The sequence below is a fragment of the Neovison vison genome, chromosome 8, assembly GCF_020171115.1.
Source record: "Neovison vison isolate M4711 chromosome 8, ASM_NN_V1, whole genome shotgun sequence".
Classification (NCBI taxonomy): domain Eukaryota; kingdom Metazoa; phylum Chordata; class Mammalia; order Carnivora; family Mustelidae; genus Neogale; species Neogale vison.
Window position 1 is genome coordinate 25,862,676 of NC_058098.1, and position 72,089 is coordinate 25,934,764.

General features: G+C 44.3%; 1 protein-coding gene across 1 annotated transcript; it reads right to left on the reverse strand.

Moving 5' to 3' along the window:
- Nucleotides 1–7,835: 7,835 nt before the first annotated feature.
- Nucleotides 7,836–53,028, reverse strand: KIF3B (kinesin family member 3B). The gene is made up of 9 exons (XM_044263260.1): nucleotides 52,955–53,028; nucleotides 26,498–27,965; nucleotides 22,016–22,117; nucleotides 21,681–21,803; nucleotides 21,455–21,573; nucleotides 14,917–15,030; nucleotides 14,222–14,327; nucleotides 12,122–12,300; nucleotides 7,836–11,233 (listed from the first exon to the last, which is right to left on the reverse strand). Exons 2-9 carry the CDS (start codon nucleotides 27,899–27,901, stop codon nucleotides 11,137–11,139), a joined length of 2,244 nt encoding a protein of 747 aa, XP_044119195.1. The 5' UTR covers nucleotides 27,902–27,965; nucleotides 52,955–53,028; the 3' UTR covers nucleotides 7,836–11,136.
- Between the last annotated feature and the right edge of the window lie 19,061 nt (nucleotides 53,029–72,089).

The following is a 72,089-nucleotide window of genomic DNA, read 5'->3' on the forward strand; positions in this document are numbered from 1 at the left end:
ATGTTTACTTTTGTCGCGTAGTATTTAAGCAAGAATGCTGTGACGTTTCCACTGGCAGAGTAAAACCAAGGCTGCGTTGCTCCTCCCCAATCTGGCTCTCTTCTGCTTGACCTCTGGGCTCCCTCTATCTGCCCTCCTGACCACTCCCCGACTATCTGACCGCCAAAAGTGGCGGTCACTAAATGCTGGCTGAAAAGAAGAAAGGAGAAAGCTCCATACTGTAAGAGACAAGGATTTCAAGTAGGCAGTTGGAGAGGGGCCTTGGGGGCTGAATGAAATGTGACTGAGCAGAGAGGAGGTAAAGCTTCAATGAAGGCAATGTGTTCACAGTCTGCCACCTGTACCCGTACCTCTGTGCTGCGCTGCCCGGCTTTACAAAGCGCTGTCACATTGGGACTGTCACGATTTACGGAGTGCTTGCTAGGGGCCGGGCACCAGGCAGTTTATGGAGACTTTAACTTCTCTGTGTAGATTTCATTTATTTTGATGATTATTATCCTTATGATTATTCTTTGCCTTCGGTCTCTCTCTCCAACTAGTTCCATAAAGCTCTAGGAGGGCAAGGTTTTCTCTCTGTTGTGTTCACAGCAGTGCCTGGCATATTGGTGGCTCAGGAGGTCACGGAGTCCTCCCCAGAGCCCTGTGAAGTAGGGAGCCCAGGCAGCTCGGTTGGCTGGGCGGCCCAACTCTTGGTTTCTTGGTGTTCAGCTCAGGTCACAATCTCAGGGTCCTGGGATTGAGCCCATGCACAGCAGGAAGTCTGCTTCTCCTTCTCCCTCTGCCCCTCTCCCTGCTTGTGCGCATGTGTGCTCTCTCTCTCTTTCAAATAAATCTTTTTAAAAAATGCCTTTTACCTTCACTTTTCATATGAGGAACATGAGGCTTAGATACAACAAGTGACTTTTGCAAAGGTACAGATCCAACTACAGGACTACACTAAAAATAGATTCACGGCCTCTCTCTCCATTTGGAAACTAGTTGCTATGACCCCTTTCTGACAGTGGAGGAATCTGAGGCCCTTAAGGAGGTTAAAAAAATCGCCATAATCACAAAACTAGTAAATGGTGAGTTCTGGATTCACAATTCAGCAGTGTGGGTCCAGTGCCTATGCTGTTCTCCACTGCCTGTGCTGCCTCAGTAAGGTGATGGACCAAGAGCCAGCAGCGGAGAGGGTTGGAATCCCCAAAGCATTCACCAAGGTCAAGGCTGGGCTGCTTGGCCCATCAGGCATGCCCTCGTATATCTCTCTTCATCTTCTCTTTTAAACCTCGCCATCGCCCTGTGAAGCTGTAGATGAGCAAACCGGGGTTCTGAGACCCAACAAAAGCCAGACCTGGACAGAGAATCGATCAGTGGCAGCCTGACCCTCTGCAGTTGGGAGCGAAGGTGCCATGGCTGCATTTGGTGCACCGGGGGGACAGAGATGTTTTCAAAATTAATGGTGGTAATGGTTGTACAGCTCCCTGTGAATACACTCCAGACCTGTGACTGATACACTTTCAGTGGGTGAACGGTGTGGGAAGTGAGTTATATCTTAATCAAGCCTTTTATTTTGAAAGTGGGGAGGACACAGAGGAGGAAGTAGCAGTGGTGGAATTTCCACTGGCTTCAGATCAAACACCCGGGAACCACTGGTACCACCGTGGCCTTTTCTATGTCTCTCGCTTCGTGCATTCACTTACCAGAAATCAATACACACTCGGAGGCGCCTACTTCTCCTCTCCTCTCCTAGCACCTGAGGCAGGTCATGGCCCCTCACCCCAACTATTGCACCCCTTCAAGCACCCCTCGTCTTGTCCCCTTGCTCGCTACCTCTCTTCTCCACAAAGCTGCCAGAGAGATCGGCTTAAAGCATTCCTGTCAGATTTCCCTCTTTTGCTTAAAAGCCTCCAATGGTCTAAAGATAAAATTGACTTAAAATTCAGAGCTGGCCCCTGGCCACCTTTCCAAACTCACCGCCCACCAGCCACTCTTGCCTCCTTGTTTTCCCCAAACACACTCCCACTCTGGGCCTCTGCACTGTGGTCTTTTCCCTGGAATACTCTTCCTCCGGATACCAGATCCCCACATGCTTGCTCCCTAATTTCACTCAGGGCTCTGCTCAAATGTCGCATATCACCGTTGCAGAGAAGCCTTCCCTAACTTCCTGATCTAATCCAGCTCCCACCTCACCCAGCTTGGCAGTCTCGTTAGACCTGCCTTGTTTTCCTTCAGAGCATTTCTGACCACGCAACATAACACATACTTCTTTTTTGTTTGTTTGAAGTAAACTCTACTCCCAATATGGGGCTCAAACTCACCACCCCGAGACGAAGACATCCTCTACTGACTAAGCCAGCCAGGTGCCCCAACACACACTTCGTTAACCATCTGTCCCCACCCCTAGAATGTGACATTCCTGGGCACAGGAGTTCATCCTGGAACCCTAGGACTAGAACAATGGGTAGAACATAGTAGATAATCAAAAAATGAATACATTAATCAAATTCCAAAGCTCTGGCTTCTCTCGCTGCCCCTCAGATAATCTAGCAAAGAGACTGATCGCTGCGTTTAACACGCTCCTTACACAACTCTGTGACCCCCTCTGCATCCCATCAGAGGTACCACTGACAACCTGGACTTGGACTTACTTGTGAATGGCCAAGTCATTCCCTACCAGACTGGGAGCTCTGGAAGGGCAAGTTCCCAAGCTGTAGCCCATGACACCTAGTGCGGACTTGAACAGCATACTTAAATCCTCTGTTGGCTGGATAAAGAAGGGTAATTTCAAAACCAGCAGCAATTTAATTTTTCTCTTCCCAAAGGCAGCAAAGGGACACCTTCCAGACCACTGCACTGAAAAATGCCTCAGCCCCATTCTCAGGAAACTAAGACCTTGAAGTCAAGTTCAAGTGCTTCTTGGAATTCCTTGGGTAGCGAGCTGTGCTGGGGAAAGCTCCCTGCAGAATGGAATTTGCCAGCCAAGCCCAGAAAAACCTGCATGAAACAGCAGGCAAACTTAAAGCAGCACTTAGTGAAATTGCTTTCTGTTATCTCAGAGGAAATAATAGCATATGAGGCTGGCTTAAGGAGAAAATGCTCAAGTGTAAATAGGGCCATGTTTCTCACACACACACGCACACACACACACACACACACACACACACACGCCTTCAAGGACTCTCTGTCTTCAGGCTGTGCCACAAAGTCAAGACCCTTCCCAAGCCCAGTCTTTCTCACTCCCATCACTCTCCAGGTCCCCAACCACCAGAACTCCCCAGGAGCTCCTTCATGTTGCCCTTTGTCCCACATGCTCCTCCCTCCTTCCCAGATGGGTAAAACCCTACCCATTTTCACGGAGCACAGCTCAAATGCTATCTCCTTGGCAAAACCTTGTTTCACCTCTCCTTCCTGGAGTGGCACATCTCTCCTTCCTCTGCTAGAAAACACTGTTCTCAGCTGTAGGTAACTGCATGCCTCCAACTCCAAGTGTCAAACTTGGAGAAAACTATAGGACATGCCCTCAGGGAATTTACTGTCTGGTAGGGGAGAGGAAAGCAAAAAACTAACAAAAAACAAACAAAAACAAAAAACATAACCCATCATCGTAAGTTGGGAAAGGGGCTAAGAGGGAAACAAGATGAGAGATACCATACAGTCAGATGGAGATGGGGAGAAACCAGGATGGATGCTTGGGGAAGGCTTCTTTGAAGATGTGACATTAAACTGGTACCTGATGGATGAGTAGGAGGTAGCCCACCAAAGAGTGTGGAGAAGTTTCCAGAAAGAGGACACAGGACATGTGAAGGTGCCAAGGCATGAAAGCAGTTGGCACAACCAAGGAACCAAAAGGAGAGCTATGTGGCTCCAGCCTCAAAGAGTTGGGAGAGCATATGAGGGGAGGAGGCAGGCATTCTCACAGGTCCTAAGCACTCTGGACTGTGTCCTCGAAGGGCCTGAGAACATTTTACTCCTCCCCATTTCCACTGCAGAGCAAGACACCTGGTGCAAAATAGGATTCAACAAGTTCCTGAGGGGGCTATACTGCCCTCAGAGATGCCTCTCTCTTTGCCCATTCCCCCACTCCAAAAAAGCAAGTCCCCAGTTGGCTCACCCAGCTGAAACCCCCAGCGATGGTTAACCACAATTCTGGTGATGGAAACAGAGGTCAAAACAGGAGCAGCTGCAAGAGCTACAGTTACGTCCTTGACGAATGCTACTGATGACCCAGGTGACAGATGTAACTACCACATGATCCTTGGAGACTAGATTCTCAGGGTAAACTTCAATCAGATGGCAAGTCTAGTGCAATAGGGCTTGCCAAAATCACATGCCCCAAGACTTAAGACATTAGCATGAAGTTCACAATACAGTTTCCAAGGTCAACTGCTATTATTCACAACACCCTGACAACCAAATATTTTTTTTCCTTCCATGCAACAACCAAATCTTTGATTCTCCAGACACCAAGAATTCTGAACCTACCTGGAGTCAGCACAGATTCCACAAGTTAAGGACTCAGCCCCACAAGATTTCCCCACTTCCAATGCCAGCTCAAAGTTCAAGGCTAACACTTGTATTTTCAGCCAACTATAAACTAGCTGTACCTCAGGGGTTCCTATGACCCATGCCCCAAGTTTTGATCATTGCTAGGACAGCTCATAGAACTCAGGAGAGTGTTAGTTACTATTATGGATTTATTATAAAGGATGCAACTCAGGAAGAGTCAAATGGAAGAGATGCACAGTGCGAGGATGGGGGGAGGGGTGTGGAGCTCCATGCTGCCTTCCGATGTGACACTCCCCCAGCATCTCGCTGTGTTCACCAATCTGGAAGCTCTCGGAACCCCGTCATTTAGGGGCTTTTATGGAGGCTTTGCTATCCAGGCACAATGGATTAAATTATTGCCTATTGGTGATTAACCCAATCCAGCTCCTCAACGCTCCTAGGGCATCAGCAGGTGGGGCTAAAAATTCCAACCCTCTAGTCACAAGACTGGTTCCTCCCGCAACCAGCTCCTATTCGGAAGCTATCTAGGGACCCACCTCGAGTCACTTTATTATTAGACTCAGGCAGGATTGAAAGGGGCTTGTTAGGAATACCAAAAAATCCTATCTCCTCTGTCACTCAAGAAATTCCAAGGGCTGTAGAAGCTCTTCAGGGACAAAGACCAAATATATATTTCTTACTGAATCACACAAGGCTTGTATGGTTTTTAAATTTTTATTTATTTATTTATTTTTAGAAGAACCACCCAGCAGATGAGAAGACGACTTGGTGAGTCACAGGAATTTCCAAGTTGCCCAGCTGCTCTGTCCTCTACCTCCCTTATGAATTAGCCCCTGTCCCATCCAGAATTCTGTCACTTTCAAGAACACACTCATAATTCTTCAAATCACATTTTGAACTCTTGCTTTCTGGCTAATGGATTTTGAATTATCCTAAATTAATAATTACTTAGGCTAAGCCAAGCTATGCTTTTTAACTATTTTTTTGGAAGGAAAGGGGGGTTATGGGAACATTACACACAGTTTGAGGGCATCCTACGAAGAAACACAATTAAAACTCCTTTGCCTAAGTCACATAGGATACTATCCTTTCTATGCTCTTTAAATTTGTTGTTTTTTTTTTTTAAAGATTTTATTTATTTATTTGACAGACAAAGATTACAAGTAGGCAGAGAGGCAGGCAGAGAGAGAGAGGAGAAAGCAGGCTCCCCACTGAGCAGAGAGCCTGACGAGGGGCTCGATCCCAGGACCCTGGGATCATGACCTGAGCTGAAAGCAGAGGCTTTAACCCACTGAGCCACCCAGGCATCCCCTAAATTTGTTGTTCTGAAAAAAAAAAAAAATTGTTGTTCTGGTTTGGTTTAAGTCCTATGCTGTAATTTTTTCCCTAATATTTCTCCATGCCTCCCTGTAGTGAGGGTAAAAAGGACTGGAGATGCCTTCCTATAAAATTCTGCTTCAAGACCTTCACAGACTCCCTCCCCTTCTCTACCCAGCTAACCTCTCTTACTTGTTTATTTATTTATTTTTCTTAAGATTTTACTTATTTATTTGAGAGCGAGCGCAAGCACAAGAGTGGGGTGGGGGGCAGGGGGAGGTGCAGACTCCCCACTGAGCAGGGAGCCCAACAGGGGCTCAATGGGGGGACAGGATCTCCCTGTCTCTTTGTGTCAAATAAATAAATAAATAAATAAATAAATAAATAAAATCTTTTAAAAATATATTTTATTTGCGAGAGAGAGAGAGAGTCTGAGCAAGGAGAGGGTCAGAGGGAGCAGCAGACCGCCACTGAGCAGGGAGCCATCTCAGGACTCCAGGATCACAATCTGAGCCAAAGGCAGATGCTTAACCAACCAAACCACCCAGATGCCCCCCCTTTTTCTTGCTTTTTGTCTTTTTTTTTTTTTTTAAAGATTTTGTTTATTTATTTGACAGACAGAGATTACATGTAGGCAGAGAGGCAGGCAGAGAGAGAGGAGGAAGCAGGCTCTCTACTGAGCAGAGAGCCTGATGTAGGGCTCAATGCGGGGCTCGATCCCAGGACCCCGAGATCATGACCCGAGCCGAAGGCAGAGGCTTAACCCACTGAGCCACCCAGGCGCCCCTGCTTTTTGTCTTTTTTAAAGTGTGCTCTACATCTAGAATGCTGCTTGAACTCACAACCCTGAGATCAAGAGTCATATGCTCTACCGACTGAGACAGCCAGTGCCCCCAAATCTCTCATTCTTTAGGTCTCACTGTAAATGCCATTTCTTCAGAAAGCCCTTCCTTTACTTACCCACCCAATCCCAATTAGGACCCTCTTAGTCTCCTGTAATATGCTGTAATAACATTTCATGGGATCTGTCGTAATTTGTAATGGTACACTTGTGTGCACTCTGTTAACATTTATCCTGCCTCCCTCCTCATTTAAGGACAAGCTGTGTGGGCAGAGACCAAGACAGAGTGGCTCATATCTGTATACCCTGTGCCCGGAACAATGTGGCACATAGTAGGTACTTCACATACACTTGTTAAGCAGTTAGCAGCTTTTCTGGAAAGGCCTAGAATTTTCTAAACATGGTGTGACCAGTCATAGCTTCTAGTTTCTTGGGATACAAACTATTCTTAGTGTCTTCTGAACACAGAGCCAGGTCACAGCAATAACCACATTTTTAAATGGCTGCTATGGTCCACACACTTGTGTGCTGTTGGTTTAACTACATTATTAATCTTCACAATGGCCCTGTGAGGTGGGGATTACTGTCCCATTTTATAGACAAGGACACCAAGGTTCCGAGAGGTAAACTGAATTCCTCATAGTCACATAATAGAAAGCAAACAGAATCAGAACTCAAACCCAGCTCAGAGTCCAGGGTCTGTGCCTGTTCTTCTCAAGCCCCCAAGGGGACAGACCAAAAGCCCTGGGCGTATGGGAGACCATGAGAGCAGCATGTGGCCTATTTCCGGTTATTTCCTTTTTTACCTGATGGTAAGTAACATCATATATTTTTGTGTTAAAAAAGGGACACATTTTAAAGTAGAATATGAAATGAACTTAAAAGAAATTTTGAACCCAAAACAAAAGAAGTTCAAAGAAATGCCACACCTGATACCCAGGTCTACCTGTGGAAAACCTCTGTAGAAAAACATGAGAAACACTTATTTGTTGCTCTTTCTTCATTTTATGTCCCTTTACCTTGTTGCTATCTTTTTTTTTTTTTTTTTAAATGCCAGCCTTCCAACTCAGTCTTCATTTTCTATTCCCACCCTCCTTTCCCTGGAAGTTTAAATGTTTTTAAAGAGAGTGGCAGTGTGTTGGCCATGAGCATGTCATTTTCAAAAGCATTAGTCATTTATGAGGACACCTTTTTGTAGGTACAATAAATCTGATTGATTTTTATTACACATCTTAGTTTAGAATCACTTTTACATTCCTAGACAAAGAGATGATACAAATAAATATCAACTGTAAAACTTAGAGCCCCAAGTATTGGCATATTCTTTGTCTAAAGGTAGCCAAAGAGAAGGTCAAGATCAACAATAACTCCGAAGAGCCATAAAGCCCACTGCCCCTTGCCTGCCCCAGGATTACTCCCTTCATAAACAACCTCAAAAGCATTTCATTCAAGAAAACAAGGGCGGGGTGAGAGGGGGCAGATTGCCAAATAGTACTGGACAAAACCATGTGCAGTAGCAACAGCCAGGCCCACTGTCCTTATCCAGTTCCCTCTGAGCATTTTGATTATGGCTTTTAGGGCTTATTAATAGCCCCATTTTCATCCACTGATGGTGCTGAGATGGCCCAAGGTGTTGTTTGCGATGAGCCTGGACCATACGGAAATGTGAGGCAGAACTGATATCCCATGTTAGCGGGGAATTGACGCTTCTCAAGAACTTGGCAACAATTCTACATTCAGTGAGGGAGGACTTAAGAGTCAGACAGGAAAAGCAGAGAGTGGCCCGGGCCTGAACTGCAGAACTCTCTGACGCCCTTGGTCATGGAGGTGTGAGTGGTACAATTCAAGCAGCATGCAGGCATTCGACGGGGAACAATCCAATGTTAGGTCAGAGTCTTAAGAAAGTGCTTCATGCCTATGATTTGTGTCCTTGGGTTCTGAATCCAGGGATCTGGGAGACATGTGACTTTCAAACAGGAAGCCAGATACATTCTTACTGATCAGAGCAAAAAGGGGCTTAATAAGGGTCGTACACAGTCTCAAACTCCTTCTCCCAGATGATCTTAGATCCTGTTCAGACTTGCTTCCAGACTTCACTAGCTGCTCTTGCATGAAGACCCCCAGACGGCTTGGAACATTCTAGCATGACTATAGACATGAAAACCAGGTCGGTCCTCCACGTGTTTGGCTCAATTCAGAGCCCAAAGCAGCAGCTTTCTGGTAGCAGTGAGACATGCTCCTGTCTGCTCTACTCAAATATTTATCGGATCCATTTTGAGAGAAGAAAAGCACCAGAGACTGTTTGGGGACGGACAGCTCCACCTCCTCACAGCTGTTCTACCTGGGCTCACAGACTGCCAGACGAACACGGCTGTGCGTAAGGCAAGCTTGTTTTAATAATCCTGCCTGCCCACTTGGCTTTCTTTCTTCGCCCTCTTAGAAAAGTTCCACGGTCACTCAACCACCCTTGCTCAGAACAGCCACCTCGAGATATCAGTATTAAGGTACAGTGTTATCTGCAGTGTTCAGTTCTCAGATATGCTAGGTGAATATTTTCAGCCTATGGGATTCGGACTAGCTTTGAGGGAATGTGGTGCAAGAGACAGGTGTAGCTGGCAGATAAGCATCTCAGACTACCCACCTCATCATTTGGTTCTCACTCAAACAGGTAAATTCTTAATAAATAAGAAGCAGGGTCTGATCCCAAGGAAGATGAAGAAAGGCTCCATTATGCTCTGGGAATTGCTGCAAAGGGCCCCAGGTTTCAGAAAGAACAGTAACTAAAAAGGAGATAAGGGGCCAGATGCCAGATCTCCATTTGTAGAATGCTAAGACATTGCACTTGGTACCTCCTCTTTCCCACGGGTTCTGATCCAGAAATGTGCCCTGGGAACTCAGCAGCTGAGTTAAAATATAACTCAAGGCCCACCTGAGTCGCCATCTTCCTGGGGCACCGTGCCAGCAAGGTGCACCAGGGTGGCAGACCTGGGGACTCCTATTGTGCCCTCAGGCTTGGCTCGTGGACTCAGACACTCACATGGGAGCACTTCCCGCCTGGATTCGTCATTCAGTGGGCTTTCAATACAGACAAAGGCAATAACCGCACATTAGTGTATTTGTAAAACTGGGCAAGTCCTTGGTCTCTCTCTTACAGACACACATGGACACACTCAAAGAACACAGGCACCGCTGTGCTTGCACACACACGCACACTTCTGAGCTTCTCTGTGGGGGGGAAATGAGTAACATTCACCTAAGGACCAACATAAAATGAAGCTTTGAATTTCAATAATACAAAGAACTAAAACTTAATAACCAAACTAGTCTATGTCAACGGGAATTTCTAATTCTCTCCTCTGAGCCTACTCAGTTGCACGGACACTCCGGGCCACCACCTTTGGCTCTGCCGGCAGCAAGCCGCTGTTCTGGCCTCAGGTGAGGGTCCTGCGGAAGGCAGGCAGGACGCCTTCGTTCCCATCCATTCTATCGTCCTCTCCCACTGCCCCGAGTCCCACATCTCTGTGTCTGCACTGCCTTATCACCCTTTTGCAGACAGGGAACAAAACGGGGAATTCAAAAGTGCCACTGTACGTCTCATTCTCCCAACTCTTGTCCGGTCAGAGAAAGCAGACCCAACCTTCCTCTTCCCATAAAGCAGGCCCATGGCTGAGCAGCTGTGCGGGCAGAGGATGGGCTGAGGCAGGGATGCTCAGAGGATGTGTGCAAGGGGAAAGATGGTGACAAATGAAGAGTAAAGTGACACAGTGTATGGACATGGCATCAGCTTACAGATTTACGTCTTAGACAAGGATGGTCCTGGTTTTAAGGTTTTAAAGAAGCTGTTTCCCTAAAACTCTCCAAGGAGGCAACGGGAATGTTGTTTCTATTGCTTCCAACGTGCTTGGGAAACATTTCCTTATTCAGCAGATCCCAAAGGCCCATCAAGCCTATCGGGGGCTTGGATCCAAATGAGAATTCTCATTCTACCTACAGGAACAAGCACCTATTCAAGTTCTAGGGCTTTTACTTTTCAGTCTGTCATTTTATCCTGAGGCTCCAAAGACTTGGTCCTGCTCAGGTGACTCCTGATTTTGCCCTGTTGTTCAACAAGAAAGGAGCCCAGCACAAAGAACAGGCTAGATAAGGAGAGGGGAATGGGAGGGAGGGCGGGGGAAGGGAGAGGAGAAGGCAAGGGAGAAGGGAAGCAAGGTCACTGGTCATTCCCTTGCTTTCCACTTCAACTATCACACTTTACCTTACCCATGCAGTTCTGAGATGCTAATTAAAGGACATTTCCCAGAGTCGCTGCGTGCCAGGTAAGTGCTGGCACGTTTCAACCAGATTACGATGGTTAATCTGCAAAGAGGCCATTGCTTCTCCCCAGGGGCACAGTTCTGAGTTTGGGCTTGAAGTCCTCTCTGCAGGTTTTTGCTCATCTCTTCTCTCAGAAGGCAAATGCTATTTACACCCTGGGAGAGGAGGAACTGGCTTTACTTGGGAACCAGTCCTCGAGACTGTGGATAAAGCTGAGATGCAGGGGTTCCTGAGGAAGAGGAGGAGGATCCCGACTTCCTTCCGCTTTTAGGCCTGCAAAAGTCAAGCACATGTTTACATGTCATGTCCCGTCTCTGTCCCTGACACAGATCAGACTCCTTTCTCACCAAGTAGCCTTAGCCTTTCCTCAATGGCCCGAACGCCAGTACACTTTCCACCGTAAAACCACCAGACCAGCACAGCCTGACCCCTCTGTGCATGGCCAACGTGACCAGCCAACCAAGGCGTGACACCTCAGGGAAGGGACCTGCTTCTTGGCAACTGTTCTTCCATTTACATCAGATCTTGATTGTCTTTTCTGGTAAAAAGTACTGTTTGCAGGTGGAATTTCTTCCATTTTTGGTTTTCACCTATTTGTTGTCCTTAAGCCTCTAGTCCAAAATTTAATAAGACAGAACTTCTAATTTAGCACCAAATTAAGTACTTGGTTATTTTACAGGTCATTTAAATGAGGCAAATTCAGCAGTGAGGCTCGGAGTCTGGGCTGTGGATTCAGACACACCTAGGTTTGAACCCTGGCTCTGTACTTACTTCCTTAAACTTGGCTACTTTCTCAAATTCTCTAAGACTCAGTCTTCTTATTTTATAGATTTTATAAATGGGATTAATGATAACATTTATCTCATAAGTTTTTGCAGAAAACAGTAAGATCATTCTGTCAAAGGACTGACAACCGCCTAGTACCTGGCAGGGACCAAAGAACTGTCCCCTAGTTCACGGGAACACACATTCCTTAGCCATTCTGGTGTTCACAACACTTGACTGGGCCATAAATATTTGTGGAATAAATGAACAAACCTAGGAGTAATATGGCAGCATTTTCTGGTGTGTTCTGTAAAGCATTCCATGATAAACCTCTACCTTTGTTTGTCCTTGTTCGAGCATGTTCTGTTTAACTGCAGGTCATCAAAAGCCACTCACCTGGCCTTGGACTTCTTATTTGTTGTGCTTTCAAAGGATGATGCATCCACCTGTATCTCATCTTCGTCCTGCAGGGCTGCATCCAGTGCAGCCTGGACTTTGGGAGCGATAGCAGGGCCCTCGTAGTCTCTGGTGGTTCGGCTGGGCATGTCCAGCTCTAACAGCACGATGTTCTCTGCCTGCAGAAGCACAGCCATAACCAGGGAGGCCGGCCTCCGATCAGACACAGAGCCTACAAGCGATCCTGCCCCCCTCCGAAAGACAGAACTGCACATGTCTTGCTACTAGGAGCCTACCAAGAGTCTGTAATGACACAGATTTATAACTTTTTTCCTGGTGAGGACACAGATGTTTTTATCTTTTTCTCTGGGCTTTCCTCTATTTCCTTAAAAAAATGTTTTTTTAAACAATGAACATATATTATACTCTAAGGGGAATAAGCAGGGAAAAATAATAAGCAGAATCCATTTACTGCAGACAATGTGAAAATAAAAAAAGGTATAAAGAAGAAGAGGGTAATTACTGATAACCTCATCACCCACAGCGGCTCTGATGAACATTTTGGTTGCTGAGGGAAGGAGGCAGGCAGGTAGTATATATGTGGAAGGTGTGTGGCAGTGTGTGTCTTGTAACCATATTTTATCTTTTATCATACCCAGCCCTACCTCATAACTGGCCTTGTGGCTGGATTCCTTTACCTGACAGCCTGTGGTGGGTCCTTTCCCTGGGTCCTACATGCTGAAATGAGTGTGTAGAGGGAAGAACACCTACGGTACACATCTCGTCCTTCAGCTCCTCCTACCCAGTAGAGTTTAAGCCCCAGAACTCCAGAGGGGGCAGGAGGGCCACTGCGGGGAGAAGGTGGGGAGATGGAGTGGCTCCATCAATCAATTTTATATACCGAGACATTGCTTAAATTTTCTCTTAATGGAGTGTGTCCGTTGCTAAAAACATCTGAAAGCCGCTGCTTTAAATTCTACCTTTGTATCAGGTTAGCCCCTTGGAAACCCACACGTTCTGATTTGAAGGCTTTGAAATCATGTTCTAGTTTTGAGACCTGAAATAATGGGCAAGAGATGCACCCTCTGAAACTGCTAGGAAAATGCTTCTGAGGACACAGATACATTATTCACCTTCTACTACAGAAAACCCCACCTAATGTAGCTTTTTTGCTTTTGTTTCCTTTATTTTAAATAACTCAGCAACAGGAAGAACAGCACCTGAGCAACTAATTAATCCCAATCTGTTTTGCTCTGGCAGCTAAGGGAGACTCAAAAACAATTTAAAATTTTCAAGATACAGGCTTGTATCTTGTATCTTGATATCAATGATACAGGCTCCCTGCTGATATAAAATACAGATAAGCAAAAAGAAGGCAAATTAAATTGAGTGCACTTCCATGAACCAGAGATAACCAGTCCATGTATTTAATTCATACGTAAACTTTCAGTACCAGTTGTTTTATAACTTAACAATACGTTGTGTCTCCTGGTCCATCCACTTACCAGCTACCTACTAAGCCATGGGACCTACGGCAGAGAAGACGTGGGAGCGTTCAATTAGAGGAAGCCAAGAAGCGCTGAGTACATGCCCGGCATATAGCAAGTGCTTATGTGTAGCAGTTCGTACAGTGGGATTATTGCAAAATATGTTTGGGTCATTTAAAAAGTCCTCAATTATGTCACTTGAAATAACTACCTGACAGACCCACATCCTGTTAAACGGAAGTACCGAAGGTTCTATAACTCATCTCCATCTCCCGTCATTGCACATCTGCATTCCATTTTCAGGCTTTGTGGTGATGATGATTCTTGGCCATTACTGACAGTATGTTTGTACTCTCCTCCTTCTGTAGGCTAATTTTCTAAATCTCATTCTACTTTGCCTTCTTATTCATAATTATTTGTTCTTTTTATTTGTTCTTTACTTAGTATGTTTATTATCAATTATAATTATTATGTTAATATAAATGTCCTCAGGAACCCCTGGAAAGAGTCAGGACACATACTCTGTGACTTTGCAGAAAAGTGCCTGAGGCTTTACATATACCTAAACTCCCTGAAAAGAGATAGGAGAGAAAGACAAGGACAGTCTTCTCACCCGATATCGGGCCTCTGGACGAATCATCATGGACATTCTTGCGTGTTGGCTCAACGGTCTCTTATACCCCACAGCTGAGACTGGTCGCTTCATCATCTGCTGATTCCTGGAAATGGACTGCAGTGGTTAAAGCCCTGGCTGGAGTGTGTTCCACAGTCCCAGGACAGTCCTGTGGAACCAGCTCTCAGAAGACACTGAGCCTATCTAAATAGGCCTGAACCTAGTAACTCCCGGGACTAAGGGCTACCATGTGAATGGGACAGGAACTGCTTATATTTTCTGAGTCACATTCTGATTCAAATGTGGACATCATGCATCTCTTAAGCTGTAAGGGACTGGTGTAATCACCCAGTTCTCAGATGGCAGGCGTAAGACATAGCTGTCAGTGTTCCCCACCCCCACATCCTTAGCAGAACGTTTTCCACTATTCTAGCAAGACCCAGAAGTAGACTGGAAATCAATGCTGCATCAGACGGCCATACAATATGACACCTACCCAGGTACTGCCCCCTTTGGCCTAGCATGCTTCCCATGACAGCTGAGGAAGCGCGAATGCAGGAACTTGGGAAAGGACATGAATTCACTGTGATAGTCCCCCAATTCCTAACAGCACCACCCTACTATACCCCTTGGGCCAAGTCCAGCTTATCCATTTTTTCTCCCTCTTCCCCACATTAAAATGAATAGTGACTTACTCCAGTCTGGTTATAGGATGTAATTTCCAATGATCTTCCTCTTCATCGAAGAAGGATCTATTCATGATTTTACTTTTTTCTTCCAGAGGGATGAAGTTTTCTATAATAAGATGCCTGTAAGAGCACACAATCATGAATGAACACAGGTGGACAAAGAAGACAGCTGGTACTGGCTATCCGACATGTGGGAGTCATTGGATAAGAGTCAAGCCACTCCACAAGTACCTCCTGGGCAGGCCCTGCAGGCCAGCCATTGGGCAGAGAGCTGGGGTACGGACAGGAATGACGCTTAGTCCCTGCCTGAGACAGAGAGGTAATGGTGTGGCCCTCTTAGATATGACAGATGCTGACAACGGGCCGCCCCAAGACTCTAGGGAGGTCACTTCTGGCCAAAGAGGAGCAGCTCGAGGAGAAGAATGGACTGAAGAAAAGTGGCCATGCCTGGCCTATACCAGAGTGCAAACGCACTAACTGAAGTGTCTCTTAAGGGGCCATTGGTACCCCCCAACCTAGCACGTTAATTTCCAAAATGCTAAAAAGAGATTAGAAGTGAAACGGTCTTTTTCCAATCCCATGGATTGTTGGCGAAGCTAGAAAACTTCCCACGCTAGTCGCCAGGACAAAAGACAAGACTGAGTGGATTTCAGTCCCCTTAGACCACTGAGAATAAAGGACCATTCCCGAGAAGAGTCTCAGCCTGAGAAGTGCTGGGGAACACAGCAAACAATGAAACTGGAACCCACTGGGTTGTGTCTCTCCATGGTGACAGCTGTCCCACATCTCTGCGTTCACGCTTTCAAAGCCTCAGGACAGAACAATGCCAAAGGGGTGTTAAAGTGCGAAAGACACACAACAAACACCAGTGACATGTAGGGTACCGACTATGAGAAAGAGGCTGACTCACTGTTTATTCAAAAAATATAAATAAGAGCTAAAGCCATGAAAATGGCTTCCCTAGGGGAAAAATATTTCAGAGAGATGAAATTTTCTACTTATTTTATTTAAAACATTTAAGAAATTATTTTTATGACATATATTTGCTTTTTTCTGATTTTTTTTTAAAGATTTTTATTTGTTTATTTGACAGACAGAGATCACAAGTTGACAGAGAGGCAGGCAGAGAGAGAGAGAGAGAGAGAGAGAGAGAGGCAAGCAGGCTCCCTGCTGAGCAGAGAGCCTGATGCGGGGCTCGATCCCAGGACCTTGAGATCATGACCTGAGCCGAAGGCAGCGGCTTAACCCACTGAGCCACCCAGGCGCCCCGCTTTTTTCTGATTTTAAAAGTCCTAAAATCCACTGGGTGGCTCAGTGGGTTAAGGCGCTGCCTTCGGCTCAGGTCATGATCTCAGGGTCCTGGGATCGGGTCCCGCATCGGGCTCTCTGCTCTGCAGGGAGCCTGCTTCCTCCTCTCTCTCTCTCTGCCTGCCTCTCTGCCTACTTGTAATCTCTCTCTGTCAAATAAATAAATAAAAATCTTTAAAAAAAAAAAAAAAGTCCTATTTATACAGCAGGAAATGTAAAAAATACAACTACATTCACTATCCAGAGATAGCTATTATTAATATTTTGGCATATTTTGTTCTGTTTTTTTTTTTTTTCCTAGGTATACATACCTAGAAAGAGGATACCTTTAATTATAAAAGCTCCTTCCAAATTTAAAACTTGGTCATTAAAAGAATCCCTCTGAAGAGTTCTTTGAAGAAAAATTCTAGCTAGAGGTATCTGGCTGGCTCAGTCCGCAGAGCATGTGACTCTTGATCTCAGGGTTGTGAGTTCAAGCCCCACATTGGGTGTAGAAATTACTTTAAAAAAAAAAGAAAAGAAAAGAAGGGACGCATGGGTGGCTCAGTTGTTAAATCCTCAGGTCATGATCCCAGGGTCCTGGGATCGAGCCAGCATCGGGCTCCCTACTCAGCAGGAAGCCTGCTTCTCCCTCTCCCACTTCCCCTGCTTGTGTTCCTTCTCTCACTGTGTCTGTCTCTGTCAAATAAATAATATCTTAAAAAAAAAAAAAGCAAAATTTCAGTAAATATTGTGGAAGGACTGATAGAGAAAAACAGTATTATGTAACCCCTAGTGAAATAATAATTTCAGACAAATTACTGTTGGTTAAAACTGTTAACTCAGTGGTTCTTAAGCCAGGCTGCATGTTAATACCACTTACAGAGTTCTGAAAAATATCTTGCCCAGACCTCATGAGAGACCAATGGTTCTCAAAGTGTTCACAGAACCAATAGGAGCAACAACTGGAATCCTCTAGAAATGCAAATTCTCAGGCTCCATGCCCGATAAACTGAATCAGATTCTCTGGGTTTGGGACCCAGTAATCTGCACTTAACAAACCCTTCAGATGATCTGGTGCCTGCTAAAGTTGAAGGACCAATTAAGTCAAAATCTCTGGGGTGGAGCCTTTTTAAAACTCCTCCTATGATTTCAGTGAGCAGCCAAGGTTGAGAACCAGTGCTTTGAACTAGCTTTCAATTAAACCTTTCAGTTAAATCCAGACTGTGAGACGCTTCAAGAGGCTGACCTCGCTTTTCAAAAAGTCAACTGCAAAAAAAGTTTTTAAAAGGAAAAGGGATTGCTCCAGATTAAAATAAGCTGAAGAGAAATAATAACTAAATGCAATATGTGGTCTTCATATAGATATTAATATGAACAAACCCATAAAATCCGAATATGGGCAAGGTATGAAATAATAGTAAGAAACAACACTAATTTTGTTAGGTGGAAAGATATAATTGTGTATACAAAAATCAACTGTGATTCTATACACTAGCAATAAATATTCTGAAAATAAAACTAAGAAAAACAATTCCATATACAATTGCAAAAAAACCACTTAGGTATATATTTAACAAAAGAAGTGCAAAGACTTGGCTATTGAAAACTACAAAACATTCTTGACAAAAATTAGAGAAGATCTAAAAAAATAAAGAGACATCCCATCCCATGTTCATGGACCAAAACACTTAACTGTTAAGATGACAGTACTCTCCAATTGGATCTATAGATTGAACACAGTCCCTAACAAAATCCCAGCTGGCTTTTTCACAGAAATTGACAAGCTGACCTTAAAATGTATATGGAAATGCAAGAAACCCCAAATAGCCAAAAACTATCTTGAAAAAGATCAACAAAATTGGAGGACTCATACTTCCTCATTTCAAAACTTATTACACAGCTGTAGTAAGTAGTCAAGACAGCGTGGTATTGGCATAAAGACAAACAGATCAATGGAACAATATTGAGAGTTCAGAAATAAACCCTTCCATTTATAATTGATAAGGTGCAAAGACAATGAGAGAAGACCCTTTCAACAAATGGTGCTGGGACAACTGGATATCCAACATGCAACAGAATGCACTTGGAACTGTACTTCAGACCATATACAAAAGTTAACTCAAAATGAATCACAGACCTAAATGTAAGACCTCAAACTTTAAGACTCTAAGATAGCCTAAGAAAACTGAAAACAGAAGTCCAGAAAAAAACTTGTACACAGGGATGCCTGAGTGGCTCAGTTGTAAAGTGTCTGCCTTTGGCTCAGGTCATGATCCCAGGGTCCTGGGATCGAGCCCCACATCAGGCTCCCTACTCAGTACAAAGCCTACTTCTCCCTTTCCCACTCTCCCTGCTTATGTTTCCTCTCTCGCTGTGTCTCTCTCCGTCAAACAAACAAATAAAATTTTAAAAAATAAAATAAAATAAAACTTGTACACAAATGTTCATAGCAGTATTATTCATAATAGCTAATAGAAATAACCCAAAGGTCCATTAACTGATGAATGGATACATAAAATGTGGTATAGTCATACAATACAATATTATTCAACCACAAAAAAAGAATGAAATATTGGGGCACTTGGGTGGCTCAGTGGGTTAAGCCTCTGCTTTCAGCTCAGGTCATGATCCCAGGGTCCTGGGATCCGGCCTTGCGTCTGGCTTTCTACTCAGCAGGGAGCCTGCTTCCCCCTCTCTCTCTGCCGGCCTACTTGTAATCTCTCTCTGTCAAATAAAAAAAATATTAAAAAAAAAAGGAATGAAATATTGATATGTGCTACAACATGTATGACCCTTGAAAACACTATATTACACTAAATGAAAAAAGTCAACCACCAGTGGCCACATTATTCCATTAGAAATTAATATGCAATATCCAGAACAGGAAAATTTAGATATAATACCAAAAATTTAAGCAACAAAAGAAACTATATATAAATTGGACTACTTCAGAATTAAAATCTTTTGTGCTGCAAACAAAATACCACAAAGAAAGTGAAAAGACAACCCACAGAATTTGAGAAAATATCTACAAATCATGTGTCTGATAAGAGACTCGTCTCCAGAATATACAAAGAACTCTTACAACTCAATAATAAAAAGACCCAATAAATTACCCAATTTTTAAATGGGCTGAGGATTTGAACAGACATTTCTCCAAAGGAGATATGCAAATGGTACAAGAACACATGAAAAGACATTCCATCATGAGTCATTAGAGAAATGCAAAGCAAAACCACAATGAGAGCCTTCATACCCATGAGGAAGGCTATAATAAAAGGACAGACAGTTGCAAGTGTCAACAGGACGTGAAAAAATTCGTGGTGGAAATATAAAATGATCCAGCCATTTTGGAAAACAGGTTGGCAATTCCTCCAAAACTTAAATACCGAGTTACCATATGACCTAAGCAATTCCACTCCTAGGTATATATATCCCAGAGAAATGAAAACACATCCATTTAAAAACTTGTACATGAAGGTTCACAGCAACATTATTGATAATAGCCAAAGAGAGGAAACAACCTAAATGTCCATCAAATGATAAATGAATTAATTATATGGTATATCCATAAAACCCAGTATTATTCAGCCATAAAAAAGAATGAAGTCCTTACATGTTACAACATGGAGGATCCTTGGAAGCATCATGTTAATCGACAGAAACCAGTCACAGAAGGCCATGTTATACGATTCCATTTATATGAAATGTCCAGAATAGACAAATTTATAGAGACAGAAAGTAGATTAGTAGATACTTAGTGCTGGAAGGGGGGGTGGGTAATACGAATGACTGCTCACTGGTACAGGGTTTCTTTGAGGGGGGCGGGGAGACACAAAAAATGTTCTAAAATCAGATTGTGGTAGAGATGCCTGGGTGGCTCGTTGGTTAAGTGTCCACCTTCAGCTCAGGTCATGATGCCGGGGTCCTGAGATCAAGTCCTGCACTGAGCTCTTTGTTAAGAAGGGAACCTGCTTCTCCCTCCCTCTGCCTGCCACTCCCCCCTGCTTGTGCCCTTGTGTTCTCTCTTTGTCAAATAAATAAATAAAATCTTTAAAAAATAGAAAAATTAAAATTAAAATTAAAAGATCAGATTGTGGTGATGGCTTTACAACTTTATAAATATGTTTTGTTTGTTTTTTAAAGATTTTCATTTATTTATTTGACACAGAGAGAGAGACCACAAGTAGGCAGAGAGGCAGGCAGAGAGAGAGGGGAAGCAGGCTCTCCACTGAGCAGAGAGCCCAATGCAGGGCTCGATCCCAGGACCCTGAGATCATGACCTGAGCTGAAGGCAGAGGCTTAAACCACTGAGCCACCCAGACGCCCCCAAATACATGTTTTTAAAACTGACTTGTATATTTATTTGTTTACCTATTTATTTAATTTATGGGGCAGGGAGGGGCAAAGGAAGAAAGAATCTTAAGCAGGCTCTGTGCCCAGTGGGGAGCCTGACATGGGACACAAGTTCACAACCCGAAGATCATGACCGGAGCTGAAAGCAAGAGCTGGATGCTTAACCAACTGAGCCACCCAGGTGCCCACTGACTTGTATACTAATTTAAATAGGTGAATTATATGGTCTGTAAATTATATCTCAGTAAAACATTTTTTATTTTCTTTTTCTTAAAGATTTTTTGTTTATTTATTTGACAGAGAAAGCAAGCACGCAAGAGAGGGAACACAAGCAGGAGGAGTGGGAGAGGGAGAAGCAGGCTTCCCACAGAGCAGGGAGCCCGATGCGGGGCTTGAACCCAGGTCCTTGGGATCATGACCTGAGCCGAAAGCAGACACTTCATGACTGAGCCATCCAGGTGCCCCAGTAAAGCATTTTTTGAAACAGCATTATAATCATGGAATAAGATAACACGAGGTTAATATTACATGAGATTTTAGAATATTTCTATGAAAGAACAATGACAAAAGGTAGTTTATCAACGAATCTGGGTTGGGGGGCATTTGGATGTTCATTAAACCACTCAGAAAATTGTAGTTAAGAAAGATTCCCTCTTATCAATAGAGGCTGGAGCCTTTAAAAACTTCCAGCAGGTAGGATGGAAGGAAATTCAGAAATCTGGTGAAGTCGTTTGCTTAACAGATGGGACCCAGAGACAGAAAGTGATTTTCTCAGAATAAACAAAAAACAGACAAGGTGGGGAGAAGTAGGCAGGGGCCCTGCCTTTAGATTCACGTTTCTTACTCAACAAACTACCTGGCAAGTGGCTGAGGGTGCCATGAAAGGTCCAGAACTTACTTGAGTTTCAGCTCCCTTGTGAGCTCGTTCTGAGTCTGTTCCAGCTCCTGACGCTCCTTGATGTGCTCTTCTTGGAGGTCATGGATCTCCGCCTTCACTGCCTGAAGCTTGGAGAAGAGCTGGAACGGAGGGGAAAGGCAGGTGAGGAGGGGAGCCCTCCAGACAACAGGGCTCTCCCCTCCCTCCAAGTCTCAAGACACCTCTGCCTGGCCTCATTCCTTTATACCTTCTTGAGTTTTTTGGTCTTGATGTCCACTTCTTGCTGCAATGAGCTGTACGTCTCTTTCAGTTCCAAGGTCTCCTCATCTCTGCTTTCCATCTGTTGCTGGATTTCTCTTTCTCGACGTTTCTGGGCAACATCACAAAATTCATCAGCTTGCCTACAGACTATGTCTAAACAAGAGTACAGGGCTGGGGCTCCAGATCGGAGTCTCCCACTGGGAAGGGGCTGAACACCCCATTTTCATTCTTTCTGAAGAATCTAATAAAAGAGATATTTACTCTGTAGCATTGGTGTGCCTTGTCCCACGCCCTTCTCCTCAAAAGGGAATGAAAAGTTACCTGCTCCGCAATTTCCTGCCGTTTCTGCTCCAGGATTTTCTGTTGTTCATTTGTATGATCTACTATATTTTTTCCTCCAACAAGCAGCTTACTCTCCATGGCCTGAGTGAGAAAAGAGTAGAATCCATCTCGTGAATGATCTCCCTCAGGACATAGCTCCTCAGAGGGAAGCCTGTAAAACATCATGAGCTCAGGACTGAGCCAAAGGGGTGAACTCTGGGGGAAGACAGATTGGGCACAGCAGTGTCCTTACCATCACCGAGGTGGGGCTGAGGTGGCTCCGCTGGGGCTTTACCTCAGAAACACTAAAGATACAGCTCCCCCAGGACTATAGGAATTTCAGCTTTCTTAAAAAAAATTTGGGGAGGTTTATATGGACAAAGTGTTGACCCTACTTAAAACATATTGAGTCCCTCCTATGTGCTGGGTGCTAGAGAGGCAACAGAATATGAATCACAAGGCTGAAGACTCCACTGAGGGCCACAGATAAGCAAGCAGGCTCTCGTGCTATGCAGGCAGACACAAGCATGAGGAGAAGACAGAGCAGGGGCCCCTGGGTGGCTCAGTTGTTAAGTGTCTGCCTTCGGCTCAAGTCATGGCCCCAGGGTCCTGGGATTGAGCCTCACGTTGGGCTCCCTGCTCAGTGGGGAGTCTGCTTCTCCCTCTCCCACTCTCCCTGCTTGTGTTCCCTCTTGCTGCGTCCTCTCTGTCAAATAAATAAGTAAAATCTTCAAAAAAGCAAAGAAAAGACAGAGTGATAATAGGAGAGGCATATAGGAGGGAGAGAACTCAGGCTTTTGGAGGGAATCAAGGAAAGCTTCCTGTCTTGAGAGTGCTGAAGTAAAAATAGGAATTAGCTAAGGAAGAAAAAAAATTGATGTAGCGGTGCTTGGCTGGCTCAATCGGTTAAGCATTCAACTCATGATGTCGGCTCAGGTCATGATCTCAGGGTCGTGAGACTGAGCCCTGCATCAGGCTCAGTGCTGAGTGTGGAATCTACTTGAGATTTTCTCTCTCCTTCCTCTCTGCTCCTCCCCCTGCTTGCATAAGCAACCCCCAATAAATAAATAAATAAATAAATAAATAAAATCTTCAGGAAAGAAAAACAAAACATGGTGTGTGAGAGGGTAGGGTAGGAAGTGATGATATGCAAAGTTGGTAAAGCAATCAGGGCTCAGTTCAAAAACATCAAAGCCCTGTTAAGGGAAACTAAAGTTGATTGGAGACCCTCAGGAAACACACTGACCGTTCTTTGAGTATAAGGGTACACAGATTTGTGTTTTACACAGTCAGTTTTGGTTTTTAGAAACATTCTTCCCCCACCACAGGAAGGATGACTGGAAAAGGACAGGCCGGGTGGAGGGGGACCAGTCAGGAGGTTGTTTTGAGGATCCAGGCCTGGGCTAGGGCAGTAATGGCGGGAGAGAGCAAAGTGGATGGGTCCAAGAGAGCCAATCCGATGACACAGGATTCAGAGGCCTGGGGACTGACCGGGCCATAAGAGAGAGGGAAGGACAGCTCGCAGGTATAACTCCTACGGGTCTGGCTTGACTGAGGAAAGGCAGGCAGAAACAGGTTCTGGGTGGCCATGGCCATCTCTGGAAATGTCCAGTGGGCAGAGACTACCAGGATCGAAAGTTAGGAGACAGCTCTGGGCTTGCTATGTAGACGGGTCACCTTGAGCAAATATTTAGATGGTGGGTAAAGCCATGGGAACAGTTTGTACCCAAAAAGCAGAGAAACCAAAACCTCCATGACCTTGTCTTTTTTTTTTTTTTAATTATTTATTTATTTGACAGATGGAGATCACAAGTAGGCAGACAGGAAGGCAGAGAGAGAGAGGAGGAAGCAGGCTCCCTGCTGAGCAGAGAGCCGGATGCGGGACTCGATCCCAGGACCCTGGGATCATGACCTGAGCCGAAGGCAGAGGCTTTAACCCACTGAGCCACCCAGGTGCCCCAATGACCTTGCTTTTAAGAAACTTGCAAACATCTTTCAGGGAACTCCTAGGCCCATTTCCTCTTCTCTCAAAATGAAGTGGTTGCACTGGATTACTACCCCCCCACACACACATTCCTTCTAGCTCTATAATACTTTTTTTTTAAAGATTTTATTTATTTATTTGACAGAGATCACAAGAGGCAGAGAGGCAGGCAAAGAGAGAGAGGCAGAAGCAGGCTCCCTGCTGAGCAGAGAGCCCAATGTGGGGCTGGATCCCAGGACCCTGGGATCATGACCTGAGCCGAAGGCAGAGGCTTTAACCCACTGAGCCACCCAGGCGCCCCTAGCTCTACAATACTTTTGTCCTATGGTTTTATAGCATCCAGAGATTCTGAGAGACAGAAGTAATATCATTCTCTAATAAAATCAAGTCTAAGAGATTCAGTGACCTTGAGGTAATACTGAGTCTTGCCACACCTGGCTTCTGAGAGTTGCCCAAATAACCCAGGTTGTTTAGAGAGTCTAGGTGTTCTTAGGCTTGAATAACAGATGTGATCCTAAAAACCAGCACGCACATCAAACACGGACACTCCCCGTTACATGTCAAGTGCAGGAATGAGGAGGGATGAAGTGGCGTCTGATGTTGAATCCCAGACTAAGCCCCTCCCTGGAACAAAGTGACCCCCTAACTGTGTTGTATTGGACTCCATTTTCACATCGGGTCTTGAAAGCTCTGGAAAGGACCCCTGCCTCTGAAGTAAAAGAGAACGCAGCTCTGTGAAAGGGCCACAGATGAAGCCACAGATAAAGCCACAGCTTCATACAGTGGGGGCAGGGGAGGTGAGAAAAAAGAGATCACTGGGCATTTTAAAATTAATAAACAAGGATACATCTGAGAGGCGAAGTCAGAGTTTTCATAAATTCATTAAGAAAGAACTCGACACCTCAGAGTTGTTTTAGCTTATAGGCAGGCAGCGGTCATCCTCAGATTTCCAGGGCTGGCTCTGTCCTCTCCTCTGCCAGTAAAGGCCAGTGGGAGCCCAGAGTCTGGGCGCCTGATGGAATGGTACACTGGCACCAGAAAGAAAAGACACAGGAGTTTCCACGCTATAGAATGCTAGTCAGCCACTGACTCACAGAGCTTGGAGTCAGTTGAGGGAGGGGGCTGACTACAAGGGAGCATTTGGGGGGCAAGGGAACTGTTCTGTATCTTCTATGGTTGGGGGCGCTGCATATTAAAACCACAAAGAGGGGCACCCATGTGGTGCAGTCAGGTAAGCTCAGGTCTTGATCTCAGCTCAGGTCTTGATCTCAGGGCTGTGAGTTCAAGCCCCAAGTTGGGCTAAACCAAAAAACAAAAAACCCCACAATGAGATACCATTTTATAGAGAATTAAAGCAGATAGTCATACATGGATGGAACTAGAGGGTATTATGCTAAGCAAAATAAATCAGTCAGAGAAAGACAATTATCATACAATCTGATATGAGGAATTTGAGAGGCAGGGCAGAGGAGGTAGGGAGGGAAAAAAGGAAACAAGATGGGATCAGGAGAAAAACACACCATAAGAGACTTACTCTAACGAAACAAACTGAGGGTTGTTGAGGGGTGAGAGAGGAAGCATAGGGTGTCTGGGTGATGGACACTAGGGAGGGTTTGTGTTATGGTGAATGCTCTGAAGTATGTAAGCCTGATGATTCACAGACCTGTATCCCTGGGGCAAATAACACATTATATGTCAATAAGAAAAAAAAATGCAGATAGTCATAAACGCTGGTAAGGACGAGGAGCAACCAGAGTTCATACTGTGTTGGTAGAAGCTTCGCTTCACGTGGCCACCACTGAGATAACTTGTGATTATCTAGCAAAATTACAGCTGTACAAACCCGAGGACCTAATGGTGCCAGGTAAGAAATTCTTGCTCATATGTGTTCTCCTGGAACCAAGTACAGAAACATTCATAGCAAAAAATGGAAACAACCCACTATCAGGAGAATGGAATACACACGCTTCTCAGAGCAGTAATAATGAATGAATCACAGCTACAAGTGTCAATCTGGACAAATCTTATTATGTAAGGTTGGGCAAGTAAAAGCAAACTGCAGGAGTGGGATTTCATTTATATAAAGGTACAAAATTGTGTGGAACTCTCCCTTTTTTAGAGACATATACCTATATGAGAAAACCATAAAGAAAAGTCAGGAAACACCAAATTCGAAAAAAGGGTTAGCTCTGGGGGAGAGGGACATAAAGCTTGTGAAGATAGGGATTCAGTTCTGTCACACGGGCTGTGGGGCCCCTGGGTGTCAGTTTTATTGCTGCTTTTTATACCTTGCGCATAGGTAATAATTATTCTTCCTATGAGTTCGACATAAACTTGAAGAAATGGTTTTTACTTCTCTTCAACAAATGTTTACTAGACACTGGATCCCACCGAGCTGTTGGGAATGTAAAACTAGAAGGGACGTCATCTGTCATACCATTTTTTGGATAAAACGGAAAGCCCTGAGAGAACAGAGGGGCTGAGGAAGGCTGCGGTACCTTGATTTTGGCGCCCAGCATCTCAGCTGCATCCTTCTCCCGCCGCAGGTCCTCCATCTTCTTCTCCTTCTCCTTCAGCAACCTCATCTTCTCTTCTGCAACCAAGCTGTGGTCCTCTACAATGGCCCGCTTCTCAATCTCCAGTTTTTCTTGCTGTTCCCGCCAGTAATCATCCTTATCATCCCCTTCCTCCTCACCCTCTTCTCCCTCCTCCTCCTCCTCCTCCCCGCCCCCACCACTGCCACCACCTTCCCTCCGCTTCTCCCGCCTCTTCCTCCTGCCAATGGACCGTTTTTCCAGCTGGGCCTTGAGCCGAGCAATTTCTTCCTGGAATTCTCGAAGGAGGGCATCTTTAGGGTCCTCGTTGACCCTTGGCTTGTTCTTAATGTTTTTGGCACGGTTGGCATATCTGAGAGTGGTCAGAGTCTCTTCTACATTGTACGAGGCAGGTCCCACGTTGGCTACCATCACAGTTTTAGCATTGCCACCGAGAGAATCTTGGAGGAGCCTGGTCAGCTTTGAGTCCCGATATGGAATGTGAGTGCTTTTGCCATCCACTAGGGCAGAGATGACGTTACCTAAGGCTGAAAGGGACAGGTTAATCTTGGTGGCCTCCTTCAGTCTTTCTCCTTGTGCGCCGGTCTTGGCTTGCCGTTCGCTGCCAGCAAGATCCACAAGGTTCAGTTTTCCTACGCGGATATGGTTTTCTCCATCAAGGCCCACCTCACTGCACTCAATGGTGATTACAAAAATCGCATGAGAGCGTGAGCTGTGCTCGTTCATGTTGGTAGCACCGACAGAGCGGTTCTGGTTCCCCACATTCATCACATGCTCGATTTCCTTCACGCTCTTGGTGACAAAGGAAGACAGGTCTTTCACGTACACGCCAGTGTCAGGCCTCTCTTTGAGCTCGAGCCTTTTGGTCTGATCCTTTGAGAGCAGATCTCGGATCTCCTCCTGGTAGATCTCCAAGTAAGAAGCCCTGACCAGGTACTGTTGATTCTGGGATCGAGAGATATGGGTGAAGATGTGGTCAAATGAGTTAGGGATGACCCCTCTTTTCTCAGGGTCACCACGGACTCCTTCCATCGTGTAGGTTTTCCCAGTCCCAGTTTGTCCATAGGCAAAAATTGTCCCATTGAAACCCTGCAAGACAGAGTCCACAAGCGGTCGGAATGTCTCATCGTACAGTTCAAACTGCTTGGCATTCCAGTCATAGACTGCATCAAAGGTGAAGGTCTTGGGCATTTCATGGGCCACGCCTTTGGGGTTCTTCACTGACACCTGCCCCAGCTTCACGTCCACATCCACCACCTTATCATATGAGGCGGCCTTTTCCTTGCCGTTCATGGGCCGACAGCGAACCACCACCCTGACGGACTCTGAGCTTTTTAACTTGGACATGATGAACTCTGACAGGGTCAACCTTGAGGGCTATGAATCCAAAACGTCTCAGGATGCTAAGGTCCTAGAAAAAAAGCAAAAGTAAGTGAGGACAGTATAGTTGTCACTGAGCGCTGGTCAACAGCACCCAGCCCACCCACGTCACCTTCCTCTGACTACCCTTCCGATGGCTACGGAAAGGACTACAATGCATGCTGCATTTCTTCACGGGATCTTAACAAGCTTCAGTAGGAAAAGTACAAACTTTAGTCCACCAGCTGTGTGAATGGGCCTGTCTTCCCCTTGACTGATACTTTATCTTATACTCCAGGTTGCAGCAGCTATAAACCTTTTAAAAGCCTGGATAATCTTCTGTCCTGTTGAACTACTAAAACCTCTGCGGAGAGCAATTTGGAACTATCTATTGATACCTTTTGACGTAGCAGTTGTATTTCTAAGAATTTATCCCACAGATACAAGGATATTCGTTGTGGTAGCAACAGACTGTGGGCCACCCCAGCTCCCATCAAGAAAGGGCTGGGCTGCCTGAATACATACATACGTAATAACATATATACAGTGGAATCCTGTGTAGTAACTGAAAAGAATGTGCTAATCTAAATGTAACCCTATCCCGAGACGCACTGCTAAGTGGAAAAAGTAAATGAGGAGCCGTGTGCACAGTACAGTTAACACGGGGTATAAGCAGGCGGATACATGCATGCACGTTTATGTGTGATATGCAAAACAATATTCTTAGAAGCATGTATATCAAAGTGGGAACAGCAGCAGCCTCAGCAGGGGAACTGTGGGCCTAGAGGACTCTCAGGTCAAGAGAGAGAGAGAGAAAACTTCACTTTATGCTCTGTTTGTACTGTTTGAATTTCCTACCTTGTGCCAATAATACTCCTCCATTCTAAAATCATAAACTATGGCTTATGCAAAATGTATGCAAATAAATGAGGATGTGGTGTAATACGTTATATAAAAAGCAGTTATTCAACCAAAAAATTGAAGACAATTTGAATGCAAATAAAAAAATAGGTGTTAAAAAAATTTTTTTTTTTTTTAAGTAGGGGCGCCTGAGTGGCGGGTAAGTTAAGCGCCTGACTCTTGGTTTCTGCTCGGGTCGTGATCTCAGGGTTATGAGATCGAGCCTCGAGTGGGACTCTGTGCTCAGCAAGGAGTCTGCTTGAGACTCTCCTCTCAATCTGCCCCTCCCTGCCTCTAAAATAAACAAATAATTCTTTTTTTTTTTAAAGTTTATTTATTTATTTATTTGACAGATCGAGATCACAAGCAGGCAAAGAGGCAGGCAGAGAGAGAGAGAGAGGAGGAAGCGGGCTCCCTGTTGAGCAGAGAGCCCGATGTGGGGCTTGATCCCAGGACCCTGGGATCATGACCCAAGCCAAAGGCAAAGGCTTTAACCCACTGAGCCACACAGGCGCCCCAACAAATAAATCTTTAAAAAAAAATTTAAGTAGGTGCACCTGGGTGGCTCAGATGGTTAATTAAGCCTCTGCTTTCTGCTCAGGTCATGACCTCGGGGTCCTGGGATCGAGTCCCACATCAGACTCCTTGCTCAGTGGGGAACCGGCTTTTCCCTCTCACTCTGTTGCTCCCCCTGCTTGTGCGCGCGCTCTCTCTCTGTGTGTCACATAAATAAATAAAATCTTTAAACCAAAGTAAAAAAAAAAAAAAGTAAAAAGTAAAACCAAAAACGAGAACTTCATTTAGTGCCAGAAAACTCAGGGAACAGAAGAAAGGATGACTAAATCCTTTGGGACCGTTCCTTTGGGAACGGGTAGCAAGCAAGTAGATCAGAGTGAAGAGATACATACGAGGATCCCAAATTCCTAAAAACCTCAGTGTGGGGTGTCTTTTGGTTTTTGTTTTAAGTAGGTGATTCTCCTGCTTCTTGATTCAGTGACCTCTTTAATGACAGGTCCTTTTCCCTTACATGTTCTCTAGCCGCCCAGGTCCCTGCCCACAAGGCAAGTATTATTAGATTTTTTTTTTTTAAAGATTTTATTTATTTATTTGACAGAGAGAAATCACAAGTAGATGGAGAGGCAGGCAGAGAGAGAGAGGGAAGCAGGCTCCCTGCCGAGCAGAGAGCCCGACGCGGGACTCGATCCCAAGACCCTGATATCATGACCTGAGCCGAAGGCAGTGGCTTAACCCACTGAGCCACCCAGGCGCCCCGTATTATTAGATTTTTAATCTTCCTGAGCTAGTCTATGCATAGCAAGCAAATACATATTAGTACATACTTACCCCCTCCTTCTTAACACAAGTGTAGAATGTTATACACAATAATAACAGTGTCCTGAACCTTGCTTTTCCTCACTAAACCATGTTCCATCAATAAATATACAGCTAACTTATTCTTTGTAACAGCAGAAAAATTTCCCACTGCCTGGAAGCATCAATTTACTTAACCGCAATCCTAGCACTTAAGCTGTTTCTGATATTTTACTGTGAAAAAAACTAGGCCCACATCCTTTCACATGTGGGAAAGTGTACCTGTAAGATAAATTTCTTTTTTTTTTTTCCAATTTATTTATTTTCAGAAAAACAGTATTCATTATTTTTTCACCACACCCAGTGCTCCATGCAAGCCGTGCCCTCTATAATACCCACCACCTGGTACCCCAACCTCCCACCCCCCCCCCGCCACTTCAAACCCCTCAGATTGTTTTTCAGAGTCCATAGTCTCTTATGGTTCACCTCCCCTTCCAATTTACCCAAAAGCACATACCCTCCCCAATGTCCATAATCCTACCCCCCTTCTCCCAACCCCCCTCCCCCCAGCAACCCACAGTTTGTTTCGTGAGATTAAGAGTCACTTATGGGGCGCCTGGGTGGCTCAGTGGGTTAAGCCGCTGCCTTCGGCTCAGGTCATGATCTCGGGGTCCTGGGATCGAGTCCCGCATCGGGCTCTCTGCTCGGCAGGGAGCCTGCTTCCCTCTCTCTCTCTCTGCCTGCCTCTCCGTCTACTTGTGATTTCTCTCTGTCAAATAAATAAATAAAATCTTTAAAAAAAAAAAAAAGAGTCACTTATGGTTTGTCTCCCTCCCTATCCCATCTTGTTTCATGGATTCTTCTCCTACCCACTTAAGCCCCCATGTTGCATTACCACTTCCTCATATCAGGGAGATCATATGATAGTTGTCTTTCTCCGCTTGACTTATTTCGCTAAGCATGTAAGATAAATTTCTAACAGCGTTAACTGCTGGCTCACAGGATCTATGTATGCATTTGTGATTTCAACAGACACTTAGGACAGCGCGAACAATTTCTTTTTAGTTGTGAGGGTGACCTATTCCCTGCCAACAAAGAAGTGTGAGAATGTGAGGCCGTGATGGGCCAGTCTGTGGCTTATGTGCTGTACGTTAATAAATATAGAGTCAATATGTTCTCCCATTAAGCTTTTATCAAAAATTCGGCTGCTGCTAAGCACATGGAAACATGAGAAGTTATTTTTTGCACTTTCTAGTCATTACATGTAATCAAGTAATGTCTAGAATGTCTAGATGTCTAGACTGAAGAGCTAGAAGACCTCTAATCCTCTTAGAATCCATTTTCTATAAAATTGGTAAGACAGGGATAATTCTCCTTCTTTATGGATGATTTTAAGGCTAAGGGGTACTTACAAAGGTGGAAGTACATTATGAACTAACATAAAACTGGATTAAAATAAACCGATACAGATTCATCCAAAACCCTCATCAAAGGGTCATTCCAGAGATTACTGGTGAGCCCTAACTTTTATTCTCTTGTTCAGTTTGTAGTTGTCACCCTAAAAAAAAAAAAATCAGATTAAACTGAGATCCAAATACCTAATCAATGTTCCATTAGTAGTGACGCTCACGGGGTAACTGGGTGGCTTAGTCAGTGAGGCATCCACTTTCAGCTCAGGTCATGATCCCAGTGTCCTGGGATCGAGCCTCGCATCAGGCTCCCTGCTCAGCCTGCTTCTGCCTCTACTGCTCCTCCTACTTGTGCTTGCTCATTCTTGCTCTCTCTCAAATACATAAAATCTTAAAAAAAAAAAAAAAAAAGTGAAGCTCAAGCCATTTAAGGAAAACCATGTAAAAGTCCCTCATTCCTCACCTGTTATGTGCTATTACCATTTTGAGAAGAAAGAACTGGATGTCAGAATGGCCAGTCTGCTCACTACATCTCCTTTTCTCTTCCAGGGCAATGGCCCCCAAGCTACCACTGCAGCTGTGACCCGAGCCTGTCTCTACTTCCATGTCAGCAGAGACTTGCAAAAGCTGTCCATGTGCCAAATTCAAACCCCAGCCCCCCGAGCCTTCTCTGGGGAGGCCTCTGCTGCAGCACATGGGATGGTTTACACAAGGTCCTAGACTCAGAGTAAGAAATGGTAGGGGTGGAGGTAAGGAGGTGACGGGCTGGCCCAGCCAGTGGAGCCTGCAACTCTCTCGATCTCAGGGTTATGAGTTCGAGCCACACATTGAGTGATTACTTAAATAAATAAAACTTAAAAAAAAAAAAAAAGGTTGTGGGGGTTGGTAAGTGGCAAATGCATCAGTATTTTTCTGCATTGCATACTTTTTTTTTTTTTAAGATTTTATTTATTTATTTGACAGACAGAGATCACAAGTAGGCAGAGAGGCAGGCAGAGAGAGAGAGAGGAGGAAGCAGGCTCCCTGCCAAGCAGAGAGCCTGATGCGGGGCTCGATCCCAGGACCCTGGGATCATGACCTGAGCCCAAGGCAGAGACTTTAACCCACTGAGCCACCCAGGTGCCCCATGCATTGCATACTTCTAAAGAGGCAGAGCTGCCCAGTTCTTACCTACCAGAACAATGTGGCCCGAAGTCTGTTTAAAAAAAAAAAGCCTGAAGCAGGGTGACCTTCATGTTCAGCTGCTTGTGTTAGAGCACGGTCTATTTTTTGAGCTCTCCGAAATGATAAAAACAAAGGTATGATAATGACTTACAATCATGTTTAAAATGTTTTAAAAAGAAGAATTCCCAAAGCCTGCATCCCCTTAATTAAATCTCATCTCAGAACACAGAACACCATTTCTTTTCAGAACCCACTGAGCTCGACTGAACTAGTCATGTATTATTGACGTAGAACTTTGGGAAGATGGGCTAATTTAATTTCCTGCCACCAGGGTTTAAAAACTTGCTTGCGTCCTCCTCAAAGGAGAGGGTTTTCTTGGAAGGATGCCCTGACACTCTTTCTTTATTCCTTCCTTATTCTCCTTCTAGCCGGTCTAATTACAGTGATAAATCTTTAAAGGAACTCACGGCATTGCCAGGAAAGAAGCAACCACAGGTCAGCAGCTCGTCACCTTCATCCTGAAGACATTTTCTGTTAGAACTTGTTATTCCAACATGAACAACCACAGTCTGAATGAAACCCCATGAAAAACCGCGTCTCTCCCCAACTTCACCTCTTTTGTCCACTGAGGAAGTCAGTTTCACATTGCTCATGGCAATGACCTCTTCCAGATGGCTCTCCAGCCCTTACAGTTAGATTAACCACCCTCACCTTTGCTAGTTGTCACAGAGTCTTACCTCAAATTCTAGAACTAGGTGTGGGTTAGAATCTCACTACTGGCTTCCTACAGAGATTCTAGGACAGAGGTCACAAACCAGTCACATTCTACCTGAAGCATTTTACTCGGACCATTTTATTTGTCAAAAAAGAAAAAAAAAAAAAAAAAAGCCTTAGCAATCCCACTACTATGTATGTGTATGTCCTAGTGAAAAACCTTTTGCACGTGTACACAAGGAAACATGGACAAGGATGCTTCCTGCAGCATGTTAAAATAGAAAAATGGGAAACAACCTGGATATCATTTTCAGGGGAACTGAAAAATAACATGTGGTGTAATCATATCATAGACACTATACTATTCAGTAGGTAAAAGGAATGCATTAGAGTAGGGGTCAGCGAACTATAGCCCATGGGCCAAACCGAGCCGACAACCTGTTTTTTGTAAATAAAATCTTATTGGAACACAGCCATAACCCTTTGTTTACCTATTATCTATGGCTGCATTAGCTATAAAATGGCAGGGCTATGTAGCTGTAACAGAGACAGGCTGGCTCACAAAACCTAAAATATTTACTGCCTGATCTTTTCCAGAAAGAGTCTGCCAACCCCAAATTAGACTTATATAAATTTACATGGAAAAATAAACAGCCTGAGTGAAAAAACAAGTGCAGAGTGATAATTATGATTAAAAATTTACAGAACAATATGGTGTTCATGGAATTGCATTTATGTATATGTAAGCAGTAAAAAAATGCTGTACCCCTGAAGCAAATAATACATTATATGTTAATTTTAAAAAAAAGATACACAATAATTTATGATAGCAGTTACCCAAATTGGGCAGGGTGAGAAGTGGAGAATGGGATTAAAAATGGGAAGGATATTTCAATTTTATCTATAATAGTTTAACATTTCTCTTAAAAAAAAATACAGGGAGGTGCCCTGGACTGGCTCAGTTGGTAGAGTGAGTGACTCTTGATTTCAGGGGTTATGAATTAAAGCCCTGTGCTGGAAGTTAAGTATACTTAAACAAAACAAAACAAATGGGAAACGAGGCTTGGAGAAAATAAGAGAAAATGTTAACAGCTGTAAATCCTGATTGTTTCTCATATTATTCTCTGAATGTTTAAAATTTTCTCAAAAATGTTTTCTCAAAAAACAAAAACAACAACAAAAAAACCCAAACCCTACTAATTTCACATTTTAAAAAAACCAGGTCTTCCGCTTCTCTTGAAGAATGGGAATAGCTAATAGCCTCTGGCCTATGCGCTAATTGCAGCAATGGAGCTGAGAAACAGCTGCCTCTTTGGAGGACCTGAGCTCCCCAATCCTCCTCAATCCTGTTCCCTATGTCTCACTCCCAGCATGCTTTGCTCATTTGTACTTCCTGTCTGGCTCCTATAGGCATCTCTGTCTATAACCAAATTCATGTTCAGATGATCTGACTAGAAAGGCCTGCCATGCTAGCCCACCTTTTTATTTTTTATTTTTTTAATTTATTTTTAAAGATTTTATTTATTTATTTGACAGAGAGAGAGAGATCACAAGCGGGCAGAGAAGCAGGTAGAGAGAAAGGGGAAAGCAGGCTTCCGCTGAGCAGAGAGCCCCATGCGGGGCTCAACCCCAGGACCCCGAGACCACGACTTGAGCCAAAGGCAGAGGCCCAACCCTCTGAGCCACCCAGGCGCCCCAGCCTATCTTTTTAAATGACACTTACCAAGGTCCTGTAATGACATGGAAAATGTTTATCATAAATGAAAAAGCAGTTTACAAAACTGAATGCATGCAATCACAATTCTATAAAAATAAGACACATCACAATATCAACAGTGGTCCACTTTAGGTGATGGGACTAGAGGTGATTTTCCCTGCTTCTTCAACATTTCTGTGTTTTCCAAATGTTCTTTAATGAGTATGCGGTATCTTCAAATGGGAAAAAAATAAAGGCCCAGCAATTTACCGGAAAGAGGCCTGCAAGTGCACACTAATGCATCTTTAATCAATGCATTCCAACACAGTGTCCTTTAAGAACAGACCAGGCAACCACCTGCCAACTGCCTCGCCAGGAGTTCAAGGACTCAGAATATCTGGAAGGCAGCTGAAGTCATGTGGGCCATCCAAAAAACCACTGCAACTCTCAGGCAAGAAGATAAAGCAACTCCCTATTAAGCAGCCCAAAACAACTCCCTGTGCAAGTTTCTCCCAGGGGAAGTGGCTGCTTCTATTCTATCCACCTCATCACCATCAACACCACTCTCTCACAGCGGCTGCTAAGTGTTTTGAAGTACCCAGGCTCCTTGTTTGCAATCCCTGAACCACCCCAAGAGAGCAAGTCCAATTCTGGGCCCCTGGCTCCCGTAATGGCCAGTGATCACTACGGGAGCTACACAATTTTCAAAGCAGGATTATGCAGCGCCTGTTGAAAAAGAACTTCATTGCCCTGCAGAACTTTTATAAGCACACTGGATTTGTGTTGAGGGAACACTTCTTTATCTGCTTATATATGCATAAAATATATTTGAAGGGATATTCATGAGCCAGAAAACAACACTGGTTGCCTATAGGGAAAAAGCTGTATGGTGAGGGCCAAGAGTAGGAGAGAGACTTTGTATGTCTACCCTTTCCATCTCTTGAGTTTGGTTTCTTTTTTAAGATTTTATTTATTTATTTGACAGAGAGACATCACAAGTAGGCAGAGAGGCAGGCAGAGAGAGAGAGGGAAAGAGGCTCCCCGCCAAGCAGAGAGCCCAATGTAGGGCTCGATTCTAGGACCCTGAGATCATGACTTGAGCCGAAAGCAGAGGCTTAAGCCACTGAGCCACCCAGATGCCCCAGATCTCTTGAGTTTTAAATTGTAGGAGTATATTGTGTGGTCAGAAAAATAAAATTATGGGAAAAAGAAGATGGATAAAGTTGGGGAAGTTAATTAGTAAACTAATATCCAGGTCCTAAAACTCATTCTTCTCTTCTTTTCACTGGCCACCATGGACATAAGGTAATAAAATGCTTTGAGGTGCTCGCTTCGGCAGCACATATACTAAAATGTTTTGAGACGCCTGGCTGGCTCAGTTGGTGGAGCGTGCAACTCTTGATCTGAGTCGTGAGTCTGAGTTCCACTCTGGATGTAGCGATTACTTATAAAAATAAATAAATAACTTTTTTTTTTTTTTTAAAGAAAAAAAAATGTTTCAATTGATGAACAAAGAGCCCTAGGAGTAAAAGTACTTATCTCAACTTTCTGGAGAAGGGTCATAAAGCCCTTCCATGGGGTCAATGGCAATGAAAACTTTGATATTCTAATGTCATTACAGTCTGTCATGTAGCCTCAGTCCTAAAGGCATTCAGAGCAAAGATGGCAAAATACCAGACTAATAAAATATAGTCTGTTGTTATTACAGGCAATGTTTATAGCCAGATAGTTGTGCAAACTGTCTAAAAACTTTTTAAACTGTCCCTTACAGTACATATGAGAGCCACATCTTCTCAAACTGGCAAAGACTATTTGAGAAGAGTTGGAGTAATCAATACCTTCAGTCAATCAATCAATCGATTGAAATGTAATACTCAGAATGTTATAATCCCTTGAAATAGCAACTCCATTTCTTGGAAGTATTTTAAGGACATCATTTAAGGATATTAGTAGTGGAATATATGTGCAAGATGTACATACATGTTTATAATTATTACAGTACCTTCTCTGACCATCTAGAAATTCTTTAGTAAAGGACTGGTTATGACACACCTCTACAATGGGAAGTTATGCAGTCATCAAATTGGCAATACACCTCTAGGTATTTAGTTATAGGAAGATGTTCATGACATTTTGCTGATGCAGGCTACCAAACAGAAGAGGTATTATGATGTGATTTATGTTTACATGTGTACATACATGTTCAGAGAAAGATCTCAGGGAAATGGTATAAAGTCATGGTTAAAAGCATGAGCTTTTGTGTTCAACAAGACAGAGTTTGAATTTCTGCACTGCCACATAGCTACAGAATCTTGAGAGTTACAGAAGTCATAGTTTCTTACACAAAATGCAGTTAATAACACCTATCTTAAAGAAATGTTCTATGGATTACATAAACTAATAAATGCTCAATGCTTAGCCTAGTGCAAGATGTGTAATGAACGCTCAGGGAATGCAAGCAACACTGATCTCAGGGGTGAGCTTGCAAGCGATTTTTTTTTTTTTTTGCTTTCTTTGGCCTTTTTTTTTTTTTAAAGATTTTATTTATTTATTTGACAGAGAGAGATCACAAGTAGGCAGAGAGGCAGGCAGAGAGAGAGAGGAGGAAGCAGGCTCCCTGCTGAGCAGAGAGCCCGATGCGGGACTCGATCCCAGGACCCTGAGATCATGACCTGAGCCGAAGGCAGTGGCTTAACCCACTGAGCCACCCAGGCGCCCTCTTTGACCTTTTTGATAGGTACATACATTTTGTTTCTTATAATCAAGTGGGAAGACTGCATTAAAGCTATTTTTTCTTTGGGGGGAAAAAGTTTAGAACCTTGATTTCTGGTTAAGTGTCTTAGGAAGACAGGCTACTTATCTGGAAAAAAAACCTACAAAGGTCACATAAAAGAAACGTGAACAAATAAATTCTTGTCCTAAATTCAAATTGGCGCCAGGCATGCCCTATCATTTGATAACCCAAACAGGCAAACAAAGAAAGCATTTATCTAGGGGGAAAAAAAGGGAAAGAAATCCCCCCCCTTTTTTTTAATCCAGTTGTGAAACATTCTCAAAATAAATTAAAAATATATTCAAATCTAGAGGATACTCCTCATTAGAACCAGTGTGGGTCTGGGGTTTTGTTATATTCAATAGTCACAACTCATAGTTTGTCAAGAGTTTAATGTAGGGACACTTGGGTGGTTCAGTTGGTTAAGAATTTACCTTCGGCTCAGGTCATGATCCTAGGGTCCTGGGATCAAGTCCTGCATCTGGCTCCTTGCTCAGAAGGGAGTGCTTCTCCCTCTATCTGCTGCTCCCCCTTCTTGAGCGCTCTCTCTCTTTGACAAATAAATAAATAAAATCTTTTAAAAAAAAAAGGATCAAAAAAAGAGTTTAATGTATATTCCTCTTCTAATCCTCAAAATCACCTTAGGAGGCATAGAGGTATTAGCCTTATTTTTAAAAAAAGGATGGGAGATTCAGAGAAATTAATCTGTTCAAGGCAATTAAGTGGAACGATCAAAATTCAAAACTAGGGCGCCTGGGTGGCTCAGTGGTTAAGCCGCTGCCTTCGGCTCAGGTCATGATCTCGGGGTCCTGGGATCGAGTCCCGCATCGGGCTCTCTGCTCAGCAGGGAGCCTGCTTCCCTCTCTCTCTCTGCCTGCCTCTCCATCTACTTGTGATTTCTCTCTGTCAAATAAATAAATAAAATCTTTAAAAAAAAAATTCAAAACTAGGCTTATCTTATTAAAGACCTACATATGAACTTACTCTGAACACATACACATTTATATATGTACATTTGTGTATCAATATATGCATAGATTACAACAATTCAAGTCATATAGGTAAGTATACAGTAAACAAGTAATCTACCCCCTACCCCTTGGAAAGATACTCAATGCATATGCAAAGCATTAATATATTTATATTGCTCTCCCACCTTTCTTTTTTTTTTTTTTAAACTCAATCATATGTATACTATTTATATTCTCCATTTTACTTTATAGATCAATGAGGTAATTTCTGCACCACCTCCCCCTTTAAACAGCTGCCCAGATGTCATGGTGTGGTTGCTTTATAACGTTTTTGATGGGGCATCTGACTGGCTGAGCCAGTAGAGCAACTCTTGATCTCAGGGTCATGAGTTCCAGTCCCACATTGGGTGTAGAGTTTACTCCAAAAAATAAAATAAAATAGGGGCCCCTGGGTGGCTCAGTGGGTTAAGCCACTGCCTTCGGCTCAGGTCATGATCTCAGAGTCCTGGGATCGAGTCCCACATCGGGCTCTCTGCTCAGCAGGGAGCCTGCTTCCCTCTCTCTCTCTCTTTGCCTGCCTCTCTGCCTACTTGTGATTTCTCTCTGTCAAATAAATAAATAAAATCTATAAAAAAAAAATAAAAATAAAATAAAATAAATTTATAATATATTTGATTATTCAACTCCTGAGGGATCTTCTCATGGTTTCTGGTCTTTTGCTACTGCACACAATGCTGCAGGAATATCCTGAGCATACACCTTTAACTATAGGTAGGAGTAAGGAGCAGGATCCTTTCCCAGAGGTGGAAAAGCTACACACGTTCCTCTATTGACAGAGGGTGTCATCTTACCCCAGTAACAATCCCCCTGCTGTCTCACTAATTCCCCCACTACCAGTGCACCCTGTTGCCCACACCACCCCAACATACAGAACTTACACTCTCAACCACCATGAAACTATAAAGCCAGATAAGCCTTCCTGCCAGGAACTTCTTATTGGGTGTACTAATCCAGGAAAGAAATAAAGTTGTTTCCCTGCTAAAAATGTACACTCTGTTGATGTAAGACACTTAAATCAACCAAATACATCTAGCTCTTGACTGGGGCCCTTTTTGGATCTTGATTCATATAAGTCAACTGTTACAAAATGTATGAGACAATCAGGGACATCTGAACTGGATATTAGATGATGTTAAAGAATTATTATGGGGCACCTGGGTGGCTCAGTGGGTTAAAGCCTCTGTCTTCAGCTCAGGTCATGATCTCAGAGTACTGGGATGGAGCCCCACATCAGGCTCTCTGCTCAGCGGGGAGCTTGCTTTCTCCTCTCTCTCTGCCTGCTTCTCTGCCTACTTATGATCTTCAACTCTCAAATAAATAAATAAAATCTTTTTAAAAAAGATTATTACCTTTTTTTTAGGTGTGAAAATGTGTTCTTTAAAGAAAGTTCTTCCTTTTAGGCATATACAGAAAAGTGTTTTCAGATAAAGTTATGTGTTGTCTGGGATCATAATAAACTAGGGTAGGGTGGGGTGGATGGGAGGTTATCGGTAGAACAGAAGTGCTATGTGCTGATAACTGCTGGAGGTGGGTAATTGGTTCACGCCTCATTATACTATTTTATTTTTATGTATGCATGGAATTTTCCAAAATGAAAAAAAAAATGCCTTCTGACCAATGCTTTTCTTTTCTTTTTTTTTTCTCTTTTTTCTACTTTTAAGAAATTTATAATTGTGGGGGTACCTGCCTAGCTCAGTCAGTTAAGCAGCTACCTTCGGCTCAGGTCATGATCCCAGGGTCCTGGGATGGACCCTGGATCAGAGTCCCCATTCAATGGGAGGCCTGCTTCTTCCTCTCCCTCTGCCTGCTGCTTCTCCTACTTGTGTGCTCTCTGTCAAATAAACAAATAAAATCTTTAGGGGAGCCTGTGTGGCTCAGTGAGTTAAGCCTCTGCCTTTGGCTCAGGTCATAGTCTCGGGGTCCTGGGATTGAGCCCTGCATGGGGCTCTCTGCTCAGCGGAGAGCCTGCTTCCCTCTCTCCCTTGCCTGCCTCTCTGCCTACTTGTGATCTCTCTCTCTCTCTCTCTGTCAAATAAATAAAATCTTATAAATAAATAAGATCTTAAAAAAAAGAAATTTTTAATTGTAGTAAAAAAAAAACCCCACACTTACATAAAATATACCCTCTTAACCATTTTTAAGTGTACAGTTCAGTAGGTGTCAATTACATCCACATTGTTTTGTAACAGATCTCTAGAACTTTTTCATCTTGCCAAACTGAAACTCGATACCTATTAAACAAAAACTCCGTTTCCCCCTCTCCCCAGCCCCTGTAAACCACCACTGCACCTCCATGTTGTATCATGTGACAAGATCACCTTGTTTTTGGAAGGCTAAATGATATCCTATTGTACATATATGCCACATTTTTTTAATCCACTAATCTGTCCGTGGACATCTGGACTACTTCCACCTCCTGGGTATTCTGAGTAATGCTGTAGTGAACATGGGTGTGCTCAATGACTTTTCATTTTTTTTAAAATGTTTTTATTTGAGAGAGAGAGAGAGAGTGCAGTGCACAAGCAGGGGGAGGGGCAGCAGGAGAGGGAGAGAGCAAATCTCAAGCAGACCAGGACCCTGAGATCATGACCTGAGCTGAAATCAAGAGTCAGATGCTTAACTGATGGAACCACCCAGAAGCCCCTCAATGATGTCTCATTTTAATCAGACTGCCTTCCAGCTGGGCAGAGAGCCACAGCAAAATCTACATTTAGAAGAGGGAAGTGGCCTGGAATACAGAGGGAGAGATCCTGGCACATCAGAGATTGAAACCCATGCCCACTGTCCCAGCTCTGGGGCTCCTCATGAGTTCCCTCAGCCCTCCCAGCCTATCTGCTGTCTGTAAAACGGGAAGACCACCAACACCAGGCCTGCTGCCAGGGGAGCTGTGTGAGGATCTGAGGAGACAAGCATTATAGGGCCTAACCTGCAGGAGGGGCTTCCGCCCTGACCCAATTTAGAACAGAAAAGTCCTGAGATGGGGAGTGGGAAGTAACCTGGCACACCAAGTTAATAAGTGGCAAAATACCCAGAAACCAGGTCTACCTGGCTCCAAAGTTCATGGCCTTTTTCCACACCAGCCTGAGATATCAGTCATCAGGTTGTCTCTTCACATTTTTTTTTTTTTTTACCATTTCCAGGCACCACCTGTATTATTATATACTCAAGGTTTTTCTTTAAATATACTTTTTTTTAAAAAAATCTACTTTCTTTTAACCCAAATTTATTCTTAAAAGAAACTTTGTATCACTAACATGCTAGAAAATCAGTATCACATGCTGTAAGTAGAAGGTAACTATGAAAATAAATACAAGGACACATAACAATGTTACTCAGTTCTAGCCAGCACTTTAGCTTCCCTAAGGACTGAGGTCTGATCTCTCTGGGTTGGAAAGCCAGCTTAGCAAGTGTTAAGAAACACACAGGAACCAAACAAATACTCTTCTAGACACAGAAGAATAACCAAATGAGCTTAAAATGGAATAATGCTCCAAGCACCTGGGTGGGTGCCTTTGGTTAGGCTCTGACTCTTGGTTCCGCCTCAGGTCATGATCTTGGGGTCCTGACTCTGCGCCCTGCTTCGGCTCCAAGCTTTATGCTGAGCATGGAGTCTGCTTAGAGTCTCTCTCTCTCTCCCTTTCCCTCGGGCCCTCCCTCTCCCCAAATTAATAAACTTCTCTCTTTTTAATTTTTTTTATTTTTTTAAAAGATTTTTATTTATTTATTTGACAGACAGAGATCACAAGTAGACAGAGAGGCAGGCAGAGAGACAGGTAGAAGTAGGCTCCCTGCTGAGCAGAAAGCCCGATGTGGGCTGGATCCCAGGACCCTGGGATCATGACCTGAACCGGAGGCAGAGGCTTTAACCCACTGGGCCACCCAGCTGCCCCAAATCTCTCTGTCTTTTTTTAAAGATTTTATTTATTTATTTGAGAGACAGAACGTGAGTGACAGAGAGAGAGTACAAGCTGGCGGAGGCGCATAGAGGGAGGGAGAAGCAGGCTCCCTCCTGAGCAGAGAGCCCAATGTGGGACTCAATCCCAGGACCTCGGGACCATGACCCAACTGAAGGCAGACACTTAACCAACCGAGCCACCCAGGCATCCCTCAAATAAATAAATCTTAAAAAAAAAAAAAAAAAAAAAGAGGAATCATACTCATCATGCCATTCAATGTAATTTAGGATGTTGTATTTGAGTGCCACCAAAAATCTTCTCTTGTCCCACTCTGGTTTAACTCTACAGAATCTAACCCCCTCTAGATTGCCAAAATCAGAATCCCATTTTATCAAAATTTCTGGTGATCTGTATGTACATTAATGTTGGAGAAGCTCTGCCTACATGTGCCACCTCTAGAGTAAACAGTTTCCAAAGTCAATGAAGCAGAATAGCCTATAAATTACAGGATTTATTTCAGTAATGTGACAATGGAAATACTTTTTTTTAAAACCCTTTTCAAAAGTCCACCAGTACTGTCATGGCTCACTGCCCAGGTCTGCAACAATATGCGTGCTCTCCCAGCTCACACAGTGCCCACACCTGACAATGTATGTATAGCATTTCTGGTTAGTCACCAACCAACCAACAGCCTGTTCAAGGAATGGAGGGTTGAAATAGGACCACCTTCTGGGTCTTACACACTGGAAATTCTGTATCAAAAAGAAAAGTAATTAAGGACAAACAGCAAAGAAGGCTAAGAAAAATTATTAGAAGATCCTTATGGCATGTGAATTATATTTCAATAAAGCTGAGGTTTTTAAAAAAATTATTTTAGAAGCGCCTAATAAAATGTTAAGAAGGAAAATGAACACTTCTCCTTTAGAACTTTTTCAAGTTCTAACTTTCTTCAAAGTATTTATTTAGAATTGTTCTCTTATGCGGCTAAGAGAGAAGCAGAGATGTCCATTAAAGCACTATACGTGATTATAAAAAGTTGGAAACAAACGCCCAGTGCTAGGGAGAGTTTACTATAAACATGGAAACATGGTTACGAAATGTTAAATGAACATTTCCAAGTGGAAAAATGAAAGGTCCGCTTTGAATACATTTATCTGAAAGTATATTTGTAAGTAGACAAGTGTGCTGAAATTGACATAGGATACCATTTTCACTGGTAATCCCTCCCCACCAAATTGTAATAATGTCTGCTTTTGCAACTTTATTTAGACACTGCCTTATTCAAAACATTATTGAGGGGCGCCTGGGTGGCTCAGTGGCTTGAGCCGCTGCCTTCGGCTCAGGTCATGATCTCAGGGTCCTGGGATCGAGTCCCGCATCGGGCTCTCTGCTCAGCAGGGAGCCTGCTTCCTCCTCTCTCTCTCTGCCTGCCTCTCTGCCTACTTGTGATCTCTCTCTGTCAAATAAATAAATAAAATCTTTAAAAAAAAAAAAACATTATTGAAGGAGGCTACCTTTATAATTAAAAATTTCTAACAATTAAATCATCTAGTTTAAGGAAATTGTCAGAAATGCAGACAAAGGTGTATGCAAAGATAATCATCAAGATATTCTCTGTAGCATTATTTATAATATTCAATATTGAAACTAGCCTAAAAGACAATAATAGGGGAAACAAGTAACAACGGTACATCCCAGAGAAAAAAATATATTTAGGATATATTTGCCTTTGGATAGTAAAATGTTACAGTGATTAGTTCTGGGTGGTAGGATTTAAAGTGAATCTTTGAAAGTCTTCTTTTTTTTTTTTTTAAGATTTTATTTTTACATGATCTCCATACGCAACATGGGGCTCAAACTCACAGCCCCAAGATTAAGAGTCGCATGCTCCACCGCCTGAGCCAGCCAGGGGCCCCCAAAGTGAATCTTATTTAATCTTTTCAGGACTTTCCTCATTTTTCCTCAGCACAAATTCATTATTTTTATAATGAGGAAGAATAATTATATTTAAAAAATGCTGGGGGCGCCTGGGTGGCTCAGTGGGTTAAAGCCTTGGCCTTCGGCTCGGGTCATGATCCCAGGTCCTGGGATCAAGCCCCGCATCGGGCTCTCTGCTCCGCAGGGAGCCTGCTTCCTCCCCTCTCTCTCTCTGCCTCCCTCTCTGCCTACTTGTGATTTCTCTCTCTCTGTCAAATAAATAAAATCTTAAAAAAAAAAAAAAAGCTGGAAATTAATTAATTAATTAATTAACTAAAAATGCTGGCAAGGGCGCCTAGGTGGCTCAGTTGGTTGAGTGACTGCCTTTGGCTTGGGTTATGATCCTGGAGTCCAGGGATGGAGCCCCGAGTTGGACTCCCTGCTCAGCAGGGAGTCTGCTTTTCCCGCTGACCTCTCTCCTCTCATGCTTTCTCTCTCTCTCTCTCTCTCTCTCTCTCTCTCTAAGGTGGCTCAGTGGGTTGAGCCGCTGCCTTCGGCTCGGGTCATGATCTCAGGGTCCTGGGATCGAGTCCCGCATCGGGCTCTCTGCTCAGCAGGGTGCCTGCTTCCCTCTCTCTCTCTCTCTCTCTCTGCCTGCCTCTCTGTCTACTTGTGATCTCTCTCTGTCAAATAAATAAATAAAATCTTTAAAAAATAAATAAATGAATATATAATAAACATTAAAAAATAAATAAAATAAAATGCTGGCAACTGAAGAAATAAGGAAGGAAAAACATGATGTATTTCTTAGGCTAGAATCTGATTCGTTACTGCAGATCTTGCAAAACCAGTAACTAAGCGCTATCTTCTTGCAGTTATTGTAAGAAACCCAAACTGATACTTCATCTCACCTGAATGGAATCTTTTGTGATTTACTAAGCTAGGTTTTTTTTGCTTAGGTTATTGAAATGTGTTAAGTAATGACTACTGCAATCCACTCTACTGCTAGAGACTGTGCTAGAAGCTTTTAGTTTCTATTTACTTTATTCCCACATGGAAGCCCCAAAGAAAGCAGTTCCTGGAACCACAGCTGAAGGTGATCTGAAGGACCCCAGAATAGGTAAGAGAAGATCGTGTCTCTACTCCCAATAATCACTACAGTTTCTAGTTCCCTTGGACCGGCTTCCATTTATACACTGTGTTCAGAGATGACAAAATGCAAATGCTACAAATACCCTGCCAAAAACTTTAAAAATAAAACCACACCCACCACAATTATCACTGGGCGCTCTCTAATGCAAACTCTGATTTAAATAAATCAGCATACTAAAGATAGATCTGCCTGTGTGTGAAGAGCTCAGTGCCTGCAGTGTGACAAAGTGTGGAGACACAATGTGTCACCATGACTAACTGAGCCTTAAACATGAGCGTCCCGAGCTGCAGTGCAGATGTGTGACGCTAATAAGATGAGCTGATTGCAATCAATGATCTCTGGCTGCCAAGAAATCTGGTCTAAAAGCCCCACCCTGGAAGGTCTGGGTGAAAGCCCAGCATGAAGTCACCAAGGAAGAAGAAAATACCACTCAGCTTCTCACTCAGTCTTCTAGGCAGGGCCGGAAGAGCCTTAGAAGGCTGTCCCAGGTCCTTGTTTTGTGTATATAGAACCTGAAGGCCAGAGAGGTTGAGTTATTTGCCCCACGTCACACGGCAAGTGGCAGAATCGCTACTAAAATTCTTGCCCCAACTCCTCAGATCCTACCTCCTTTTCACACCAGAATTTCCCATGATTGCATACCTTGACCAAGAAATCTTCCTAAGACTCTGGGGAGATCAGGAGATATGGAAAGGAAAATAATGAGCCCATGGCACAGAGAGGGAAAACTGAGGCACCACAAAACTGAAGCCTTCGCAGTCAGTCAGCGGGTCGTACGGGACTTGGGCTGCCCTTTTCTCACCCATACAGATGTTATCACCACCATCGAGAAACAGTGTAGGGCCAAATGACTCAGTACAAGCAGTACAAACTCGCGGTTCCCACCCGTGTCAGCTGTTTTGGCCTTGAGTGTTGGACTGCTAAGAAGTGTCAGAGGTGGCTTATCTTATAAATTGGAAATCTGTTTACTGACTATCGGTCAAGTGATTGAAATCCAGGTTCAGTTAACATAGCTCAAGGGTTTTTCCCCTGATTTCCTCGAACACTCTTTGAAGTCACACTTCTTTTTTTTTTTTCAAATGAATAGGGTATTTTTTTTTTTTTAAAGATTTTATTTATTTGTTTGACAGAGGCACAGTGAGAGAGGGAACAGAAGCAGAGGGAGAGGGAGAAGCAGGCTTCCCACTGAGCAGGGAGCCCCTCGTGGGGCTCAATCCCAGGGCCCTGGGATCATGACCCGAACCAAAGGCAGACGCCTAACGACTAAGCCACCCAGGTGCCCCTGAAGTCACTTTTTCATCAGCATTTGACATTGGTTACCCACGAAGAGAAGAGAAGGACTCCAGACAAGACAGCAAGGATATACTGTCCCCCTGAAAGATGAATGAAATCAGTGGTAGAAGGAGCAACGGACTTGGACTCAGAAGATCTGGGGAAGTTATTTCACTTTTGTATGCCTCTACTTTCCTCTTCTGGAAAGTGAGATTCATATCAGTACCCATGTTCAGGGCTGCCTTGAGGACCAAAAGAGACAACCTGTGTCAAGCACTTATGACAGTGCTTGGCTGGATAAGTTAGGCTAGTCCTATTACTTTTATTATCATTATCATGGGGAAGACCTAGTTTTGCCACTTATTACCAAAAGAGTGCACCTGAAACTCTTAACTCATGCAGGACACACTGGGGGTCTTGGTAAAATATGGCCTGGTGAATTAGCTAGGTCCAGAAATCTGACAAGCTTTCAGGGGCCATGGGTACTTCCGTCATGCAAAACACACTCTGAGAAGCAAGGATCTACCTAACCCAGCACCTAACAGGTGCCTAACACTGACAAAAACAAATGACCTCTTAGCATCTCAGTGCCTCGTCTGTAAATTGAGGGTAGATGATATTCCATGTGATCTCCACTGGCAAGCATTAGTAAATAAGAATGCACAGGAAAGAGCATTCTGAACTGCTCTACAAGTGGAGGTGATGGGATTATCAGTCTTAATATTCCCAGGGTGGAACTTACAACATTGTAAAGCCTAAATTTACAAGAGCAATTATTAATATGTATGAAAAAAAGGCTTAAATTCCTTGCTCAGAAGAGATCCTCCATTCAAGGATCCTCTAGGAATTCTGGCAGGACACAACAGCTTTTCAAGGGATCCCCAAATCAAAAGCTCTGAAACTTTAGAAATGTCATTTGATGGCCAAGGAAAGAACCACTTTGGCAGGGAAACTGTGGCCATGTGAGGCACCGATGGTGAGCTTCTCCAGCGATTCCATTCTCTCTCCCCGAGCTGGCCGGCCTCCTTCCAGCCTTCATCAGCCAAGATCTCGAGTCAGGACAGCAATGGCAACAGCATGAGACAGATGGGCACTGCCCTGGCAAAGCCCACGCCTGCCACTCCACAAACTGGCCAAGAGCCAGCATGCAAGAAGAGCAGGGCTTGTGGGTGTCCATGGTGGGGGCTTCTGTGAGACGCATCCGGCTGTCCTGCAGCATGAGCTGGGCTCTCCTCCCCCAGGACTATAAGGTATGATGTTTATGCCTTCTGTCCCTCCAGCAGGTTCAGCTCAAGCCACCGCTCATTCTTCCTCACAGGGCACCTTACCAAAAGTTCTTTCATCATTTTAGAGGCAGATGGCACCACCAACATCTACCTAACTGCTCGGGCCAAAAACCCAGCGGTCTTCCTGGATTCTTTCGGCTCTTCTCCCAACCACCATCCCGCTGCTCCTGTCCCCAAAACACCTCCCCGATTCATGCTCCTGTACCCATCTCCAGTGCTACCCCTCTAGTAGGCCACCATCACCTCTCTACTGGCCTCCTAACTACCCTTCTGGCTGCCATGCTTACCCCCTTAAAATGCATTGGCCACAAAGAGGTCAAAGTGATTTTTAAAAAAACAAAAAACAGGGGCGACTGGGTGGCTTAGTCAATTAAGTGTCTACCGTAGGCTAAGGTCATGATCCCAGGGTCCTTAAGATAGAGTCACATAGGGCTCCCTGCTTAACAGGGAGTCTGTTTCTCCCTTTGCCCCTCCCTTCTGCTCATGTTCTCTTTGAAATAAATAAAAACCTTAAAAAAAATAGACTATTGTCACTCCCCTTCTTAAAGCCTTCAATGGCTTCCCATGCTTTTAAAATCAAATCACAATCACTTACTCTAGCCTATAAGCCCTATAAGACCTGAGGCCTCTCTTCGGCCCACTTTTCCACTCTCCTCCTCTACCTCCAGCTCACCTGCTGCAGCTGCTCGGAGCCTTTTTTCAGTTCCTAGAACTTACCAAACTTGTTCCCTCAGAGCCTTTACCCTAGCTGTTCCTTCTACATTTCCAAATTGGCTGGCCCCTTCTGGCAGCAAATCTCAGCAAAAGTGTTACCACCTTAGGGGCACCTGGGTGGTTCAGTCACTTAAGCATCCAACTCTTGATTTGGGCTCAGGTCATGATCTCAGGTTCTGGGATCAAGCCTCACATCAGGCTCCCTGCTCAGAGGGGAGTCGGCTTGGGAATTCTCTCTCCCTCTGCCACTCCCCACTATACCTGAGCATGCAGGTGCGCTCTCTCTCACTAAATTAAATAAATGGACTAAAAAAATTGATTAAAAAAAAAGTCAACACCTTACAGAGAGGCCTTCTCTGACCATCTAATTAAAGTAGCAGTGTCAAGGGGCTCCTGAGTGGCTCAGTCGTTAAGCATCTGCCTTCAGCTCTGGTCATGATCCCAGGGTCCTCGGATCGAGCCCCGCACTGGGTTCCCTGCTCAGTCGAAAGCCTGCTTCTCCCTCTCCCACTCACCCTGCTTGTGCTCCCTCTCTTGCTATTTCTCTCTGTCAAGTAAATAAATAAAATCTTTTAAAAATAAATAAAGTAGCAGCGTCCCAATCCCCATAAGAAGCTACTGTTCCTGACATCACTGTTTTAGTGTTTTCACAGTCCTTATTTCTATCCAAATTACCTTGTTCATTTATTGGTTTATTTCTCCATGGCTGCCACTGGAATGGAAACTGCATGGAAGCAAAGACCTCATCTACCTCTGAACCATCATATCGCCGGACACATATGAGGTGCTCAGCAAATGCGGCATGAGTAAAATTGAGGCAGCACAGGGCAAGAGCACTGAACTTGGAACTGGAAGACCCAATTCCCAGGTGAAACGGGCCACTTACTAGCAGCATGGTTTCTGTCATCTTACGTCCCTTGACTGCAAGATGGGGATCTTACATCTTCACCTTACCTTCTTTGTAGGGCTACTAATAATACCAAATGAGTGAAGGCACACTTAAACACTTCTGTAAACCAGTAGGCACCATACAGAGAGCATTGTATTACCAACCAGTGCAAGAGAAGGTTCTTTCTCAGAGACCCAGGCACCCAACAGAAGACTAGGGACACAAAAGAAGACTTGTGGACCAGCAGCTTTACTCTGCAGTAGCGGTAAACACAAGACAGGAATTCATTTAAAGAAGCCAGATCATGGGACGCCTGGGTGGCTCAGTTGGTTGAGCGGCTGCCTTCGGCTCAGGTCATGATCCCAGCGTCCTGGGATCGAGTCCCGCATCGGGCTCCTTGCTTGGCGAGGAGCCTGCTTCTCCCTCTGCCTCTGCCTGCCACTCTGTCTGCCTGTGCTTGCTCTCACTTCTCTCTCTATGACAAATAAATAAAATCTTTAAAAAAATAAAAAAAGAAACTTTAAAAAAAAAAAAAAAAGAAGCCAGATCATAGGGCGCCCGGGTGGCTCAGTCAAGCATCTGCCTTTGGCTCAGATCATGATCCCAGGGTCCTGGGATCGCCCTGCATCTGGCTCCCTGCTCAGTGGGAAGCCTGCTTCTCCCTTTCCCTCTCCTGCTCCCTCTGCTGTGTTCCCTCATTTGCTCTCTTTGTCAAATAAATACATAAATTCTTAAAAAAAAAAAAAAAAAAAAAAAAGAAGTCAGATCATTTCCAAAGCCAGTGATATGCAAACTAAGTTCTGGGGCCCTTGAAGTATAGGGCTTCGGGACCAATTTCCACATCCTCTGTTGTGCTCAGCACGGAGGGGTTTAGTACACATTTACTGAACTGAGAGCTGGGCTACCACCTGACATCCTACCATCAGCTTTCATCTTTCTTCTCAACCCATTCTGGCATGGGGTTGCAGGTTCCTAGAGCCACCCTGTACTAACACTAACATTTACATTATACTGTGACAGCCACTGTTTCAAGCTTGCAGCGATCTCCTGGGGTGGACAACCACCAGGAGATCTGTGAGCACATAGTTTACTCACTAACCAACCGTAAATAGAATATAGAGTATAGGTGCTATGTTAAGCCCAAATAATAATGGCTAACATATATCAAACATGCCAGGCACTTTACGTGTATTAAGCTTAAATGAATCCTCACAACAGCCATATATGGTGAATGCTATTATTATCCCCATTTTACAGATGAAGAAGGCGCAGCAGAGAGATGAAGTCTGTTGATCAGTGACACGCAGCCTGGAGGTGGAAGAGCCAAGCTTTGAACCCAGACACCAGATCCCATGTTGTTAAACCACTAGCTTGCCATCAGAATTGCACAACATCACTGAAGGGCCCTTCTGATGTCATCTAGCCCTCTTCTTTCATTTTAAAGAGGAGGGGACTGAGGGATAGAGAAGCCCCCTTTTAAACATGCCAGCTCTTTTTTGAGGTCCACACTTTGGATGATATCTATTTAAATGAAGCTTTATATAAGACCTTATTTCCTTGCCACTGGGCGGGGGGGGGGGGGCTCTAGCCATAGCAGTTAGAAGAAACAGAGAATACCTGCTGGCTTTGTAACAGCTGTTGTTGAGAAAGCAGAGACATCAGGATACAGGGGAGAAAATATGGGACTTACCTGGATTTACCACCACTTTATAAGGATAAGATTCTTAGGCAAGTCATTCACTTTTCTGAGCCTCAGTCTCCTCGTCTGTGAAATGAGGATAACATCACATCTACCTGGCCAAGTCTACGTGAAGATTAAATGAGATAATGTACCTGAGAAGTGCTTCTTAATTATACATTTACAAATAGCGATTAAGCTTTAAGCACCTTCCAAGAGACATTAAAAAAAAGAAAGAAAGAAAGAAAGAAAGAAAGAAAGAAAGGACACACCCTTTTGCTCCGGAAGGATCAACAAAGTCCAAGTATTTGAAAATGAGACCATAAGCTCAGTCACCTACATGAACTTGAACTCATGGTCTCCACGACCAGGGCTACTTGCGCAGGGCCGCCTCACCTCCCCTGCTCGGAGAAGGAAAACTGGGGGCAGTGAGATGTCAAAAGCGGAGGAATACACATAAGAGCCAGTGCTCTGCACACTTCAATCCCACCCGTCTCAAAGTCATTTCCAGGAAGCCTCGCCCAAACCTCCCCACATGCCTCCTAATAAGCTTGCAGGACACTTACTATGCGCCAAACTACCTAACATACTCTGTTTCACGGGCTTCCCTCCGTGGTTCATTAACTCATTTTACAGATACAGAAAAGGCGGCTCAGAGATTAACTTGCCCAAGACAAGGCCACACAATTACTAAATGGAGATGCAGTCTCCTACTCAGACACTCTCGACTTGAAACCGGACTCTTGGTCCTCATGTCAGGGTGCCCTAAGAATTCTCCCTCTCCCCATTCAGGATATTTTCAACGTACACACCTCATCATCTTAACCACTCTGAGCAGCAAGTGTTCGGAGATCCCTGAACGGTCGACCGAAGCCTGATAGGGGAAGGGACTTGCCCAAGGTCACACAGTGAGCCGGGGCAGCGGCGAGGTTCAGACCCCAGGCTCTCGCTTCCCCGCCTCTCTCCAGAGCTGGGTCCCTGACCACGGCCGCAGACCCCGCCGGGTGGACTCCAACCCCTCGCGGCCGGGTCTGAGGGTCGGGCCGCACCTCCGCCCGAAGGAGGAGGGGCGAGGCCGCCCAGACAGCCGGAGGATGCCCGGGAGGCAAGGCAGAGGATGCTCCCGCTCGTGAAGCAGCAGAGCCAGGCGGCGGCTGCGGCGCGGGGCCCCGGGCAGAAGGCGGGCGGCGGGCAGGATGGGCCTGCCCCGCGGCAGCCCGGGCCCCTCCCGGACTCACCTGCGGCGCGAGCCGACAGCTGGCGGCGGCGGCGGCGGCGGCGGCGGCGGGGGCGGCGGCAAACCCCGGGCTCAGCCATTCCCCGCTGCCCCGGATGGGGAGAGAAGGCAGCCGCTCACTTCCTTAGCAACCCGGCTCAGCGACCCACTTCCTTAGCAACCGGTGTCAATTTCAATAACTTTATTGGAACACGAGTGGCGAACAGGGAAACCGGCGGAGCGGAGCCAAGCCGGGCACGGTACTGGCACTTAGTAGGTTCCCAACGCGCCTGGGTCCTTTCACTCAACCAAGAGGTGTGAGGCGAGCGCGTCGTGGAACGTTTCCATCTGCCAGACTATCGTGCCTCAGTTTCCCCATCTGTAAAATGGAACTCACTGCCTTGGTCGCTCCACAGGAGTTCAGCCGCCGCCCTTTGACCTTTCCGAAAGCGCTTTCACATTCATTATCTGACTTAAGCCCTGAACTGCTACTGAGACTGCTCTCATTTAGGGTCACTCAGTCACTCAAGCTGAAAACATTTAGGGATTATTCCTGCCTCTTCCCTCTCCTTCACCCCCTCATCCACTCAGTCACCATATCTTTTTTTTAAGATTTTATTTATTTGACAGACAGAGATCACAAGTAGGCAGGGAGGCAGGCAGAGAGAGAGAGAGAGGAGGAAGCAGGCTCCCTGCAGAGCAGAGAGCCTGATGTGGGGCTCCATTCCAGGACCCCGGGATCATGACCTGAGCGGAAGGCAGAGGCTTTAATCCACTGAGCCACCCAGGCGCCCCAGTCACCATATCTCTTAATCTATTTCTCAGGTATCTCTCCCGTCGGTCCACCTTTCTCCATCTTCAGGGCCACCGTACCAGGCCAGGCCGCTCTCCCCTCACCTCTAGATTGGCTGAAATATCTGCTTCTGTTCGTGTCCAGCCCTGCCCTGCCAAGCCATTTTTCCCTAAGGCCGCCAGAGGGATCATTTCAAAAGGTAAAAGAAAGCATGTCATGGTCCTGGCTTAACATCCTTTGACGGAACCTCGCTGCTCCTAGAGTCAAATCCAAAACCCCTATTGCTTCCTACAAAATTGCTATAAATCTGTTCCAGCCACGTTGGTCTGAAAGGCCAGTCTAACCACCAACCCCTCAAGAAGAATCCATATGCTGGGGGCCACCGGGGTGGCTCCCAGGGTTAAGCCTCTCACTCTTGATCTCAGCTCGAGTCTTGATCTCAGGCTCATGAGTTCAAGCCCGGTGTTCAGCTCCGTGCTGGGTTTGAAGCCTACTTATAAAAAATAAAATCCATATGCCATTCCCCACCAAACAAGAAGCTCCATAGGAGCAGAGTCTGTTTACTACTATAGCTGCCATGTCTAAAACCTTGCCTAGTCGATAGTAGGTGCTCAATAAATACGTGTTAAGTATTACATAAATGAATACCTGAGATGCTCTTCCTTACCCAACACCGTACTTTTGCTTACTCTAGAAGATATTGCTACTTGCTCCCCAGAGCTTTTTTCCTTGCTCCTGAACACACAAGTAGATGACATTTCTCAACCTTCCTTGCAGTTAAGACCAATTTCTGGCCAATTGAGTATGATATGCACATTCTCAGACTGGTGTATAAAAACTTCCTGTATACTTGTTCACACTTTTTCTTCTTTAAAGTGAAGAACTCAGGGTGCCTGGGTGGCTCAGTGGGTTAAGCCTCTGCCTTCGGCACAGGTCATGATTCCAGCGTCCTGGGATCAAGCCCCACATCTGGCTCTCTGCTCAGCAGGGAGCCTGCTTCCCTCTCTCTCTCTCTCTGTCTGCCTCTCTACCTACTTGTGATCTCTGTCAAATAAATAAATAAAATCTTTAAAAAATAAATAAATAAAGTGAAGAACTCCATTGAACACCTGAAACTAACATAACATTGCATGTTAACTAACTGGAATTAAAATAAAAACTTAAAAAAATAAAAGGGAAGGACTCCAAGGCCTTAGGAGATCAATGAGACATCCCTTAAAGGACAGCTGGCCAGAAGCTAGCCAACCCCTACCATTTAAGATGGACAAGAAAATAAATTTTTGTTGGATTCAGTAATTGAGATGTTGATGCTTTTTGTCACAGCAGTTAGCTGATCCCAAGTAAGATAGTTAGCTGATCCCAAGTAACTCTGAATCATCCTTTGGGTTCCAGTTTATTTCCCTTATCCGGTTAACCTACCGTACTATCCTATCCGCTATTATTCTATATTAATTAAGTCAGTAAATCATGTTTATCGTATACTGACTACAAATACTATTTTCTAGGGTGCCTGGGTGGCTCAGATGGTTAAGCTTCTGCATTCCGCTCAGGTAATGATCTCTGAGTCCTGCTCAGCGGAGAGTCTGCTTCTCCCTTTCCTTCTGCCTCTCCCCTAACTCATGCTCTCTCTAAGAAATAAATAAAATCTTTTTTTTTTCAAATATTTTATTTATTTATTTGACAGACAGAGATCAGAAGTAGGCAGAGAGGCAAGCAGAGAGAGAGGAAGGGAAGCAGGCTCCCTGCCAAGCAGAGAGCTCGATGCAGGGCTCGGTTCCAGGACCCTGGGATCATGACCTGAGCTGAAGGCAGAGGTTTTAACCCACTGAGCCACCCAGGCACCCGAAATAAATAAAATCTTAAACAACAAAAAGAAAAATACTGTTTTCTACTGAATCAAATAATATGTTTATGTTTATGTTTCCTTTCTTCCACATCTTTTGGTATTTTCTGAGGTTAGTAATTGCCTTTTTTTTCTTTTTCATTACTTTTCTTTGTAGCTACTGTTAGTTTAGTTGTTTGTTTGTTGTTGTTGTTGTTGTTTTGTATAGTGTCAATAAATCAGGCAAATACTTAGCAGTGGATTTTCCAGATGCTTAGACACAACAAATAGTCCATGAGTTTTGTTTTTTCTCTTGAAGACCTTGGCTCCAATCTGGACTGTTGCTCACCAAACCTAATGCACAACTGTCATACTTGCTCTTTCCTGTGTCTGTCTCCTGGATTGGATTTCCCATTCCTTGGACCCAGCGTCTTCCAGTTTTTAGATTTACTCTTCATTTCTGTGTAGCACATTTTTTAGCAGATTCCTGAGAAAAGGTGCATGGAAGCAAATATGTTTAGTCTCACACATGATTAACAGTTTAGCAGGGTATAGAAATCTAGGTTGAAAATTATTTTCTTTTGGAATTTTCAAGGTATTGCCCTATTTTCTTTTTGGTATCTATATTTAAGAGCTCTAACCCTGTTCTGAATCCTGTTCCTTTGTATAAGACTAATTATTTTTTGGGTGGGAGGTCGGGGTACCAGGTGGTGGGTATTATAGAGGGCATGGATTGCATGGAGCACTGGGTGTGGTGAAAAAATAATGATACTGTTATGATGAAAATAAATAAATGGAAAAAAAAAGAAAAATTGAAAAAAAAGACTAATTATGTTTTTAATCTTTGCAAGCTTTTAGGCTGTTCTCTTTACCTATAATGTTATGATATTTGATGAAGATTCTCCTCAGTGAGTTTTTTCCCTCGTTGTGTTAGCTGAGTCCTTTCAATCTGGAGACTTGTATCTCTTTGTTCTAGGAAATTTTCTTATATTATTTCTTTGATGATTTTCTCCTCTCTATTTTTTTCACCCTCTGTTCTCTCTTTCTGGAACTTCTCTTAGTCAGAAGTTGTATCTCATGGAATGAGCTCTTAATTTTCTCATTGTTTTACTCTTATTTTCCCTCTTTTTGGCTTTTTTCCCCCTACTATCTGGGAGATTTCCTCCACTTTAGCATTCAACCTCTCAGTGGAAGGATTCTGGACTCACCTTTCAGTCATCAATATTCCCTTCTGCAGACTCTAGGTCCTAACTTCCTCTCTCTGTAAAGTCAGTTACTTCTTGCCCTCTGACTCTGTCTGCTAAAAGCTTTCTGAAATTTCTGGACCACTAATGTCTCCCTCCTGTACCATTAGCATCGTGGGGTGATAAATTTTTTTAAAATTCCTTATTGTCATATAAGTGGAGTTCATATAAAGTTATCAATCCACTGTATTTAACAGGATGTCTGTTTTGCTTCATAATTAAAAAAAAAGGTGGATGAAAGGAGATGAATAGGTATTTCCTAGAAAAAGAACAGAAAACATAGCTTTTAAACATATGAAAACATGCTTCTGCTCACTCATATTAAAGCAAATGAAAATTTAAACAACCATATGATTTTCCCCCCACTTAATCAGAAAGAAAAAGAACCTTTGATAACGCACTCTTGATGTGTTGATGAGAGTCTGGTATTGGTTGTGTCCTCAGCAAGTTGTATGACTCTGTTTGAAGGAACAGGATTAGTAGTAGTAATAGTAGTACTAAAATGTAGAGTGACTAACTCATCCTGGTTTGCACAGGACTTCCCTTGTTTTAGCACCAAAAGTCTCATGTCCCAAGAAATTCCTCAGTCTGGGAAAACTAGGGTGGTTAGTTATCTACTGCAGTGATATATATATATATATATATATATATATATATATATATATATTAGATATTGCTATTATGTTCCTTTTCCTTTTCACATTGTGACCCCCTTTCCATCCAACCTGGACTGGGAGGCATTTATTGCTCAGGGAAGAGTTGTTTCAGAAGAAAAATAGGGAAAGAAATTTCTGAGTCCCCAGATTCCTGGAGGGAGACTCAGAATGAGAGAAATCTTGACAAGTCAGAGCAGAGATTTGCTAAGTTTGAGGGAAGCAGGGGGACCTGGGTGGCTCAGTTGGTTAAGCATCTGCCTTTGGCTCAGGAAATAATCTTACGGTCCTGGGATGGAGCCCCACTGAACAGCAAGCCTTCTCCCTCTCCTGCTGTCTGCCACTCCCCCTGCTTATTCTCTCTCTCTCTCTCTCTCTCTGTGTCAAACAAATAAGTAAAATCTTAATGTTAAGAATGCAACAAGGAGGGGTGCCTGGGTGGCTAACTGGGTTAAGCCTCTGCCGTTCACTCAGGTCGTGATCTCAGGGTCGTGGGCTCGAGCCTTGCATCGGGCTCGCTGCTCAGCGGGGAGCCTGCTTCCTCCGCATCCCTCCCACTCCCACCGCCGGCTGCTCTGCCTACTTGTGATCTCTCTCACTCTGTCAAATAAATAAATAAAATCTTAAAAAAAAAAAAAGCAACAAGGAGAATGAGGCCAATGGGATGAGATCAAAGGGTCCTGATACAGAAAGATCATGTGGACCAGAAAAGAGACCCCTCCCTGCCAGATGGAGCGAACTCCAGCCTAGAAATGATCTGATCTAATTCCAGTGAGCACTATTCATCATAAGCAATAGAAACCAATTCTGACCGAAGGCTGCAGAAATGGGATTCATTAAAATGGTAATGGGAAGTTCAAAATCAGAATTTTCTAGAAGCAGCCAGGAATGAGAGAGGTCATTGGCCAGGCTGGTGAGGACACCGGATGCCCAGCTGTCACCACAGATATCTGGCGATGGGCACTGTCTCAATACCACTCTTGCTCACCCTCCCCGTAAGGATTCTCCACAGTCTCAGCTTCTTTGTAACCCAAGCTCTGATAGGTTGAGCTTTGATCATGTATCTATCTCCTACCTGTAGTAGAAGCTATAAAGGCAAACATTTGGGGCTTCTTTTATGGTAGCAGGAAGACTCTACCTTCATTTACAAAGTGAGAATTCCCAAACACTGGGAAGAGTTCTGTTGCTAGACAGGAGCAAGGTAGCTCATTAAAACCAGACATCCCCTTATCAAGGTCCTCCATCAGTCCTCCCCCTCACTGTCACTCAGTGAGGACAACTCACCCCAGTGGCAGGCGTGACACCCAGTGACTACCCACCAGAACGAACCCCACCATGCCATGAAATCTTGCTTAGTCCTCATCTGTCTCATCCTGTGAGGACATCCCATTTTCATGACTGGAGGCATCCCAAATGCTCTGTGACAGAGGAGAGCACTAGACAGTTAGGGACTTGGGGGCAGGAGGAGAGTGAGGAAAGGGATCTGCTGGTACCTAGCCTGGGTCGGACTGAATGGAGCCAGCTTGCAGTCTCCTACCAGACCAGGAGAAAGGCAAGTTCTAGCCTAGACACCCATGAACAGTTTTATTATGACCTCACTTAGAGAAAATAACTTCTGATGGGCTCCTCACAGGGTTGACAAATGACAGATGGTCTGGCTCCTCTCGCAAGGGTAAAATCGCCCAATTTACTCTCTTCTCTCTGATATTTGAGAGCAGAGTGGTCTAAAAGATCTTTTCACAGTGACAGAAATTATCTATGTCTGCAGTGTCTAATACGGTAGCCACCAGCCACGTGTGGCTATTGACCACTTGCAATGTGGCTAGTGCTCCTGAGGAACTGAACTGTAATTTACTCAATTTGAATTCATTTAAGTTTAAATGGACAGTGCAGCTCTGGGCTATGGAAAATGACAAGCCTGGACTGTGGGGTCTGGATGGTCTTAGGTTTGAATCCCAGCTTCTCCTCTCGCCAGATAGCTGAGTAACCCAGTGAACTTTCTGGGACTCAGCTTCCCATCTGCTATTAATGGTACCCCTTGCGTTTGTTGAGAGGATTGACTGAGATATGGTGTGGGACCATGCCTGGCACTTAGTACGTGCTCCGTAAATGGTGGATCTTTTTCCTTCCTTGATTGGGTGAAGGGCCATACTATCCTCCAGGGAAACGATCATTGAAAATGTAAGTAGTCCTGCTGGCAAAGAGAGCTTGATCTTTTTAGAAATTTAATACCATTTGGGGAAGAGGGCTGAAAGGGGATCCTGTAAAAAGACTACAAAGGTGAGTGAAGTCAGACTGAAAAAGATAAACGCCCTATGATCTCACTTATATGCAGAAACCAAAAATCAAAATAAAAAACAAACAACGACAAAAATCTGAGCTCATGGATACAGGGCACAGATTAGTAATTGCATTAGGTGGGGAGTAGAGGGTGGGCCACATGGGTGAAGGGGGCCAAAAGGTACAAACTTCCAGTTATACCCAGGACTAAGTCCAACACTAATGTACAACACAGTGACTATAGTTAATGCTTTTATATTAACTGTAGTTAATGACTATAGTTAATATAAAAGAGAAAGAGTGGATCTTGAAAGTTCTCGTTATAAGAAAGTTTTTTAACTGTGTGTGGTGATGGATGCTAACTGGATTTACTGTGGTGATCATTTTGTAACATACACAAATATCAAATTATTACGCTGTACACCTGTAACTAATATAATACTATGTCAGTTATATCTCAAATTTAAAAAAAAAGAAAGGAAGAAAGAAAAGAAAGAAAGACCGTAAAGGGAATGATTTATTAGAACACAAGGAGGTGGCATCCCAGAGCCCCTTTCAGGAAGAAACAAGATGCCAGGCTTGGACGGAGGCCAAGCACCTGAGACAACCTGGATGGTTCTCACTTGGCTAAGTGCCCAGGTTCAGTGTGGATGAGGCTCTGGGACCTGAGGGAGGCTCTACCGGCTGATAATCAAGCTAATGCCTTCTAAATTCACTAAGCTAATGCCTTCTAAATTCAGCTCTTTGATGTTTTCTGAAGAAAACCAGATGGGAGTTGGCTGCTAATTGCTTCCTCCTCAGGCACTTAACTGTCTCTATGACCTTGAGCAAGTTAGTTCACCTTTCTGGATCTCATTCCCCTATTTGCCCCCTGGAGGTCTGCTGTGAGAACTTAACCCAGAGAACGGGTGGGACACTGCTCTCCCAGCTATCAGGCACCATAAATCATGGGGGATGAAGAAAAAACAATAACTAACATCTCAGAGCCCGAAGGAGGTCATAGATGCCTATGGCTGAACTAGGACCAGAATCAAGGTCCCAGGACTGGGTTTTGTCTTACTTACTTGTATCCTCTAGGCATAGCACAGTGCCTGGCACATAGCAACACACAGCAGACTATTAAAAAATATATATTGGGGCATCTGGGTGGCTCAGTGGGTTAAGCCTCTGCTTTCTGCTCAGGTCATGATCCCAGGGTCCTGGGATCAAGCCCCGCATTGGGCTCTCTGCTCAGCAGGGAGTCTGCTTCCCTCTCTCTCTCTGCCTGCCTCTCTGTCTACTTGTGATCTCTGTCAAATAAATAAATAAATAAAATTTTTAAAAATGGGTAGGGGCCCCTGGGTGGCTCAGTGGCTTAAAGCCTCTGCCTTCAGCTCAGGTCATGATCCCAGGGTCCTAGGATCGAGCCCCGCATCAGGCTCTCTGCTCAGTGGGGAGCCTGTTTCCTCCTCTCTCTCTGCCTGCCTCTCTGCCTACTTGTGATCTCTGTCTGTCAAATAAATAAATAAAATCCTTTTAAAAAATGGGCAAAGGACTTGAACAAACATTTCTCCAAAGAAGATCTACAAATGGTGAATAAACACATGAAAAGAAGCTCAGCATTACTAATCATCAGGGGAAATGCAGATCCAACAATGAGATCCTACCTCACCCATTAGGGTGGCTATTTCCAGAAAACAGAAAATGACAAGAGTTGGTCAGGATGCACAGAAAGTGGAACCCTCATGCACTGTTTGTGGGAAAGTAAAACAGTGCAATCACTGCGCAAAACAGTATGGTGGTTCCTCAAAATATTAAAAATAGAGTTACCATATGATCCAGAAATTCGAATCCTGCTATATACCCAAAAGGACTGAAAGCAGGGTCCCAAAGAGATATTTGTATACCCATGTTCATAGCAGCATTATTCACAATAGCAAAAAGGTGGAATCAACCCAAGTGTCCATTGGAAGGACAAACGAAATGTGATATAGACATGCAATGGAATATTACTCAGCTTTGAAAAGGAAGGAAATTGGGGTACCTGGGTGGCTGAGTCAGTTAAGCATCTGCCTCTGGCTCAGGTCACAATCCCAAGTCCTGGGATTGAGCCCTGCACCAGGTTCCCTGCTGGGAACTGAATGTCAGTCCTCACAATTCCCGAGTATCCTCACAATATCCCAGAGGATTTTCTCCCTCTGCCTGACGCTCCCCCTGCTTGTGCTCACTTGCTCTCTCTCTGTCGAATAAATAAGTAAGATCTAAATAAATAAATAAATATTAAAAGGAAGACGATTAGGGGTATGAGCCTGGCTCAGTCAGTAAATCATGCAACCCTTGATCTCAGGGTTGTGTGTTCAATCCCCAGGGTGGGCATAAAGCTTTAAAATAAGTAATAAAATAGAAGGAAATTCATGCTATCACATGAATGAATCTTGAGGACATTATGTTAAGTGAGGTAAGCCAGACATAAAAAGGTAACTACTGGTAACTCAAGTATAGGAGGTACTTAAAGTAGTTAAAATACAGAGACAGACTGCAGAGCAGTGGTTGCCAAGGGCTGTGGGGAGAGGGTTATGGGGAGAGAAAGGGGGCAGATAAACTGTGGCACATCCACATAATGGAATATTATTCAGCACTAAAAACAAATGAGCTATTAAGTCATGAAAAGACACAGAGGAAACTTAATAGTAAGTGAAGAAACCAAACGGTACTGTATGATTCTAATTCTGACATTCTGGAAAAGGCAAAACCACAGAGATGGTAAAACATCAGTGGTTGGTCCACATGGGTGGCTCAGTGGTTAGGTGTCTGCCTTTGGCTCAGGTCATGATCCCAGGGTCCTGGAATCTAGCCAGCCTCTGGCTCTCTACTCAGCGGGGAGCCTGCTTCTCCCTCTCCTACTCCCCCTGCTTGTGTTCCCTCTCTTGCTGTGTCTGTCTCTGTCAAATAAATAAATAAAATCTGAACAAACAAACAAACAAACAAACAAAAAGATCAGCGGTTGCCAGGAGTAGGGTACAGGAAGGGAGGAATAGGCAGAGTGCAGAGGAATTTAAGGGCAGAGAAACGTCTCGGTATGATACCAAAATGATGGATACACCTCATTAAACAGGTGTCCAAATCCATAGAACGTACAATACCAGGAGTTAACCTGACTGTAAACTTGGATAGTCTACGGGTGATAAGATGTGTCAGTGGAGGTTCATCAGTTACAACAAAGGTACAGCTCTGGGGATGTTGCTAACAAGGAAGGCCACACATATGGGGACAGACAAGGAGTGTGTGTGTGCAATCTCTCTCTGTGCCTTCCCCTCAGTTTTGTTGTGAACCTAAAGCTGTTCTAAAAGAATAAAGTCTTGGGCACCTGGGTGGCTCAGTGGTTTAAGCCTCTGCCTTCGGCTCAGGTCATGATCCCAGGGTCCTGGGATCGAGTCCTGCATTCGGGCTCTCTGCTCAGTGGGGAGCCTGTTTCTCCCCCTTTCTCTCTGTCTGTCTCTGCCTACTTGTGACCTCTCTCTGTCAAATAAATAAATAAAATCTTTTTAAAAAATTAAAAATGAAAGAATAAAATCTCTAAAAAAAGAGAACCTAAGTAGATACTGTGATCATAATGCAATCTGTCATTAGTGAACCCACCATCGTGGTGCTGGTGATTACAGTTCCTGGGATGGCCATCACCTGGAAGGTCATGAAGATCCATCAGGACACTATTATTTCCCTTTCTTTCCCCTGAGCAGCAGGGCCATCTCTGGCGCCACTCACAACCAGGCCCAGTCTCTACATAAAGCTGACATCTGACACTGGATAGCCGACCTCCCATCGGGAAATGTTTACTTAAACAACCGTGGGGTGGGCACGAGTAATTGTAGGAATTACAAGGCACCTGAAGGTGGTTAAGATGCGGAGTTTGCATGAGCCAGGGCTCTGGAAGCACAGGGAGTCTTGGATATACCAGTTCTGTGTGGCCATGGGCAAGTCTCTTTCCCTCTCTGAGCTTCGGTTTCTTCCTCCACGACCCGGACGTGACGCCTGCTGGATGACCTCACAGAATTCCTACAGGGGAGTGGATAGTGAAGTGCTGTAGTAAAATGCTTCATTACTTAATGGCCAGATGGAAGGAGCATGGTGGTTATTCTAAAGGGCAATTAAAGATTCCATATGAGAACTGGGGGACTCAGCATAAGAGAGAACTACCCAGTGTGGAGCCAGGCGGATCTGGGTTTGGATCTTAGCTCCGTCATTGATGCTGTGGGGTCTTGGGCAAGACACTGAATGTCTCAATGTCTCACAGCCAGTGAGTATCAGCCCCAAGGAGCACAGAGTGGCATCAAATTTATGAGCTGCTCTAGACCCATCTCTGCCATTTATTAGCTGTATGTGGTCTTTTGGCTTTTCCCAAAGAGCATCATAAGGAAAGAAATTCAAAGGCATATTTTTGATCAGTAGGAAAGTGGGATCAGGGATGAAATGAGAAAGAGCAGATGGGTTGGTGGGACAGATAATCCACAGATACAAGGTGGTGGCCTATGGCAAGGAGACAAAGAGGAAGGGCACTGGGAGAGCTGAAATTTCCAGAAAGGATATTTATGGAGCACTTACAATGAATCAAGAATGTCAGTCCTCGGGCGCCTGGGTGGCTCAGTGGGTTAAAGCCTCTGCCTTCGGCTAGGGTCATGATCTCAGGGTCCTGGGATTGAGTCCCGCATCGGGCTCTCTGCTCGGCAGGGAGCCTGCACCCTCCATTCTCTCTCTCTGCCTGCCTCTCTGCCTACTTGTGATCCCTCTCTCTGTCAAATAAATAAATAAAATCTTAAAAAAAAAAAAAAAAAGAATGTCAGTCCTCACAATTCCCGAGTATGAAGGCACTATTACATCCCCATCCTACAGATGTGCAAACTGATCCCAGAGCCCACCCTCTCCTCTCTGCACACAGCCAGGTGTTCCAGTGCAGGCCCTTCACTCTCTCATGTCCTCTGCAGATAATGGGTGTGTCTCTAGGGCACACACACACAAAAAACATTCTATTCCCCCCTTCCCAGACTTGTGGACAGGAGACACAAACCCTACTCTGATTTGAGGTAAGGCCCGTGGAAGCACATTCAGTGACTGGCAATCCATGACAATTCTCAGTTATCCCTGTCTCACCCCTGCAGACCTGCTCCACCCACACCTTTCCCAGGACTCCTCACCTCCCAGAGCGACAGGCCTGAGCTCCTCCTGCTGATGTGGACCCACCTCGCTTGGCCCGTATTTCTCTTTTCTCTCTGGCCTGGCTCCACGAGCTCACAGGGTTCTCTCTTTTTTTTTTTTTTTTAAGATTTTATTTATTTATTTGACAGACAGATCACAAGTAGGCAGAGAGGCAGGCAGAGAGAGAGGAGGAAGCAGGCTCCCCACTGAGCAGAGAGTCCAATGCGGGGCTCGATCCCAGGACCCTGAAATCATGACCTGAGCCGAAGGCAGAGGCTTAACCCACTGAGCCACCCAGGCGCCCCCTCTTTTTTTTTTTTTTTTTTTAAGATTTTATTTATTTGAAAGACAGAGATCACAAGAAGGCAGAGAGACAGGCAGAGAGAGAGGAGGAAGCAGGCTCCCCGCTGAGCAGGGAGCCCGATGCGGTGCTCAATCCCAGGACCCTGGGATCATGACCTGACAGAGGCTTTAACCCACTGAGCCACCCAGGAGCCCCTCACAGGGTTCTCTGTGCCTTTGCTCTGGGGGGTTTTCCCTGCCTGGAATGCCCTCTCCCCAGATCCCCTCATACACACACACACATAAACACACACACACGCACACATGCACACACACAGGCACAACACATCTCTGTCCCTATCCATTCATCACCTCCACCTGGATATAGGAATATGCTGCATGTTCCAGCACCTAAGAGGAAAATGTGAATAATTAAACAATTAAAATAGTTAAATCAGGGGCGCCTGGGTGGGAAGGGAAGGGAATTTCCCTTCTCCTTTTCTTTCCTTTCCCTTTTCTTTTTCCTTCCTTCCTTCCTTCCTCCCTACCCCCCTCCCTTCCTCCCTGTTTGCTCACAGCACTGCATTTATTGGGCGCTTTCTATCTGCCAGACGCTGCGGTAAGGACTTTACAATCTTTCTTATCACGTATCTATCTGCTTAAGAGACAGAGCCTATTATTATCCCCATTTTACAGATGACAACTGAGGCTGAAGTGATTACCAAATGAGTAAGGGACAGAGCCACAGTCAAAGTTCTAACTCAACTTCAGAGCCCACAACTTTGGCCTTTTCTGGACTCACCAAATGGTGGACAATAGGTAGCATCTGCCTGCAATTGTGTTTCATTTGGCCTACTGTCTTATAAAGAATTAATTGCCAATATTTAAAAACCATATTTTCCATATACATTGGGATATCCAACTTCTCTTGAAATACCCGAGGACTTGGCCATACTGGACCTGGATTTCCACGTGGCAGTCGTTAGCTGGAGGGAGTTACATTTGCCCCAGATACAACCAATGTGTGTATTCCACTTGGTCATATGTTCCCCTGCTCCCCATAGACCCACCTTATTTATTTTTATTGCCTGTCTGGCTCCTGGAAGCATTTCAGTTTGTGTATGACTCCTGGGTTCACACCTTCTCATAGCTGGGTTTGCCTTGAGAATATCCTGAGCTCCCATCACCAGAGGTGTGCAAACTGAGAGTAGCTGGCTAGTCGGGAGGTGTGTTGAAAAGGGATTTCAAGGTCCAGTTGGGGAATTGGGTCACATAACATACAGTCCCTTCTATCCCTGCAGGGCCAAATATTTACTTAAGACTTTCCAGCATATATTGTTAAAAACCGACTTCCCCTCTGGTCTCAACTTACTGTTTCAACTTTCCCTTCACCTTGGTTTCTGATCTATTTCTGTATTTTGATCATATGATTATGCTGTATGAATTCTCATAAGCTTCCTCAAATCCTTTTTTGGAACAAGGCATGGGGAACAGATAAATCTATAATAAATATTTACATAAAGGGCTTGGTTCCACGAACAGAAAAGAAACAACAACAAAAAGAATTTTAAGTTGTATAACCTGTACAGCTTGTAAGTTGTAGGAGTCATAACTGTCAAGTTATCTCAGTTTCTCTGAAATTCTTGAGCTCAAGGACTTGAAGAACAGAAGGACCTAGAAGTCTGGATGTTATAGTTACTAGTTTGTGCTTAGGTCCTCCCAGGAAAGGGAGCCTCAGGAAAGGCAACCCCCTAAAGTTTTATTTCCCACTCTTTACCTGAAGTAGATTTTAAAATTATAAACCTCGGCGAGGGGTTTCTAGGGGGCTCAGGTGGTTAAGTGTCCAACTCTTGATATTGGCTCAGGACATAATCTCAGGATTGTAGAACCAAGCCCCACATCAGGCTCTCCACTCAGTGGGGAGTCTGCCTGGGATTCTCTCCTTCTGCCCTTCTCCTTGCTCCCATGTGTGTGCTCTCTCTCTCTCAAATAAGTAAACAAATCTTTAAAATTATAAAACTAACTATGGGGGCGCCTGGGTGGCTCAGTCGGTTGAGCGTCTGCCTTCCACTCAGGTCATGATCTCAGGGTCCTAGGATTGAGCCCCACATGGGGGCTCTCTGCTCAGTGGGGAACCTTCTTCTCCCTCTGACCCTCCCCCTGCTTATGCTCTCTCTTTCTCAAATAAATGAAATCTTTTAAAAAAATTTTTTAAACCTTAAAAAAATAACAAAACTAACTACAGCAGGGTTGTTTTTTTTTTCCTCACTGCATATTTATTGGCAATCCTCTTGTTGAGAGAGGGAATCTATGTCCTCTTTCCTCAATCATGAGTGGGCTTGTGGCTGATTTAACCAGTAGAGTATGGCAGAAGTTATGCTATGTGACTTCTGAGACTGGGGCATAAAAGACACATAGCTTAGTCTGGTTCTCTTGGAATATCTTTTCTCCAGATGCTTCCCTTCTCTTTCTTTCTCTCAGGAGCACAGTTTCCATTCTGTGAGGAATCTGTGCCACACCAAGAGCATCTGTGGGTATTCTGAACAGTGGCCCTACCTGAGCTCAGGTGCCACAAATGAAGTCACTCACCTCCCACTGTCATAGTCTCCCACCTTTGGAGCAGAAACGAACCAGTTCTGCTGTGTCTTATCCAGATTTCCAACTTATAGGATCTAAGAGCAGAATACAAGGATTGTTGTTTTATAGCACTAGGTTTGGGGTGGTTTGCTCTCCTGCAACAGAAAACTGGAACAGTCAATCAATGATCCAAACCATAAAGAAAAATATGTGTAAAAGTGGTAATTCCCATTTTGTGACATTTCATCTCATGTCACTCCCCAGAGGTAACACTGTTAGATCCTTCTAGATCTTTTTCTATACATTTATATATGTATGTGTAATAGAAATATATAGGTTTTGTGTTTCTTTTTTCTTTAAGTAAGATTATATAAAAAGACAACTTGCTTTTTTTCTCAATAACAATCTCTCAGTGATCTCTTTAAATTTACAATAGAACTTGAATAGATAATGATCCATTCACATGCAGCGGTAGTCAGCTTCCAAGGTGACCCTCAATGACCCCCCCACCCTACTATATGCAAATCCTTGTATAGTCCCACTATATGCAAATCCTTGTATTGTCCTCTCCCATACTGAACTGCAACGTCTTGCATGACCAGTAGAATACGGCAGAAATGTTGGTGTGCTCTTCTAAGATTAGGTTCTAAAAGGCACTGCAGCTTTGTCCCAGTCTCTTGCTCTCTTTTGTTCTGGGGAAAACAGCTGCTGTATCATGAGCAGGTCTGTGGAGAGGCCCACACGGGGAATAACTGAACCTTCTTATCAACAGCCATGTGCATGAGCCATCTTGGAAGTAGGCCTCCCAGCCCCAGGCAAGCCTTCCGATGAGTGCTACCCCAGCCGAAAACTTGGTTCAACTTCATGAAAGACCCTGAGCCAGAACCACCCAGCAAAGCTGATCCCAGATTCTTGACTCTCAGAAACTACATGAAGTAATAAATGTTCATCGTTTTAAGCCACCGAATTTAGTCAATTACTGAGTTAATTGCAACAGTATAGTTATTGCAATAATACATAACTATATGTGGTTCAAGTTTCCAAAAAATATTAAAAAAAAGATGTAGTAAATCTCTTTGTCACTCTGACCTCTAAACTCTCACCTGGTCCACCATCCTCTCCCCCATTCCTATTTAACTTGGAGTAAGGCCTTGGGAAATGTTAGATTTATTATCTTGGGTATGGAAGCGAGCATGCCTTTGGTCCCTCTTACAGATCGTCTGACCCAAGAAAGCCTGTAGTAGTGTGGCGTTCCCTTTCAGCCGCTATGAAACTGTGCCCTTCTTTCTCCACAGGAACTGAGCCATTGGCCTTTTCAGCCTAGATGCCATTTTTCCCTGCCAAGGCCTGACACCCACGTGCATCCCCACATCCTGTCTCAGGTCTGGGGGTGGGGGCTTCCTTTCTGTGCACACTAGTGGAAAACATTACCTGGCCTTTTTCTTCAACCCATAGAAATCAGAAACCAACCACTCACCTCTCAGCCTGTGGTCCCAGCCTATTCTCCAGACTTCTCTCACATGGTACTCCCCCTTTGCCCTGCCTCAGTCCTAAAGCCTTCACCCCAGACTTCCAATCTGCTCTGAAACTCCCTTAAGACATCGCTCATGCTGATTCCTGGGCCTTGCATGCTCTATCGCGCCCCCCGACCCGTCCTTCTGAAAACAACCGCCAATCTTTAAGACTCAAACCAGGGGTCATGAATGAATGAATCTATGAATCTATCTCTATGAATCTTCCCCTATCAATCCCACAGATCTCCCTGCTTTCAACCTAGCCCTGTCGGTCCACTATGTGCTTGACAGCCAGAGGGACTGATGTGATGAAACCTATATAGGTTTCAAACCCTATAGGTTTCATCACATCAGTCTGGGATGGGATGAAACTGGGATCACGCTCCCAGTTCCAGTAAGATGGGTGAACAGTTGGGACGCCTGGGTGGTCAGTTGGTTAAGCAGCTGCCTTCAGCTCAGGTCATGATCCCAGCGTCCTGGGATCGAGTCCCACATCGGGCTCCTTGCTCGGTGGGGAGCCTGCTTCTCCCTCTGCCTCTAGCCTGCCACTCTGTCTGCCTGTGCTTGTGCTCTGTCTCTCTCTCTCTCTAACAAATAAATAAAATCTTAAAAAAAAAAAAAAAAAAGATGGGTGAACAGTCTCCATCCTACCTCTGATGCTGAAGGTAGCTCCAAATTCTGGATACAAGGCATGGAGCAGTTAAGTCAGGCCTCGGAAAGTCAACAGTAGCAGGCAGACCAGGGAAGAAGTACCACCAATCTGGCAGTAAGTTTACACTTGTTGTTTCCTCTGATGTTCCCTGGGCTGTGTCAGTGCAGCCTTGAACCTAGGACTGGGCATGGGCGCATGGGCAGAGGGTATCAGGAGATACTCTCTAGTTCTGGCTCCAGAAACAGGAATGAAGAATGAGGTCTCCTAACCTTCAGAGAGAGTGAGGAATATCCCCATTTCTTTTCCTCATTTTCCTTTATCCTAGCCCCCAGGCCTCCCAGGTGGTGGAGGTAGTGACAGGTGCCGACAGGAACCTGAAACTATGAGGAAGAAGAACCTTCTGCTCTAATTGAATGGTTAGATGGTCCCAAGATGGTGGGATGAGCCCATACTCATACTGGAGCTTTGGCTCCAGATGTAGGTGTAGCTGTGGGAAATATGCATCAGAGTCTGGTAGATGAAGCCTCAGGGAACCACAAAGTCACAGGGAGTTGGCAAGGAGAGAGGAGTTTGGGAAAGTGACCCCATAAAGTTATTTATGGATTTCTGGGCTCACCCCCTACGTGTGCAGAGTGGATCTAGCCTAAGCAGCTCACCACAGACTTTGAGAGACTGAATCACAAACTAGACCATTGCCTGAGTTGTGGCCAATGAGCGGCACTCCCAAGGGGCAGATGCAAGTGGCATCACACAGGGTTTGAAAAGAGGACTGAGACTGGAACCACAACCCAGAGAAGGCAGGCAGAGATTGCGGCTTGAACCCACTTTGCCAATTACCTGCAAAGACAAAAGTATCAATATTCTCTACAGGATTTAAATGCAACCCAGAGCTCATAACATAATGTTAAAAATGTCGAGGGCAAATTACTTCCAGTATGAAGAAATAGGAAAATTTCAGCTCGTTCAAGAAAAGACAGAAAAAGATGCAAACACCAAGATGCTGGGATGATCTGAAAAATCCCTTAAAGGAACTGCTGCAAACATCCTCTGGGGAGAGGATGGGGAGTCAGTACTCGATGGGGATGGAGTTTCAATTTGGAAAGAAGAAAAAAGGCTGGAGGTGGATGGTGGTGATGGTACGCAATAGCATGAATGCATTTATTGTCATTGGACTGTATACTTAAAATAATGAAAATGGTAAATTTTAAGGGGGGTCTGGCTGGCTCCATCAGTAGAGCATGTGACTCTTGATCTCAGGGTCATGAGTTCAAGCCCTAAGTTGGGCCCGGAGACTACTTAAAACAAAACAAAACAAAACAAAACAAAAACAAAGCTCCAAGAAATAAGGATGAAGACTCTGGGCTTTCTTCAGTTTTTTAGTAAATAGAAGATATATATTAAAATTTCCATGGGGGGGGCGCCTGGGTGGCTCAGCCAGTTAGGCGGCTTGCCTTTGGCTAAGGTCATGATCTCAGGGTCCTGGGATTGAGCCCTGCATTGGGCTCCCTGCTTGGCAGGGAGCCTGCTTCTCCCTCTCCCTCTGCTTGTCACTCTGCCTACTTGTGATCTCTATCTCTCTGTCAAATAAATGAATAAAATCTTTTTAAAAAGTTTCCATTTGGTATCTGTATATATACCAGCTATGTATTTGAAATACAATAACCAAAATTTAAAAGCTCACTGGAAGGGCTAAACAGCAGAATGGAGATGTCACAAGAAAGAAAGAATCTACGAACTCCAAGCTAGGTCAGTAGAAACTGCCGAATCTGAACAACAGAGGTAAAAAAGGTTGGGAAAAAAAAAATAAATAAACAGGGTCTACAGGATCTGTGGCACAAAATCCAAAGGTCTAACACACCTATCATCAGAGTAGCAGAAGGACAGGAGAAATGCTTTGAACAGCTTTGAACAGCCCTGTTCACCCTCTCTCTCAGTTTGGAAATGACCCCCGGAGTGAGTAAATCAATAAACAGAGTGTGGTACATCCATCCAATGGAACACAGCTCAGCAATAAAAAGGAATGAATTGTTGACACTCTACAACTGAGATGAGTCTCAATGGCATCTTTCAGAGTAAAGGAAGACGTTTCAAAAGGTGACATACTATACGATTCCATCTAGGTGACCTTCTCCAAAGGACAAAATTATAGCGACAGATCAGCGGTTAAC

Coding starts and splice junctions, on each gene's coding strand:
- KIF3B (XM_044263260.1), bottom strand. CDS start 27,901: ATGTCCAAGTTAAAAAGCTCAGAGTCCGTCAGGGTGGTGGTTCGCTGT. Junction 21,804..22,015: donor GGCAGGAAATTGCGGAGCAG/GTAACTTTTCAT, acceptor GATGTTGCCCAG/AAACGTCGAGAAAGAGAAAT. Junction 11,234..12,121: donor AATAAGAAGTCCAAGGCCAG/GTGAGTGGCTTT, acceptor TGACTTTTGCAG/GCCTAAAAGCGGAAGGAAGT.